General features: G+C 30.7%; 5 protein-coding genes and 1 long non-coding RNA gene across 10 annotated transcripts in view; all 6 read left to right on the top strand.

The window, feature by feature from the left end:
• Window positions 1-2,667, top strand: part of LOC132717307 (uncharacterized) — a 4,252-nt gene extending 1,585 nt beyond the window's left edge. For both annotated transcript variants that reach the window (XM_060700738.1, XM_060700739.1), the window contains exon 4: window positions 1-2,667. This exon is cut by the window's left edge and continues 100 nt beyond it. In XM_060700738.1, coding sequence (XP_060556721.1) covers window positions 1-210 — 210 coding nt within the window. In that variant the 3' untranslated portion in view covers window positions 211-2,667.
• Window positions 2,668-6,451: 3,784 nt separating this feature from the next.
• LOC132717308 (uncharacterized) lies at window positions 6,452-17,049 on the top strand. The gene is made up of 10 exons (XM_060700740.1): window positions 6,452-7,332; window positions 8,743-8,934; window positions 9,228-9,340; window positions 9,756-9,885; window positions 10,305-10,415; window positions 11,342-11,527; window positions 14,023-14,142; window positions 14,941-15,102; window positions 15,527-15,620; window positions 15,980-17,049. The coding sequence occupies exons 2-10, from the start codon at window positions 8,796-8,798 to the stop codon at window positions 16,557-16,559; spliced, it is 1,635 nt and encodes a 544-aa protein (XP_060556723.1). The 5' UTR covers window positions 6,452-7,332; window positions 8,743-8,795; the 3' UTR covers window positions 16,560-17,049.
• Window positions 17,050-19,530: 2,481 nt separating this feature from the next.
• LOC132717309 (uncharacterized) lies at window positions 19,531-31,260 on the top strand. Of its 3 annotated transcripts, none has more exons than XM_060700742.1 (10): window positions 19,531-20,407; window positions 21,451-21,642; window positions 22,232-22,344; window positions 22,746-22,875; window positions 23,517-23,630; window positions 24,674-24,865; window positions 25,731-25,850; window positions 26,729-26,779; window positions 27,559-27,649; window positions 29,179-31,260. In XM_060700742.1, exons 1-10 carry the CDS (start codon window positions 20,353-20,355, stop codon window positions 29,762-29,764), a joined length of 1,644 nt encoding a protein of 547 aa, XP_060556725.1. In that variant the 5' UTR covers window positions 19,531-20,352; the 3' UTR covers window positions 29,765-31,260. The 3 variants fall into 3 exon arrangements, with proteins under 3 accessions (XP_060556725.1, XP_060556724.1, XP_060556726.1); XM_060700741.1 differs by having other exon boundaries at window positions 19,534-20,407; window positions 22,746-22,881; window positions 29,179-31,259; XM_060700743.1 differs by having other exon boundaries at window positions 20,337-20,412; window positions 22,746-22,881; window positions 29,179-31,259.
• Window positions 31,261-33,293: 2,033 nt separating this feature from the next.
• On the top strand, window positions 33,294-47,267 carry LOC132717310 (uncharacterized). Of its 2 annotated transcripts, none has more exons than XM_060700744.1 (11): window positions 33,294-33,472; window positions 36,503-36,682; window positions 37,016-37,128; window positions 37,508-37,598; window positions 40,125-40,262; window positions 40,804-40,977; window positions 41,362-41,475; window positions 43,174-43,239; window positions 43,782-43,916; window positions 44,735-44,834; window positions 45,136-47,267. In XM_060700744.1, the coding sequence occupies exons 1-11, from the start codon at window positions 33,403-33,405 to the stop codon at window positions 45,599-45,601; spliced, it is 1,647 nt and encodes a 548-aa protein (XP_060556727.1). In that variant the 5' UTR covers window positions 33,294-33,402; the 3' UTR covers window positions 45,602-47,267. The 2 variants fall into 2 exon arrangements, with proteins under 2 accessions (XP_060556727.1, XP_060556728.1); XM_060700745.1 differs by lacking the exon at window positions 33,294-33,472 and adding an exon at window positions 33,585-34,179.
• Window positions 47,268-51,285: 4,018 nt separating this feature from the next.
• LOC132717306 (uncharacterized) lies at window positions 51,286-56,484 on the top strand. Its single transcript, XM_060700736.1, has 5 exons — window positions 51,286-51,636; window positions 52,122-52,319; window positions 54,121-54,239; window positions 55,191-55,344; window positions 56,381-56,484. Exons 1-5 carry the CDS (start codon window positions 51,594-51,596, stop codon window positions 56,482-56,484), a joined length of 618 nt encoding a protein of 205 aa, XP_060556719.1. The 5' UTR covers window positions 51,286-51,593.
• A 1,238-nt stretch (window positions 56,485-57,722) lies between these two features.
• Window positions 57,723-58,386, top strand: LOC132717305 (uncharacterized). The gene is made up of 2 exons (XR_009623943.1): window positions 57,723-58,055; window positions 58,287-58,386. It is a non-coding gene; the product is annotated as an uncharacterized LOC132717305 (long non-coding RNA).
• The last annotated feature ends 4,629 nt before the right edge of the window (window positions 58,387-63,015 follow it).

A 63,015-nucleotide genomic window follows, 5' to 3' on the forward strand; every position in this document is an offset into this window, starting at 1 on the left:
CATTCTGATTCTCCTTATGAACAGATTGATAAGGTATTACCGCGAACAAGCAATGTCGCAGTAAATGATGTGCAGGAAGACAACGAAAATTATGCACAGGTTAGCTTTAATCTTAAACAAAATGCAACTAAGACAATTGGTGACATGGCCGATATAGGATTAGAGCAGGATAAAGGGGCGTATAACACATTGAAGTTGCATGTAAAATAAGGAGATAGCTTTGACGCTACATACGATACAGTAGAGAAAGCAGCTATGAAGCTGAAAACCCAACATGATACAGTGAACAAATCAGATGAAAAGTTAACAATTAAAGAAACAGATGAAAATCCATACAATCATTTAAACGAAAAACTACTGAAAGACTGCAAAACAGATAATGCCTATGGTGTAACGCAAGATATTAAAAAAAAGGAATATAATGGATATTCTAGAACAGGTCATGAAAAGTGTCTCAAGGATGATGAAGACATGAACAATTATACAAGCAGACTACAGGTTGATAAAGACACGTTCAATCAATCAAGCATACTTCAGGATGTTGCATCTACGTACAATCATAAAGACACGATTCAAGATGTTAAAGACACGCACACTCAAACAAACATGCTTCAGGATGTTGAAGACACGTACAATCATACAAAGGCACTTCAAGATGTTGAAGAAACGTACAAGCATGCAAAGAAACTTCTGGAGGTTGAAGACATGCACGATGATACAAAAACACTTAAAAATGTTGAAGACACGTTCAATCATACAATCACACCCCAGGATGTTTGATGTAACGTACAATCATACAAACGCACTTCAGGATTATGATGACACTTGTATTCATACACACGCAATTCAGAATATTAAAGACACTGGAAAGCATAATTTAGGGTGCTTCATGACAAGTGCAATAACAGTAAGATATTTCAGTTTGTTGGAGACACATTCAAAAAGAAAACTGACATTGATATGTTTATACACATTTAATAAATATACAATTATCTTCACGGTGTTGAATACACTTATTACTATATGAAAAGGAATAGATAAACTAAATCAAATAAATGTGTTTATATTTACAGATGGCAGAATATACCGGTAAAATTTTTGCATTTGACGTATCGCTTGTCATGGAATGATTCTAAATTACAAAATGATTTCAAAGTATACAATTCCCCGTGCTGGTTATAAATTTAAACATGCAACGGATGCCAATCAGTTAAGCAAATTTTAACTTTTAAATTAGTATTTCTAAAGAAAATACAGATTTTTCAGAACAAAATATATTATGTATTAAACTATAATAATACTTTAATAATATAATGTATCTTCCTTTTACATGTAAACGTATTTGCTGTACATTTCATCTTTTATTAATGTTACATTTTATACAAGTAAAGACATTATCCGGTGAAATATATATTTATTGTTCTCTTCATGTCTAAAGACAATAAATCCATTTAGCTTTGGTCTTTTCTTCTTTCGAACTCTACATATATTTAAAATTTTCAAAATTGGTCTAGTAGGTTAAATGATTCAAGCAGAGCCTCATTGTATAAATATATTGCTAATCATGGTTTTCAGTCGTACTTAGATATTGTTGTTATTAATAAATATCGTATCAATTTGTCACGTTTACGCCTATCTTCGCACAGATTATGTATAGAGACTGGTCGGTGGACCAGGCCTACGAGCACACCAGTTAATGAAAGGAAATGTAATATATGCAATATACTTGAAGACGAGTACCATTTTGTCTTAGAATGTTCTTTGTATCATGATTTGAGAAAATAATTCATCCCAAAATATTACTGGAAGCGACCAAATATGCAAAAAATTATAGAATTGGTAATGAACGGTAAAAAGCAAATCCTTAAGAATTTATCATTGTATACTGAAAAGGCTTTTACTTTGAGAAAAACTGTATTATATGGTAATTAATGCTTTGAATGCTAAAATTACTTCACTGTAATAAGAAATGCAGTATTTAGTGTGTATGCTTTCATGTTATTATCGATTTGATATGGTATATTTTTATATAAGTAATAATGTAGTGTATGACGTGTTTGAATAATTATACCCTATTATGTAAACCTCACTTTTTTAAATGAGATAATAATTGTTAAATAAAATGATACCTTGTGTTGAAGTGTCACAACTTTCGTTTCGGGTGATACTTCAAATTAAGGGTGTAGTCACATATTATACGCATTTTATGGGCTCATCATTATTACGCTTTTAAGTTCAATTCAAATCAAAGTTTTACCACTTTAGTTCTTTCGTTATTTGTCGGTAAAGCTGGAATACTCAAACAGTTCGACAACATTAAAAAAAATATATATATATAACAGCAAATGCGATTATTATACAAAAACAATATTCAAAACGTGTAATTTGTTAGTCTCTATTCTTATGCATGATACGGTTTTTATTCAGAATCAGAATTGTATGGGTTTTTGAAGCAAAATAGTTATATTAATGATTACAACAATATATGAGTAGATAATATATGACACATAATTAGATACTCTCACTAATCAAAAATTTGATAAATCATATTATAAATACGCCTCAGTGCATGGGAGATAACACAAATTAATGTGTAATTTGCGTTTCATGTATAGTTTTGTCCCTTTTCTATTGAAATTTATGAACACATATATATAAGAGACTAAAATGATTGTGTACATATACTACATACATGTAGAGGTATGTTCAGATATTATGCATGTATATTTTGTAATATTATATATTGTTCAAAATTTATTTGTAATATATGTACCACATGGGTTTATGACCTTCTGGTTTAATTGAATAAAATCTTGAATCTTGAAAATCTTTAAATGATATCATGTCTTGGCTTTTGTTTAATTTAAACATTATTTCCGCAATACAGGATATTCAAGAAATGTAAAATTGGTTGAGATATAATGTAACAATGTGACAACGTTTATATTGATAATGAGCATAATAATATGCAAAAACTAAAGTTGGTGAATTAACATAAGAGAATGTTTCCTATATATATTGACACACACCACTATTTGTAGAAATGAACGGTAGGGTATGTGAGCCTTCAAACGTTACACGGTAATACTCGTATGCATATCTTTTACATTCAGCAAATAGTACTAGAATGCGATACATGGAAGTCACTTTTGGCAACACGGATAAAGAGAACTGAACAATAAGCCTGTGCCTTCTTTCTTTAAAGGACCGTTGAGTTATAGAAAAAAACCCATATTTTTGACCAAGTGTATAACTACGAAACAGTTCAAAGTTTACTATCGATAATTCCGTTGTGTAACCAAAAACTTGTGTCCCATTTTAATGTTGAAATAAATATTCAGTGTATCCTAGCATCTCTGTTTTATCTCCATTGGGAGGTATTTTGAGTCATAGGATGTGAATTAGCCTTTTATTATTAAATATATGTAAGCTGGCGTAGGTTAAGGTCCTTTTATGCATTGTACTGAATCAATAGCAACTCTACAATCTGTGTATAGCTGTTACCTAGACTTGCTGTCTGTCTGATCAAAAGCAGAGGACTTTTTTTATGTACATAAAATTCTACACAGAATATTATTTAAGTTTTGTAAGTGATGGCTTTCTAAGAGATAAAATAAACAAGGTATACATAAATTGATAACCAACATACTTACCTTTGGACTCATTTAAATATTATTATTGAAAAACAAAATGGTAAAAAAAGGGAAAATATATTTATACAGTATGGTAAAAATAAAAAGTTATGTACGAAAGGGTACATACAACTTTGGTTATACTTTTACTATTGTTAAACGTTTTTTTCTTGTGAAGTCAAACGCTAGAATTAAGGTTACTAGTGTTATAGTAAATGCTACTTATAGGAAGACAACAGCCAGAATTTGGTCTGTATTAGTAATAAGTCGTATCAAAATGTCTATCTTATGTCAACTTAAAATTTGAAAGTGGTAAGGTAGCAGCTTAACTGTAAATGTTACTCAATCCTATGCAAATTAGAATACCCTCAGTAAATTTTATTTGTCGTTGAATATAGTCTTATCAATAGCTTTTACTGCCTTGAAAAATATTTAACCTCAGGCAGTAAGTAGCCTGGTGAGTTTTTTATTATTTCTTTTAAGTTTCTTTTTCTAGGAATTGTGATACCTACAACGTTTCAAAACTTATATGCCTATAATCATTTAAAGTCCGCTGATGTTGATTGTATAAAGGCATAGGATGACAATCATGCTAGTGAATTATGTTTAGTGAATAACTTAACACCTAAAAGGTGTGGTAAACGGAACGAAGCCGCTTCATGTCGCCGACGGTAAATATCGAAAATGAGCGGATAAATTCGTTTATTTACGATGATGTAGTGGGCGGGAAAATGGGCGGAGCTTATTTAATCTCCTATTGAAAAACGTGTAAAGCTGGATTATGCTAAAGCTAAGAATGTAACTTCTGTTTTGTCGGCGCCCAGCCAACATTCTATATCGGCCCGACATCAAACCGACATGGTTTTCTATGACGGCCCGATGTCGGCTTTAACATCGGCTGCAAATAGGAATGATGTTGGCCCGACATCGGCAGAACAATATCGGGCCGACATCTTAACGATATAGGCCCGATATTTCTTGCCGACATCGGGCCTACATCAAAACAATGGCGGTGCGATGTCAGCCAACAGTAGAAAGATATCGGTCCTATATCGACCAGGTATCATCCTTATGCTAGCATGTTGATGACATCTAGCAGCAAGCATTTGGCACAACCTGCAAAAACACAAAATAAAAGATAATTATTCTACAAAATTAGACAATAAAGACACATATTTTAACTTAAATGTGCAAATGACAATCACTACCCGCGAAATCATGTGACAAATATTTTCAAACATGATTTTACATCTAAAAAAGAGACAAACAGATAAATTGTGTTTTTCCAATAATTTTAAGTGTGAAAATCAAATTATTAACAGCGTTTACAGATTTGTTGAATCATCATTACATTAATAAAACATGCTTTTCATCACCTTTCTTTGTTAGCTTTTCTTTACAATCTGTTAATTGTAGGACTGCAGTGAATATTTTCAAGCTTTTCATTTAAGATATAATAAAAGAGTGATTTTTATGTAGTCAAAACGTAAATATTGAATTTAATAACAAACCACATATCATTTCCAAACTCATCTATGATTATTTTAGAAATTCATATCAAAAATTACAATTATTTGCTGCATGATTTTCAATTCAACAGAAAACGCAATATCGTACCGATGTCAATCCGATATACAAAATACTTGCATTGATAGGTCATGTAGGCCCGACGCAGACCCGATGTATCTTTTTTGATCTAACACGAAATGTGGTTGATATTGTTCTAGTAATTGAAATCATACACAGGACAATTTATTCACATTATTAAGTAAACAATGGCATTGCAATTAGAATTTTTCAAAATATTCAATATGTCGGCACTGCAGCGGCCCGACGTCGGCCAATAGTCGGCATATTTTGCCGACATGCCGACATTAATCCTATATCGGCCCGATATGGTGATGCTGGCTGGGCGTATACACGAACAATGAGTATTCGAACACTTGGTAATGCTACTAATTCAGCAAAACAGCTAATGTTTTGTCGTTTAACAAAATGTATTTTGTTGAAATGCATGTTTACAATGTTAAATCGGCAAACTCAATCCAAGAATGCAACATTGGAGTTTACATACAAAGAAAGACAATTGTATTTTGTCCGTTAACAAATTGTTCAACTCAGATCAACAAGGCTGGATTTTTGGCAACGAATAGCCTCCATACATTCAGCGCTACTTTCTTCTGTCGTTAAATATCTTTCATGATTTAAACAATATCAAACATGTATTTGATATTTCTTAAGAATTTAATGAAATGATAATGAATTTCTGAGGTATAATGTGCATTTAAACTCTAATCACTATTATTATTCAAACACTGCTGAATAATATTTAAGTTTCCTACCTAAATAAAGTAAATACAAAGTCATTTAATGTTGCAAATAACCGGGTCTTACACATTCCTCAGAGCAGCTATGGGAAAACATTACTTTTTAAAAATTCAAAGATATTTTGACGTTTTTGTCTAGAATTGTTTGCTAATAAAAAGTCTCGATTTGTTTTATAAATAAATTTCATTTGTATTTTTAAACCTAAAAATTATGGTCAAATCTATCACAAATACCCTATAAAGAATTATTGTTTACGGTTTAACATTGTTTACACATTATGTTACGCATGTAACAGTAAAAGCGTATCCTGTTATTTATAACTTCCGGAGACGTTAGTCACTTTATTATAATAGTAAACAGGAAGTATTAGACTGACATTAACGGATATTATCAAAATGGCGTATATGATAGGAGTATATTTTATTCTTCTATGGATTTTAATTCCTGGCGGTAGGGTATAATTTTTAACTTTTATAATTACAAAATATATTTTTTGAAAAGTTAACGTTGATAAATTTTTCTTTTAAAATTAAGAAATTATATTACCCGAAGAAAGAATTGAAATAAGCAATCGTAGCTTCTCGGTCCTTTCCGTTATGAGAATACACAAAACGGATACGGTTTTTCTGTCTAACCTACTCTATGAAAGCAAACATGTAAACAAATAGTAATTCAATGCTGGTAGTTGTTGATTAAGTTTATTCCATTATAGCGAGTAAAGGTCCACAAAAATAAGTTATTAAATAATAAGTAAACAGTACATTATTTATAAACTTATTATTATGGTAATCGTTGTAAAAATCGAAAGTATTAAATAGCTACCTATCAAAATTTATTCGGATTTGTTTAAATTGTACACCATTGGACATTTTCATATGTTTTACTGAAACAGACTTTATTTACCTTTGAATGTCAAAAATATATTTAATTTTATTTAAAACCAATTGGTAGAACTATTTTCAATCCATAATTAGTGCGAGGTTAATATGAATAATAGCCGATGTGTTCCGACTTAAAATAAGTTGTAAACGAATATTTGCATTGTTACAGTAATACCCTGTATCATAATAACATTACATCAAGGAAAATCCGCATTGTTCACGTGTATGAACTAGAATGGAATTGCTGCCGTGCTAACATAAACTTTCAATAGGATATAATTAAAATACAAAGAGGTATATAGTAATGACTAAAGATATTTAATATTTTGCTAATATACAGTTTGATAGAACAAATTACAATCGGTGCAACCGCGTCCTAACAATGAAAACTCACCCGGGTCAAGTAAAACTTTAGATCAAGATAATTTTATGTTTCAGGCTTTTCAACCGCAGTGGAGCCTTTGTAAGAATGATATTATTCATGAAATGAGGTAAAAGACGACCATCATGACGTCAAGTTAACTATAACACTGCAAATCAATGTCTTCAAATAAGATACAATTAGTGTTACTTAAAGATCATGCTCGAACGCGGATGCAATTAACAGGAAATTAAAGATCAAATTAAAGTAGATATTATGTGGGATTACTTGACATTTGAATACTCTTAAATTTTTCACAAAAGTTAATGGTATAGACCTACATCAAATTGATTAATAATCTGTGAAAATAAATCCAGTCCTGTTACATGTGTATATCAAAATAAATGTTTAAGAGTCTTTTCAATATTTTGTACAATTCTCTTAATATCACGCACAATCATTTCTTTAACAATAGAAAAGGGAATATTTAGTTAAGAGTGTAACTTGATACTTGAATTCTACACTGTATTCAAATGTTTAAAATGTTTTAAAAAACCTTTCTCATTATGCAATTGAGGTCCTTTGTGATACCATTCATAAAATACTTGCACTGCTACAATAATATTTAAAAAGATGACCTCCATTTTTTAACATGATATAAGTATGCCATAACATAATTGCGGATAAACATTAACAGGCTATAAAAATGAACAAATTATTAGAAATTATCAAATACTCGTGACAATAAAGTTTACAGCCGAAGAACATAAATGTTTTGATATAAAATTGATTTTTAAATATTTTAAAGCTGTTTCTGCCTTCCTTTATTCATTTTGATATAGCTATGTTAATTTTGTACATTTAGTTTTAACGCTATAGACGAAGTAAGGTTTACTCTATAAAATATTCCAACAAAAAAAAGTTCCGAAAAAAAGGATAAAAACAATGAAAAATAGTATTCTATGATTGCTTTTCTCTTTTGATTTTAGTCGTTATCAACTCTTTTTATATAACTTATAAGTAAAAAAGATATAAATCCAAATTTACATATAATTACAAAACCAATTGTCGAATGAAAAGTCTTTTAATATTTACCCTACAATATGATAATCAAAATGTACGTAAATTAAAAAGGAACTATATATTGAACGAATATTATCTTTTCATTCATCATTTTCTTGAACCAAGATGTTGTTTCGACACCGGCACCAGCGAAGTAAAATTATAATGCTATTATTATTATAATATGGGCATGTATGGTATGTATGGAAATCATTAAGGTATATTTGGAACTTATGTTGGTAAATTTGGAAATTATCATGCTATATTTGGAAATCATTGAGATATATTTGTAACTAATTAAAGTAAATTTTGAACTTATTATGGTACAATTGGAAATGATTAAGGTATATTTTGATAATGTAATGGTATATTTGACAATAATAATGTCTTATTTGGCAAATTATTATGGTATATATTGAAATAAGAATAATCTATATGAAAAAAAATTATGTTAATAATGTTCATAAATAACCAACAGGTGAAACATTTGTTACCAAATATAAGACCACATGGACTACAGCCAACTGTACAATGGAAACGCCTAACATAATATTCCAAGGAAAAGACGAGGAATTACCAGTGACAGTTGATAATGATGTATTGGGCATGTTGGGCAATGAAGCAGCGTGGGTTGGATATTATCTAGCGGCTGCATATTTCCATTACATTGGTTAGTACATGATCCAATTTATTAAATATTGAATAGTAGCCATTACCTAGTCTCATTGAAAGTTAAAATGCTTTATAAAAACAAAACATAGTCTGAAATTACATGAAAATCACGTTCCACATATAATACTAGAACAAATTATTTTTCTAGATCATCTTAATATAAACTAATAAGAAAATACGAACGGATACCTCTAAGATCCATTGGATTTTATCAATTTGCATTATAAATTTAATTTTACAATCACAGTAAATAATGTTGTTATATATATACAAACATTGTATATATTTCAGGCTGTTTAAAAATGAAAGGTATGAGTGTAAATGCAGAATTTGACCACAACACTCCAGGCTTGTGTTATTCAGCTTGCATGAAGAAAGGCCCGATAGGCATTAGTGGAAAGAAAGTAATAAAAAAGAAATAAATGCACATTGAAAATAGTATTATTGAAACTAAACTTGAATGTTTAATGCTTATTTGTTGTTTTTACTCCTGTTTATTGTTTTGTTGTTGTTTGTGGTTGTGATTTCTTTTTCTTTTCATTCTATCTTTTTGTATCTTATGTAACGAGAAGTACCCGACAGACGTCATCTTAAGCACGCGCTCATTCTATTAAAATGGTGCCGCAATGGCGCAACTTACCTGAGATGAAATTGCAAACTTCTGTAGAACTTTAAAAATACAGTAATCTGATAGGCAAAGCTATATTGTCTGATGATTGTATTTCTAATTTATAATGTTTTACTCGTTTTCTTTTTGTTATTGTATGATATGGTTATGTTTAGTTAGATTATTTTAAAAGTTTCAAATCATATTTTCAGTGTTACTGTTTAAATAATACTGATCAATTGGAGGTTTGCAGCAAAGAATGTAATAAGGATTGTAAGGATGACGATGATATTGCTTGTGGTGCAAAGGAATGTATGTCAGTTTACAGTTTCGAACCAGCAGGTGAATATTTTATTTACCATATAAATGACAATATTATTATGAAATACATTTATCAATTTGATTTAGAAATGAATTATTTTCAGATAGGTTCTTGTGTTAAAATATTAAACAGAATGGAATAATTAGGAAACTGTATTGAGGGTAGACCAAAATATATACTGATTTGATTTTATCTTGCTTATATCTACAGTAATGTCTGATCACATGCTCTAAAAATCAAAAAGAAGAACTTTGATCTAACTTTTGTACTCTTTGAATATTTCATTCCTATTCAGTGTCTTCAAAGGACCTCAAACGCACTTCCCATGGTCAAAAGTAGTTGTCCTAGATTGAAACACATTATTTCAGTGTGTCTCTATAATGTAATTAGTATTAAATAATACCCGATTCTTCAAATTTCATTAATATCATATATTCAGCTAAATTATACAGCGGAGATGAGAACTGTCTTCTATATGAAGCAAAAAATGAAGGGCCGGATTTAACATGGTCAGACTGCACGAAAAGTCAAGGAGTTATATGTTCGCTTAGTAAGTACTGATTGTATTAATGTAAGCTAATAGCAATATGTGCTAAAAAGTAAAATTATGTCATATCTACAATTTGAAGTGTTTTCAAGTTATTCTTCTGACAATCTGCTGTCGTTAGGTGTCAACTTAATTTTTTTTTTCATTTTTATGCTCTTTATAAAGATTTAACTTGTAATGATAAAACAACAACTGACTATACATGAATGACTAATCTGCAGTGTACGTTTCACATGTCTTCGACATAGACAATTTCTAAATTTAAAACAAAAAAGAAACAATCGGTTTTCAATTAATCAAATAAACAAAAACGCCTTAAAGGCTCAATATGCCTCAGAAATACATCTTTTTCTTTATTTCTCAAAAGCTTTCTATTTCACGTCTATCACTACTTTATTAGGTAACAACAATCTAGTATTCTTTAATACCATTATTAAAACATTTGACCTTTCTAAAGAAGTAAAATATATATAAGTTTCTGAGGCGTAATGTGCCTTTAAAACGCAAAAAACGGTAAAATTGAAAATGTTCTAGGATTGGTTTGATTAAGCATGCATTATGAGTAATTGTTTGACATATCTTAATTTCAAAGGGTTCGTATATTTTCATTTAAAATAATTTACATAGTAACATAGAAAATAAAACATGCAGTTGTTGTGTGCTTCTTTGAAATAGATTAGTAAAATGAGATTAGAGAATTTTCAACGAGCAGTTAGTTTTTCGATATACTCTTTCTGGCAATTATAAAGGTGTTTTAATAAGATCAAGTCACGTTAATTTTGATATACATATAATACAAATTAAATCGCATGCAGAAGTATGCAATATTCGCCTTGAAACAACATGACTTGTGTTTTATCTCTATATGTACATGTATGTGACATCTTTGTTGTTATAATTATCGAGTATCAATATTTTATTTTTGTTAGAAGACACTGTTCAAAACGCACTCGATAAAGGTAAAATCCAAGAAAAGGGCGGCTGGAGAGAATCCATGAACATATGTTTCAAACTTCGTATGTTACCACCATCTATAGAGCAGTTGAAAGATTTTAATTTGTCAACGCCATCATGGGTCGGAGTTATTAAAAGCGATGTGATCTACAGTATTGAAGGTAAAATGATTTGTTTCACTTTCAGTTATAAGATAGTTGTATAACAGTAGTGAAATCGCTAACACTGTGCACCATTATCTTAAATAATAAGCTACAATAAAGACTTAGTTTAAAGTCGTTCATAAAACAGGAACAAATTACATAATTGCATACCAACACGCATTACTGTAAGAAACGCGATATATCCTCTGTTAGACTATGGTAGTTCCAAAGGATAGAAGAACCATTTTGAAACTACATATATTCATAAAACATCAATAGCCTTTTGGGTACAAATTCACTATTTTCATTCTGTTATTATAATCTATATAAATATTTATAAAATTGTTGTTTCAAAATTGTTGTAGAAATTTGCAGCTAATATTAAATGTAAGCAGCATTTTATGAAGAGAAAGCATCCCTGCTGATTATCAAATTAAATTAGTGTGATATCCGCTCTTCAATAAAGAATCAAACCTTCCTTCGGTCGCAGAAAAAAAAAGAATTGGAAAATTTACTATTACATCTAATGTTTGTCATCTTGAAATGCCAGAGATTTATTTCTTTATGATCTTGACAGTTAATAATATCACATATAATTTTCATGATTTGAGCTTTGAAAAAACTCACAAAAAGACCCTTTCATATAAGGGATAACAGTCAGGAAAGAATTACTTCCCTTACCGGATGTGACGTAAATGGGGGATAAAACTATGCAGGCCGCAAAGAATGTTAGCTTATTGAAAAGTTAAATGCGTAAATACTGATCGTTTTATTATGATTATAACATGTAAAAATTTACGCATGCATACATAAATTCATATCAAGACAATATAAAAAATACAAAAACAAAGATTGAGATTTATTCTCGCTACGGAGTGAAATGTTCAGCGAAATTTCAAAGTGAATATATTTATTAGATCTAGATTTTCTCTAATGCAAGGGTATAAAGCTAGTAACTAAATGAAATTTTAATATTTTATAAACACCCATACACACTGAAATTGCCTATTATAAATTTAAATGGCCATTTTTCTGTTTTATTTTCTGTCATTTAGAAAATTCCGGCGTATTTGTGACAAACATGAAAATAAGATTGCCACTGTCTTTTAATGATAGTTTTTCAAGCTTTAATAGAACAATAACAGAATGCATTCTGTCAATACTTACTGATTCATTTTCATTATGCCGTATAAAAATATTTCAAATAACCAGTGCAGGATATAATTTTATAAATATTCCGGAAAGAACGAAAACCATATGGCATTGACTTTTATAATTTTAGATTCGCAACAGATGATAATTAGATAATTTTGATACCGAAAATCTATTCTTTTGGTTATAAAAATAAAGCCATTTTCCCAGTAACTTATTTTATAGATAAATAGATGTGCATATAAAAGCGCCACTGGACTGTAACATATTAATTAAGAGGGTTCCTATGTTGTATATACAATCGGCACTTGGCTGTCATATCATAAATCACCAGGGTGCAGTTATAACATTACATCAGATTACGTCACTTTTGTTAGTTGTCAAAATATTTATGGTCCGAATTTTGTTATGGATCATCCTAGGGACTTAATTGGTCATGTCTAACTGATTTGATACTCGATCCAGAGTCCTACCAACTGGCGCAGTCAAAAATACGTAAAATTATAATTCAGTTAATTACGAATTTCTGTGAACGTGTTCCACAACTTGTTTTTGGTTTTTGTGAATGTGTGAAATATTTGATAAGCAGAGTATGAATTAAAAAGTATCAAGTTGAAAACATTACTTAAATACCAGCTCAAATATATTGGTGTGAATCTGGGACTGTTTTTTGAGAGTGCATTTTTTGCCGACACAAATTAATGGTATTAATTATGTCTTTACATTTGTTTTGAAATAACATAGATTTATATTGTTGTTTTTCTTTGTCTAAGTAATGCTTAAATCAAAATGATTTTCAATAAATCAGTATCTTGCAATTAAATATTACGCAGCCGTTTTCGAAACTACAGAATCCTTACATTTTTGAAACTCAAAATATCTTTTAGGTATTGTATATTAGCAGACACATAGATACATTATCTATATCTCTGGTATTAGCAAGTTAGTACGGTAAAATTTTCATTATAAAGAATCAAACGAAAATGATAATCATGATCAGTTACCCAGCAATATGGTCTATTATTAAAACAAATCGTTAGCCTTAATATAGTAAACATTTTTATTCATTTCACCATCCTTTTTATGTAATATCTTATTCAATTACACACAATTTTGGCAATTTCAATCTGCCAATCTTACAAGAGAAAGGATTAAGATCTTTATATCCCTCTTTTATTGTACTTAATCGTATCGGCATTGTCCACCGTATCCCCCAATGACGTCATCCAAGGGCGACAACTTGAATACGGTCTTAAATGAAAGGGTCTATAAAGATCGGATCATTATAGGATAACTAATTATATGTCTATGTGATGTTAAACATTATAACAGGTCTTTAATTAAAATTACTTTATTATCAGATGGACCAATAACACATACATGGAAAGAGTTCGGCTATCTTAAAAAGAAAGGTGACGGTGCAGTTCTGATATTTGACGATGACATTGACACTTCACAGAAACAGATTCTTTGTAAAACTGGTAAACCGTTGAACAATTAATTTATTATTGTAATAAAGTAAAAGAATTAATCGTATCATATTTTTAGTGACGTATTTTTTGAAAATAGGGAAGTATTTTATATATCGTCATATAATGTATATTTAACTAATAACAAATCTTGATATTTTAACTGAAGTGATTTGGATAACAAAATGATTCTTGACTAAAATATTTGATTAATATCTTGCCTAAATGTTATGGGTATAGAGATATTGATATAGATATAGTTTGAAATGATAATGTTTTATATATGTATGTACATGCATATGTACTATATATCATACTTTATTGAATATATCTTTAATAGTTTAATAGAAATGCACATGAAATTCATCTAATTTCATTCATGTGATATTGGAAAAAAAATCATGTGCTAGTACATTTGTGTAATTCAGTTTTATAAATTCTATTAAAAGATAATCTTTTATGTATAAAAAACGAAATTGATCTATTTTAGTTTTACAATCTTCGTATGCATGATCTTTGGCACTGTCTCATTTAAACACTAATCGCAACAACAAAACCATTAAAATCATATCGCCTGGGGCAGATAAAATGATAGTTATTATGTGAAGTAAAGAGCTTCCGTGTCAACATTTTAATTATATAGATACATTTGTATAAGTGTTCCCTAAAGAGATAATCTGACCGATAGAAACAAATGGCAGGTCGAGGTACGCAATAGGATTGCTAAAATTGTACACCATTTTAAATGATAATAAGTGAGTATAAGACCAGCAAGAATACACACTGGTAATTTCATTAATTTAAATACAGCTATAAAAACAACCCCAAGTCGTCGATCAACAAGCAGTAGCACAACGATGAATCATAGCAAATATTCAAGTACGGCGACAACGAAAAGTCAAGGCAGTACTAAATTAAACTCAACACCAAGTTCGACACCAAAAGACTCAACGATAAGTTTGCCTAGAAAATGTATGATTTGTTTTACAATCTACATCTATAGTACATTATAATGTTCTTTTCTGTCTTAAAGTTTCAACCTTGACTATGTGGATTATTCATATACATGTACATGGATTGTACTACACATTAAATCATAATGTCACCAATGTATTTACGATATGAAGATTCTGAAATACTACAAAAGCAAATCGATAAGGACCTGATTAAACACATGGAAACGAGCAAATACAAAAATGAATTTGATAGGAAACCATTTTCTTACCACACTGTTTGTTAGTATTTGAACTTATGCTTTAAAGATAATACAAATGGTTTTCGCAAGCAAATAATAAACGACATTAACAGTCTCCATGTAGTGCTAAACAAACTGATTTCCAGATTTTTGTTTAAAACTACTTGTCTGAATGTAATGCCATTGTTCATTGTTTAACAGCTTCTGATGTCGGAGTCCCAGTTGGAATTTCGATTGGAGTCTTTCTTATTGTCGTTATTGCAGTAATTATAGCTGTCCTACTTTTTAAGAAAAGGTATGGCTGGATTTTCTTCCTTTGTTTTTACTTTTGTATATTTGGACAAAAATATGTCAACATAACTATAACTATTTTTCTCTTTGTATACAATGCACTTTATCATGAAAGTTTATTACAGTATATTTTAATCAAAATGTCATTGTTGTAAAAGATTACATGCAATTCGATACATTTATCGCAAAACCATTCCCTGAATACAATATGATTTATATATTCATAGCTCTGTTTAAATGCAACAAAATTTAAATCTAACTTTACAATTTCCACTGTACAATTGGACAGACATATGTGAAAAGTGGTTATGACTGTACTTAAACCTCGTTACAAAATTCCTTTAAACACACTTTGCTTTTCAGAGCGATGTTACCGGTTACCTGTTGCTGGAAGTTTACGTCAGATAAAACAGAAAAGCGCACACTAGGCTTAGTGAACAACATAGCATACGAAATCCCTGTTAATTCTCCTTATGATGAGATTGATGAAGATGCTCTGCAACAGAATAATGACACAGCATTTAATAGCTCAGAAGACAATCGAGACGATGCACATACATATTTTGTTCTTGAAAAAGATGCAGAAGAACCTAAAACAGACAGTGGCATAACAGGTTCCAAAGCTTACCAAAATGAGAATAATGTTTATAACACATTGCGTTCAAATTTAGAGCCTGGACCTAACATTGGCGATACCTATGATACGGCTGAAAAGGCAGCTAAAAGAATGAAAGATCAAGATGTTGAAAAGTGTAGTACAAATGGTGACATGGATGAAGATGCGTACAATCATATAAATGCTGAACGTATAAAAAAGGGCAAAACAGATAATGTGTATGGGGTACAAGGTGATATTGATAGTGATTATGGAGATGCTAAACATGTTCGTGAACAAGGCCAAAATGTAGAAGACACATACAATCACATAAATCCAGAACATTAACCAAATTTTTATTTCGCTTGATTGAATCTGATGCACTTCAAAGCAACATTTTCAATTTTGCCGTTTTGGGTGTTCTTTCGTAATTATGTTTTTCGTGTTTTTTAGTGTTTTTTTTTCCTTCCTTTTTATTTCGTATGTTGCTGTTCATAATATTTGATATACTGTCAATTTTTGCCTTGCCATATGCAGTTATCCTAATAAAATGTATCTAAGATACAAATTCTGCTGAATCAAAGAATAAAACAACAGTTATGGCAGCAAAATATTTTAATAATAGGCTAAAAGTTTTCAGATGCATTTTAAGCTAAATCTTTATAGAACAGACTATGAGTAGACTTTCATTTTTTTTATTTTATATGCCTGTACACACACTTATTTGGATCGTGTGACTTTGATGGAATTTGGCCTATGAAGTTTATTATATTTATCCCTGAAAATTACTTTAGAAAGCATGCAATATTACATGTATTGATTACTTTGTATAACTGAGACAGTTCTCAGGGTGTCCTGTTGATATTACTTGATTGTGTCTCGGGCTGCGTTCTTTAAATTTCGCCTTTCCTTGTTGAATATTTGTTTTTTTAAAAGGCTCAATGTATTTTATTTCTATGAGACACACAACAGGAACAAGGAGATATATATATTATAGATGTATCAAACCTGGTTTAAACTCATTGTGGATATGCTAACAAGAGATGTCCCTATGACCACTGTCCATTCAGTACATGCATTCATAAATCAAGAAATTATAACTGTCTTAAACAAAAACATCTAGTCCATATAATTTACACAAGCGTAACTAATGTGCATGCAAAATTCAAAAAATAAATGAGTAATGGGTCCTGTCGGTAACATGCATAATCCACTATCTGGTATATGCATATGAATAGTATTGCATAAATTCCTGGAAAACAAGATCATACACAAAATCGAAAATTGAAACACCTTTTGAAAACATCAATACATAAGCTATGGGTGGCATGTACCTATCAATTCATAACTTTTGAACTTCAGTTCCATGCTGTGAAAGAAACAGCTGCGTATTGAAAACAGATTACAGCATTCTTAAATTTTAAAAAGGGTAAAGAAGTGTCACTGTTTCATACTGTGCCAACAATTGTTCATATTTTTTTGTCCTATATTGAGAGCAAAACAAATCGCTTACCATTTTTGAAATCAGATCTTTGTCAAAAATCCTCAAAGTCATAACGATTAGTCTGCTTACTTTCTTGCTGCTATTTACACTTTAATCGAACTGGAAGTGGAAGAGCATGGAAATAAAAAAAATGTGTAGTGTAAAAAATGTAATTACTGACATTGAACAAAATGCTGTTTTATGGATTTCTCAGTCTAGGTTCTCTATTGATATGTGAAATTTATCTAAATTCATTTTAATGTTATGCATAAGATAGATAACCAAATATTTATCGACACATCATGCCTTTATTACACTGACTAATAAGAAAATGCTAGGCCTCAAAACCTCATTTACAAGCATGCACAAGCTAGTAATTTATTCACTGATAAAATTTAGGTCTCAATTTAAATATAAGTTTTCACACACTGCCATTGGAGGGGACGAAATGGTAGCATCAGTTTCTGTGAAGTTGCTATTGTTATCAAGTTGACCGAAGATGTCTTGCATTATGATAGCTTGTTGACACTGCTTAAATTAATTAGAAATACAGACATTTTTATATATTGTCACATTTTTGGCAATTTATAGGTTCAGATTTTTGTTGACGTGAAAATTTTTATGCAATACATCGTCGTTTGCAACAATGTCAAACATTACTGTGATATTTCTCATAATTTTAAGTTTGCGTGAGAACCTCAGTAAAAAACTAGTTTATTGTGTATTTTTATCTTCTTTATCGGCGTGTGTTATAAAATTCCTGAAGATTGTTTAGCATAATTATGTCTCTTTTGATATCAACATTTAAATACCCATCGCCACTACATAATTATGTCATGACTTGAAATGACACCAAACCAAAGAAATTTCCCCTCGATTTTGTTTTTCCCTTTTTATTTCTTTTTAGGTTTTGAAAGGATGTTGGGGAAAATTTTGCGATTGGGAAAAAAAATTTTTCCTCCAAGCAGAAGATTTTTTTACAATCTCCCCCCCCCTCGTTTTCATCCTCTAATAAATGTATGAGTTCTATTGTAAAAATAATCAAATGTGTTTCAGTTATACAAACTTAATTTATTTTACATCAAATACACTCATATATTTAAATTAGGTTGTCATTAGTTACAACTAAGATTGTTTGCATTGTTAATCCTAAACGTTCAAATCTCCACGATATAAAATATGTCTTACATTTGACTTACTGACACTAATGAAATTTGTCTTGTTGCATGCAGGGTAACACAAACCCGGAGTGTCATAACCACAATCCGCTGTTATTGCGAAACATTGTGAAACTGATCGCCACTTACGTTTAATTGTCAATGCACAGTTTCTAGCTGCCCCCTTTTTTATATTTTAAAATTTTAGGACCCAAAAATTAAAGGGAGTGTGGGCATAAAAAGTAGAAAAAAAAGAGTGTTTGAGGGACAAAGGAATGAAGCAATTTTTATTAAAAAGAATGAAAAAAGTCAGAAAATTAAACATTTAATTTTAAACCCTTTTTAAACACTAAAAAATGAAAAAAACATGTCCCCCTTTTTAAAATTTTCCCCTTTAAAAATTTTCCCCTTTTTTTTTATTACATAATATACTGTAATTTTTAACACGCTTTAAAGGTTTTCCCCTCATTAAACGGTAGGACGTCAATTTTACGACAAAAAAGGGCAAAACAAAAGGAAAACTTTATTTTTTATAAGTTCATGTGGGCGCAATTAAAAATGCCGTCATAAATATTAAATTTTCCGGGTTTAATGGTTTTCAAAAAATTTTTTAAACAATTCTCTTTCTTTAAGCATGTTAGAATTAAGTTTGATGCGTTGTAGTATAATAATACATGGGTTATGGTTTAAAAGTTTTCTAATGAATCATTCAGGCATACCGGCCTTCATGAAAGTATTACTGATCATTTGAACTAGAACTGTGCATTATTGTATAAAAATGTAATCAAAATCTGTATATATTGCCTAAACATGCTATCAAATTTATCAGTGATAAAACAGCTTGATTGAAAAATAAACATGCACTTATACATATGTTATATGGATGGTTTCGAATCAAAGGGGAGTAAACATTTACTGTGCCACTTAACTGCACTTTTGTATGAACAATTAAATTGACTAAGAGAATATGGAAAAGCAGTGCCAATATTAAATCTAACAGACTAAACTTGTTATTTTCCGCGTTGGTGAAGTCGGGGAATAATATATTTTGGGCGTTGTGACACGTTAGCTGATGTTAATAGTAACCTTTTATATATAACCAGTAAGCTGATGATATTTTATTCACCTCTACTAAATTCAACATCTTACATTGATGGGAAACTAAGCTCACGCTCTTAGCATGTAGGTCAAAAGATAACGAATAATTGATTTGAAGCACTGGACAAGGTGCAATCACATGTATGAAAGTATATGAATAAAACAATTAAATGCTTCTTCTCCTTTAGATTTGGAATTGATATCAATGTTCATAAACATGTTTGTGTTTATTTTGTACTATCCGTTCATGTTTACAGTTTTACAAAGAGTATGTTTACACACTTAATATTATACATGAAACATTTAAGCGTGTCCTGTTATGTTACTTATAACTTCCGGAAACGATATTGATATATTATAGTAAACAGGAAAATACAATTAGACGTAAATTACTATTATCAAAATGGAGTTTAGTTTCAGACAATATTTAATTCTTGTATCGATATTATTTTCAGCGGGTAGAGTATGATTTTTATAATTAAATATTTTGTTAAATGGTTACTTAGATATTTTTTCTGCTATAATTTCGTATTGATTATAAAAGCAGTGAAAAATATTTGCATTTAATTGAATTAAAAAATATATCATCACCAAAACTGTAAGAACAGTCGTTAATTTTATCGAAATAAAGATCTCCGTGCGGTTTTCTAGATAAACTACATCCAGCTTAAAATCCGATCCCCTTTCAGAATTCCATTTCATTTTGTTCAGTTCCGAAAGTTTAGCCAAGAAATGAAACTCAATCAATCTCAATATCGCCATCACTTTAATTGTACTCGCAAGTCACAATATGCTCGTACATATCTTTTAATTTTGAACAACAGCTTATCTTAATTAATTTCAAACACCATATAGCGACACTGGAAAATTGTTAGGATTTTAATACCGCTGTTTTTTTATTCTTATTTTAATTGCAATAAATTTAGAACAAAAAAAGATTTTGCAAACTAAGAAAAACTTAAGACTTTGCTAGGTGAACAATGTATAAATTCATGGAATTTTAGATCCTTTGACAGAAATGGAACCAAAACAAATAATTTTAAAAAATGAAGACTCGATAAATTTGAGTCTGTCCATGAGAGATTATGAACGCCCCCTGGCACCGGCTTAAATGGTATATTAGCCTTAACACTCAAAGTATTGGAATCAATGGTCTTAAAAAAAGCCAAGCAAAAAATCATACATTTTTCAAAAATTAGGCTAGGATCTTTGCTACATTTTAACTTTGTTTAGTTGTAATACTTTTTTGTTCTGACTTGTAATTTCACTGTGCACAATGAAAGTCAATATTCGTGAAGAATTTCAAAAGGAAGAAAAACACGATCATTTCTTAACAACATACAGTTACACATTTAAATCAGGAAAGATGATGTGGAATTTTGTTTAACATACTTCATTTCTCTGAAATCAGGGGTTGATTTAACCAAAAATATTAGTGTTATGACATTATTATAAGAGTATATGGAATTCATAAGTAATAAATGTTCATAAATTATCGTAGGTGCTACATTCATAACAGAAAATAAGACAACATGGAATTCAGCCATTGAGGATTGTAAAATGGAAACTCCTACTATCATGTTTCAAGGCGAAACAAATGACTTCTCAGTAAAGTGCAATTTGGCGGGTAAAGATGATGTGGATAATGTGTGGGTAGGATACTTCTTAGCTGCTTCGGCATTCCATTACATAGGTAAGTATCCTATTAAAGTGCTCAGATTCAATTTAAAATTAACATCTTGTCCGAGTACAATATCAAACATGTCCGTTCATTTAATAGTATCCTATTTTAATCCTAGAATGTATATCTTTGTTATTTGACTTTTCAATGTTTATATTATTAGTACTTTACAGCAGCACGTGATATTTTGTATGTTTATACCACAAAGATGAGAGGCTATATTACTCTTAATGTTATTATTCGAGTTCCTGTCAAATTGTAAACACTTTTTCTCAATATAAATTTTAGAAACAAAAATAACAGTTATAAACAGTACAACATTTTGATATTTTTTAGGTATGTTTGTTTATAAATACAAAATTTCATCATTGTAGTGTTTAAATGTTAATTTCTAAATAAGCCGGTGCTAGGGTGCTGATGGTAACTCGTACGCTCCTGTTCCGTCCATGAACAGGCCCAATCAAACCAAGCATGAAACATTTCCAAATTTGCCGTTTTAGCGTTTTCGTTTTTCTCTATATTGTTAAATTATGAATATACATAATCAGAGTCGGTGTTGTCTAGCAAACATAGTTTCATAGTAATACATTTTTTATCTCAGGTTGTATGGAAGCGAAACATATGACAGTAAAAGCGGAATTTAAGCATAACACTCCAGGCTTGTGTTACTCAGCATGCATGACGAAAGGTTTGATAGGCATAAGTAATAAGAAAGTAAGAATAACTTACACACTGTAACTTCTCACTATAACATGTTAAAATCTCAAAGTGCAATTTAATTGGCCGATATATTTCATATCTATTCATTTGTTATCATTTCCTACGAAAAATGAATTGCAACTATCCGGAATTTTTTTGTATCGTTTGCCTATATAATGATACAAAGTTGATAGACAATTTATAGATTTTGCTTGTTAATTTTGGTCAAATATAATTGACAACATGTACATTCACTTCATTGTTCCTATATTGCGAATTTTACAATTTAAGCCAGCTTCTTTACTATTTCAAATTCTTTGCTTTTGACATTCATAAATCTTTTACTGTCAAAGTCGTTTTGTTATTTTCATCAAAATAAAAAGCTGATGTTCTCAGATTAAGACGGTTAATTGCAGTGCTACTGTTTGAGTAATGCTGAACTATCAGACATTTACAACCAGGAATGTACCAAAGGTTGTGAGGATCACGATGACATTGCCTGTGGTGGAGATGGATATATATCACTTTACAGAATTGAATCGGCTGGTGAGGGTGAGCTATAATATTGCACATTTTCGTAAGACACCAGTTCTTACATGGGAGGGAAATATTCCCCTAATATTTTCTCCTTCCTTTTTTGTTAAATTAAATCATATAATTGAATCGTTAATATATCAAAGCGTTTCGTTTGAATAGGAAGTTAATGAATGGAAATTTTACAGATATGAGTTTTTAATATATGCTATAAAATTAAGTACCAATAAACACAGACAAGATAAATACGTCCGAGTACGTCAAATATTTGTTTTTAAGTTTTTTAAGAATGTAGATAACTTTTCAAATATAATATGTTCATATTAAAATCTGCAAAAGGGTTGATCCCTCAAAAGTAATAGAAACAACATATTATATGAAAAATGCGCACTCGATTTGATTGAGTCTTCCTTAAAAGTGACATATGTTAGAAAGCACTTCCCGTTGGACGGGTCAGGTTTTTTAGAGTTTTTACTGTATGCCAAAAAGGACCAGGTCGCTTTTAACTCAAGAAATTATTATAACATTATCATAATATTATATACTGTGGGTCTAGGGTACCGAATTCGTATGCGTGCAAATTGCCCTATCAACAATGCTTCGGATATTATCAAATTGGTTTCATATAGATATGTATACAATAACATTTTCAGCACAATCCTATATGGGAGACGGGGAGTGCCTTTTATATGAGATGGACGATGATAAAAATGATCAACTGGAATGGTCAAACTGCAAAGATCATTTAAGAGTCATATGTGCATCAAGTAAAAACAGTTTTTGCTCATTTACACATTTCCATTTCTACTGGATAAAATATCATCCGTGTGCCACACATTTAATAAATTAAGTCCACATATAACGAAGTCTTAGCTACAAGTGTCCCTTATACTCTCAAACATCAGTTAAAGCTACATGCATTCGAATGAGCCAAAATATTTCAATAAAATTAAACATGAGAAAATGTGCCAAGATTTTAGAAATGTAAAAATAACAAGATTTGATATATTTGATAGTTTACATGTCATATGCGGTTTATAATTGATTATGGACGGTACTTTCAAGTGCAAACTACACATACGGGGGCTAATTTGGAACATGCAATGTGATAATTCCGTGCCATTCCATGAAAAGCGGCGTATGGTCCCCAAGTAATAGAAAGCATGTGCACTAAATGAGAAAACAATGGGTGGAACTAAACAAAATGGAATTTTGAAAGGGATCATATGTTATGAAGCCTGCATGTCAAAGATAAATGTCAAAAGAAAAAACTAAAGAACAGGCAACTAGGGTGATTCAACATTATTCAAGGAATATTAGAACCACCAAACTAGAAATGCTAAATAGTTAAAATACCACAAACACAACAATAATGTCGTGTTGAATGATCTCTAAGGATCGGAAATATAAACCATTTAATTATAAGCAAATTGTTCCAAATAAATATTATTATTGAAAATCAATCGAAGATTCTTTTGCTACCTAATTTATTGGGTGGTTATATTTAGTGTATTTTACCAACCGAGTTGAAATAAATGTTATTGTACTTTTCTCAGAACAAAGCACGATGCTGTTCAAGTATATTTCTTTCAACGTCGTCATAATACAAGATATCTCCACATAATTATCATCCAATATAATGCACTTTAATACACAATGAACCATTATATATTATGCTGAAGCTATGATATAATATTTACAATTCAATTTATTTTGAAACAAGAATTTTTCCGTGTATGTTTCCGCATTGAAATAAATTGTTGTTGACCAGCATTAAAAATGCGCATTACCATTTATATTTGATCACAAGAAAATGGAACCTTTATCGCAAAAGACGAAACTGGGAAAGAACAATCAGCCAAGTGGAGGGATGCTATGAACTTTTGTTTAAATAATCTGGGACATCCAACTTCTATAGCACAGATAGAAAATCAAAAGGTATTATCATCCTCGAGCTCATGGGTTGGAGTTATTCGAAGTGATGTCATATACAGCATTAACGGTAAGTAAATGTTATCTACAAGTCATACAGTCAATGAAGCAATGTGTTTTAAAGTAAAAAAGATTCTTCAATACTAGTATACAAAGTTGGAACTTAAAATGGAAAAAGTTAACTTCTAACGTCACTCATTAAATATTAAAACGCGTTATAAAAAATAAATAACTTATTAGCATCCAAATTATTACTGGTTTAATAATGTGTTTGTGAGAAGCAAGTAATTTTGAGCAATAAAGCACTGAAATATGTAAACATTCGATCAACATTAACATCTTAACTGCAATTACTTTAAGATTTTCCAATTTTATGATGTGTTTTCTGGTATTATAGAAGTTAGAAGTAGATAATGTAAATTCTGACTTCAGAAACTAACAAAAAATCATAAAATAGAGAAAAACAATCCCTTAAGAACGCCAAAAAATATTGAATTGAGCCTGGTCATGGACGGTACTGGAAAGTGCAAGGAACCGTTCAGGTCCCTAGCACCGGTGTACGCAGAATTCAACATTTATACATGAAAGTATGCAACATTTTGTGATATTTAATGACATGGACATAACAATATATAATAATATGTTTCATTTACAATGTATAAATGAGTAGAAATGAAATACCTGGCGGAGATAAAGACCAATATGTGTTAATTTTCAAGCATTTTGCCTTATGGCTCAAATGCATGTATTTTTGTTGTTGTTTTTGTTGTTGTTGTTTTCATGTTTATTGTTTCAGATATGATTATGTAATAATTAAAATGGCAATAGTCTATGGAAGCGCCATCTCCAATTTTGTTGGTTTGTAAATACTAGTAGTCTGTATAATGAAGCAATCGTTAGAAAATTTTAAAAAGAAATTTTCACTTACAATTCAGATGTAGTGACTACAAAGACGAAAAAACAGTTCGGCTATCTGCACAAAACGAAAATTGATGACATAGTCCTAAAATTTGAAGACAGTGGCACTGCAGAGAAAAAGATTCTTTGTGAAACTGGTAAAATTGTACACCTTTTACAAGTTATTTATGTAGAACAAAAAACTAAGAGAACAGACGGGGTTATTAGTTATTCATGATTAAATTTATTTTTTCATTTGTAATTAATAAGTTTCACTGAATTGAAATGTTTGATAGATCAGAACGAAATAGCATATGTAATGAATATGTTAGCAATATACGGCGGTTTGCAATACTTAGGACCAAACGTGTTAACTGGAGAAGCCGAAATATTACAATGATGTTGCTTAGTAAAGATTTCTCCTTTGAATATATAACGAACCAAATTGTTTGATTGTGTCGAATGTATAGATTATCTGACCGGTAAGATATTTCCAATTGAATACTTAAATAGATAAAAATGATAATTTATTTCTTATTGGAATCATTTCTTACATGACCTTGAAAGTGTATAAAGCTAAATATATGTTGCTACATCTTTCTTCTCCTTTTTTTAAAAAAAATAAAGAAGAATTCAAAAATGCTTGTATGAAATAAATATGAGCAGAAAAGTGTCTTAAAAGCGAATGGCACAAGCACGAAATCATTGCTGAACGGACTAAATCCTACTTGAAATAGCAGAATAATATTTTATTGCTGAACATTTTATGTTGTTTAAGTACAATATTCATGTGTGTTCAATAATTGAGACATTCTATGTCTATGCTACAACTCTCAATCGACCATAAATTATGGATACATTTTATAAGAACATATTTTGTAGATATAGCTTTATACCCTTTAAAGATACTCAATACGATTGTTAAATGTGTATTTTGATGTTATTTTAATTAATTATTTTCATTATTGCATCAGAAATGAATGACAATAAAAAAGAAAAAGATGCACACTGGTCATTTCATTTTTTAACATTTAAGAAAGAAAACCAACCACAAGTGGACCAACAAGTGGAAATACAACGGAGTCAGGTAAACACACCTTTACTGCTTAGGCAATAGTAAATTAAATTCATCACCAAATTCTATGCCAACAAATTCAACTATAAGCGTGCCAAAGAGATGTATGGGTTGTTAATATAATCGATATTGATAACATATTGATATTCTTTCTCTGTCTAAGAACAAATTTCAAATGTGTTGGCAAATCTACTATGAACATTTTCTTTGGGCATAGACATTCAACATTAAGTTAAATGCAATTTATATAATTATACAATTTTTCTCACAAGTATGTCTTCAAATCCCACGAATAGGATTGCTCTCAAATGAGAAAACCATCATATTAGCTTACAATTTGTTCATGTTTCAACCTAGATGGTTGTCCAAGTTTGAAAAAAATACAAACTATGGACATTATAGTTTCAAAACAATTTGTTCTTTATCCAGTTGCCTTTTACCATCTTTTCATCTCTAGCGGTTTTGGCAATTACGAGTAGTACAGTTGTATTTACTTAATATTTGTATGTACGTCAAGATACTGCTTTGTTTACATTACTTTATAACACTTTGTTTCACTTTTATTCCCATCTTTTTATAGTTACAAAGCATCCTACATGCTGTAAAACAATTATCTAGACATTAAAATTCACGTTTGCCTTTCCAAAAGCAGTTAAAAATATTTAGTTTAATTAAGAACTGTCGTTGTATGATATATACTGATTTCATTTCGTGCTAAACAAATTATATGCTTAATACTGTTTAAAAGTATTAAACTTGTCTGAATATAATGATTGATTTCATTTTTACAGCTTCTGATATCGGAGTCCCAGTTGGCATTTCGATTGCAATCTTTCTGATTGTCGTTATTGCCGTAATAGCTGTTCTACTTCTAAAGAGACGGTATAGTTTGATTTTTTATTGTTATTTTTCCTTTTTGTATATTATGTCAAAAGTATGTATCTTAAAGGGACTCCACTGAGGTTTTTTGACATGACGGGACTCGAAATAATTTTTTGAGATTATTACTCCAGTTGATGTAGATCTATACTAACAACGTATGTGCAAAATTTCAGATCATTATCTCCCTCCGTTTTTCCAGAATAATTATTATAATAGTAAAAAATGACACAAAATTGAAAAGCGTTTACACGCTTTTCACTCAAATCGGACTGAGAATAGCACAAACATATGATTGACATTGTATTTTTGTATATATCTTGGTTATATTTTATTTATATTTCTGTTTTAAGTGCTCATGTTTATCTATGTGAAAAATTAAATTTTTATGTTTATAGGCTTATAAACTTCAGTGGAGTTCCTTTAACGATATTGTTTTGCAATTCGTTATTTTTTTTCTACAAAACCTTTATTTTGCGTTGGCGACTTTGAATTTCAATACAACAACTCCAAAATAAAACAGCATTTTTCTCTATATTAACAATACTCTTTACCATACAACATTAACAGCACATTCTAATTAAATGTCCTTGTTGTAAAAGATTACTTTGTCAAATTTATCGTAAGACAAAAAGACTATAAAAACCAGTCCTTAGAAAGGATATGATTTATTCGTTCATAGTTCAATCGGTTGTATTGCAACAAAATATAATCTTAAATTGCAATTGCCGGCAAATATGATTGGACAGACATCAGTAATAGTTGGTTGCGACTTACTTAAACTTCGTTATAAAGGCAAGTTAAACAAGAAGTATCTTTAAATAGATACTCGGCCGAAGTCAAACATTTTAACTTGCATAAGATGAGCTACTACTAACCATGCTAACCGCAAACAGTATATTTTATTCGTCCTCAATAGTTTTATTTCAGTTAATTTTACCCGCAATGTTTTTCCCCATTAATTGTCATCTTAGATATTAACAATATTACTTACATTATTTGATTTTAATAAAAAATAGAATTTGATTTGATTAGGAATTTATAATAAAACAAAGATTTAGTAGATACTGTACACTAATTCCACGGAAAATTTTGCAACTGTTAATTAGCCGAAAGTTCGTTTCATTCGTCTTATGTCCAGTTCGAGAAGAGAATATAATGACTAAAACAGCTTAGAAGAAAAACCCAGACGAACGCAAAAGTATCAAAAATGCGATCTGTCATATTTAATTTCATACATATATTGAAAAGCTGTTAGAAACATCTAGAAAATATCATAATTGTGTTTTTATATTTATTCTGACTTGTATCTTTTTCCAACACTTCTTGCCATCGCGCAATCGAGCATACCTCTACCTATAACGGAAACTCTCCTAAAGTATCAATCGAACAGGCTATTAGTATTGAATTGGCCAATGAAAATTATGCCTATATTCATTTCTTTACTGTTAATTTTAGCGAAAGTGAAGGTGTAATCAGGCGGCCTTAGGTCGAAAAAGTCAGTAATAATAAAAAAACGTTGACCTTTTCAGAGCGATGTTACCAGTAGTCTGTTGCCGAATGTTCATGTCAGATAAAACACAAAAAGACCAAGGCTTAGTGAACAACATAGCGTACGATATCCCTGTTAATTCTCCTTATGATCAAATTGATGAGGATGCTCTGCAACAGAATAATGACACAGCACTTACTAGCTCAGAAGACAATCGAGACGATGCACATACTTATTTTGTTCTTGAAAAAGATGCCAAAAACTCTACAACAGAGAATGTCATCACAGGTTCAAAAGCTGACAAAAATGAGAATAATGTTTATAACACATTGATTTCAAATACAGCGCCTGGAGATAACCTTGACGATACATATGATACGGCGGAAAAGGCAGCAAAAAGACTGAAAGATCAACATGATAAAGAAGTTGCTGTTGAGAAAGGAAGTACAATTGGCGACATTAATGAAGATGCGTACAATCATATAAATGATGCACGTATGAAAAAGGGCAAAACAGATCATGTGTATGGGGTACCAAGTGATATTGGTAATGATTATGGATATGCTAAAAATGTTCATGAACAAGATCATAATGTAGAGGACGCCTACAATCACAAAAATCAATAACATTAACAAACATTTATTTCACTTTATTGCATATTACAGCTCTTAATTCTTATGTTGCTGTTCATACAAATACGGAATTCTGTCACTATGTGATGCAATTATCCTCATTTCATGACTTTGAGTTGTCGTATCAAAAAAAAAAATTCAAAGCAACAGATCGCATGATCGCCTAAGCATATAAAACAAAATGTGTTAGTATATTTCAGTTAAAGTGACATTATGCGCATACAATGGTCTAAAATGACTGTACAGGCGAAAGTCAAACAAAGTTTACATTTTGCAAAAACTCCTTTCAATTTTATAATTTACTTTACATGAAAGATAAATAACTCACATGGCTCAAAACAAATTCTACAAATATTCATCGAAATTAACCTATAACGTTCAATTCATAAAAATAGTGGGGCAGTCTTTTTATATTTTAGTCAGATTTCAGGTGTTGGTCAACCACAATTTTAACAGTTTATCTTCTAAAATATATTCTCAATTAAGCTTAAATTGACTATGACAAATGAGCATTAAGTCAATTCTAAAAAAGGCTAATAAGTATTCACGCACTTCTAGATCTGAAGATGTAAGTAAATTAATATTCGCATTTCAGTTCTTCTTTTTCTTATTATATATGTACATGTTAAATATAACATGAAGGAGATTACAAAATGTACCGAAGAAATATTTCTATAACTTTCTAAATTTTATGTTTAAAAATTTAGATATTTTTTCAAACTAACATAGGCTTTCAGATCAAAAATAAGAATGTTGTAAAGTTGTTTCGGTTTCATTTGTACGTGCTCTTTAATTCTCTTTAATCTTTAAAATGTTAGCAACGTTATCAAGCGTTTGAAATCTGCGAATGTGTCAGTGTATCTAATTTTATTCTTCATTTTGAATTTGAAAAGGCAAAAAATTCAATATTGGTGATAAGTCTTGAGAATATATGGACAATGTCTTATGTGCTTCGTTTATACATGCACGTCTTAGCAATCTTTCAATTGAAATACGAAGATGTCGTAATAAAAATAACAAAGTAACAAAATCAATTCGTGTATTCAATTCAAAACTGATAACCATCGAATGAGAAACCCTTTTTGACGATTTTGAATCAGACTGGAAATCAGCATTCAATATACCTTTTAAAACTACATTCGGCATTTATCTTGTAAGTTTTTGTTTCCAATACAAGCTTTAAATGCGCTTATTTCCAACAAACAAACATCTTTATAAATGTCAATTGACATCTTACAACTTTTCTGGGATATATACTTTATTGAACATTTATTATCATGGAAATACAAATATTGTTTACTGGAAAAATCGAATAAATTTTATTCTTTATATGGTATTGAATTCCGTTAAAACTTCAGTCTTGTATGTTTCGGTAAAAAGGGTAAGCGTTTAACTCTTATTTTCTCATTATACTGTGTAAATAAATGTATGACCATATCTAAATGTATAATGTAATATATTAATTAAAAACATTTTCTTCTTTAAAAATATTTACCTTTCTTTAATTATTGAATCAGAATTTTCAAAAAAAGTACAAAACAAACAATATAATTACGGAGAAAATTGTAATTTTTAGCGAAATGTTAAACCACATTATCAGTAGATATATACTCAAATATTTACAAACAGACAAGGAAAAGGTCTCACGTTTGTCTATTTCTTTCATTTCCTCTTCAAGAAAAGTGGCATTTACCTAGACACTGAACAAACGACATCATCGTGCATGGCGCTTAAACTAATCGTCGATTACTAGAAACCAACGGAACATAGGGATCTAGCTAGTCAATGAAAATGATGTATCATAAAATTAAAAAAGAATTCTAAATTAAAGTGACATCTGACATTGTTCTTTCTTACAAAATACAACAATTTTATTTTCAATAGCTAAAAGGTAAAAGGTATACAAATGATAGAAACACGTGGAATAAGCACATCCCCTCAATGCAATTAAAGCGTGCTGTTCCGTCCGATTATTATATACAGGCTTATTCGACACTGCAAAATAATCGGACAGAATGAAGAATTCTTTTATAGCAATGTGAGAAAATGGTTATTTTATGAAGATGTTGGTCTTTATCCATCTAATGTGAGTAGCAAACAAAATGTGAGTACAATCAAAGCACATAATCAAGATTTATCTATTTTCTAAGAAATAATTTGCATTCAATTAACATAAGGGAAAAGAAATTTCACATAGTAATAACCTATTCTAAAAAGATTTCACGTAGTCTACTCATACGTTTCAATGAGTTTTTCCCATAGATTTCAGTGCCTAAAACAAAGTGTAAGAAAAGAAGAATGGGCTGAAAATGAAGATGTTTTCCCAGAGATTGATGTTAAGCAAGTTGACCGGACCAGTATTATCTTTATTATTATGAATTCACTGAGTTGAATTTCATTTAAATATTACAATTATGATTTATAGTAAATAAAGTAAATAAATCTGTAAGGTTTTTAAACATTTTTTTGACGTTTGAAAGATTTACGATTATTTTAATCCTTTTGATGTATACAACAAAATAAAGGGGAATTTTGTAACTTCTTTTCAAGTTGAACATACTTAATAAACAGCAATAAGTTTATATTTTGATGCATTTCTCGCATACTAATAAAATGTGGTTTATGTAGGTTTTATGATAGAGATATGGTTTAAGATTAAGATACATTAGGAGATATGTATGAAGTTTAGGTATATATGTATGGAGTTTGCCTTATTTAAAGTTAGAAACATGTGACATATTAAAGTTACATATTTTCCAAAATAAAACAAGATCTAAAAGGCCGCTTATGCCTCAGAAACTTACAGATTCTTCAAAAATGGCTTATTTGAGTATTATTTGAGTATTATGACGTTTAAATAACGGTTCTAGAGCGTAAGAGAGTGGGAAAAGGTGAGATTATTTTTAAGTAGCCAAATATAAACAAGCTAATATTTTGACTTCCATAAAAACACTTAACTACTATAATTGTGCTAAAGTCAAAAGCACAGAAGTGAAAGGTGATTAAGGTAATAGGCCAGAAAATAAAATTTTGAAACAATAACACGAATATTTTTAAAAGTAATTTAAAACCTTTTCTGGAGATAATGTGCTTTTAATCATCGCATTGATAACGTAAAGATCCTGTAACACAATTTTTGTATGGTTTTATATCATAAATATGATGCTCAAATTTAGATTTATAATATGGTAAGTTCAAGAAAGCATTATTTATCAAGACATTACCGAAATAATCATTTCGTGTAAACAAAGGGAGTTAATAAGAAATTTATTTTCTATCAAGGCTAAGTCAAATTTTTCAATAAGAAATGAATGCATATATTTTAATGATTACATATAATGTGCACAAATATTTGCAGTACATATTTTACATATTCTTCGATGTTTGAAATTGTTTTATAAGCATAAATATATACATATATAAAATTTCACTTAAGTGAGGTATACAACCTCAATTATAACATACAGGATCTTTAACATTCCCAGGTCATTACCAGCTACAAATATATTAATAATATTAAAATTAAACATACCAAATAAGTAGAGATGTTACTAAGGACATGTTTCCTTCTCTATCTTCCCCCTTTAACTTTGTTGTGATTCTATTTAACTTCTTGCTTACATTGTAATAGGATGTGTTTGTTGAAAATGTCTCCACTTGTTTGTGTTTATTTAATATTTATAGGGATATATTTCGTACAAGGTAATTAATAGTTTTTTACTTTATCAATAATTAATCTGAATTTAGTTAGTTATAGATATACGAAAATTAAAGCATTAATAAGGATATTTATGATAAACGAATAGGACTTTTCGATATATGATTCATATTCAACAATTGTTAAGTACTTAGCCTGAGTGCATTATAGTTTATATTGTACTGTTCGAGTTTATATACGCAGTAAATCAATCAAAATTACGTGATTTAAAACGACTGAGTAATGAAACAAGAAATTTAATAATGAAAAAGCTTCCATGTTCTTTATTGATGTGATAATGCGGTTGTTGTAGTTTTGGTGTTTTTGTTTTTTGTTGTTTTTTTGTTGTTATTGTTGTTGTTGTTTTAGGGAGGGACATGGTTTGTTTGTTCTTTTACCTATTTAATTCATTTGTCATGTAAGGAAGGTAAAGGAGGGTGGAGCAAGGCGTCCGTAGTCGAGTAATTAATGCCGCTGACTTCAAATAACCTGCCCCTCACTACTCAGGGTTCGAATCACGCAAGGGTGTTTGGATACTGTTATGTTAAGAAGCTATCCAGCAGCTCAAAGAATGCTGGTGGTTCTACCCAGGTGCCCGTTTGTGCCTGAAAAAAGATGCACGGAGCGGCACCTGATGTCTTCCTCCACCAGTAAAGCTGGAAAGTCGCCAGATAACCTTTATAGCGTTGATGCGACATCAAACTTAACCAAAGTAAAATGTTATTTTCCTACATTATAAATAATGATAATTAGTGTGTAGGCTGAAATCATACTTTTAAGTGGTCTTAATGCAAAACATTACGTTTGTTTATTGCTAAACTTCCCATACACTTGAGTCGTTTAAATGATTATAATTTGGGAGGAAGGTCGTTCTAATGACTACTTCACTTAAGTGCTGTGATAATAGGATATCTCATATATAACATACACATATAATGTACATCAAATGTTAATTGATTAAATCATGTTTTTGGCTTAACAGATACCATCTCTTCTTACTTTATTGCACTTGCGATAAATAAAACTATTCTTCCTCAAGAGAGATAACTGAATTTTGTTAGCAGTACACAACGGTAAATTTCATCATATATGATAAGTCAAACTTATGACGTAACATTATTTTACGTCGAAATAACATCAGCGTTATCTTTTTTTTAAAAAAAGATTTAAAAGATGCAACATTTCGGTCTGACTTTGTTTGTTTCAACTTTATAAATTTATATGAATAATTTGTATTATTACCTGATACCATATATAAATGTAATTTGGTATTTTTAACTGTTTTCTTAAATTCTAAAAATGTCAACGTTTGGAAACTGTTGACCGGTCAATAGTTCCCTCGCGTGCTCTGACGTGATTGACGTCATAGAGGATTCCTACTTGAAGAGTTCATCGATCTTGATCATAACCAGATGTGACGTCACATAGTTAAAGTATTAAGTTTAATTATTAACATATGTGCAAGTACTGTTAAAACACTAATTGATCAGGTAATAAAACAGTTATTTCATATGTGATTTGGGAACAGTGAAACAGTTGTCCCTCGGTCCCGGGGATAGTGTTTTGAACTGTTGCCCTCAGCCTACGGCCTTGGGCAACAGTTCAAAACACTAGCCCCTCCAACTCGGGCCAACAGTTTGACTGTTCATGAAATAACTGTATAATATTAAAATGCGAAGTAATGAATAACGTTCAAAAACAGGAGTATATCTATTATCTAGTTAAACAACATTGGTTATTTCAGTCATTATTAAAAACAATCTTCTTGTTGGAACACATTTCGGCATATTATTAGCATCCGTTTCATTGGGGAAATTATTTCAGAGTGTTGTTAAATATCAAGTTTCAAGTTTTTATTGATATCTTAAGGCCCAATTGGGCATGTGAGAAAACAACAGTATAACATATAACAAAACATGACAAAACAAAGTAAATTGGCATCTTGTAAAATGAAACCATGGCGATGCTATAAACATATGTACATAAAAAATACAAAAGATAAAAATGATAAAAATAATACAAAATTTAACAATTTAGAATCGGAGAATGAGGTCACTATGTGTTATTAGGAACAAAAATTATTTTCTTACAGAAGAGTTCTAGATTGAGTAAAACCTTTTTTCACTATTCATTATTTTTGAAAATTTCACAATGTTAGGTTTATGAAAATACGAGTGAGTTGTCTAAGTATGTCTTTCTCAGGCATTGAAAATTGAAACCACTAAATAAATAATGAAATTTCATCATCGAAAATATTACGGAACATAAACAACAAACTCTAAGACTTTTATCCAAATTAAAATCTACCTGCTTCAATAGGTATTTTGTGGATTTGAACGCTATAATAATTGCTAAGTCTTATGGTAATCATATGCTTTCTCACTGTGGTCATTTGATTATGAACCTGTATTTTTTATTACGGTCAGTGGGGTGCAATTTATACTGCGCCTCTAATCGATTAATGCGAATCTGCAGTCATCATTCTAGACGATCACCACTTATCATAGTTTCACATTGTTACTTTAAGTGTTGGGTGATAAATAGGTCGGTTTATCCTTACACAACATGTTTTTATGAACAAAATTGTTTATCTAAAACAAATTCTTACGTTATTTTAAAAGAAATTTAATCTGGGGCCAAACATAGTTATAGGTACAATGACATTTATTTGTTTTATTTAAAGTAAAAGACACTCCGTTTTATGCAAAAGGCGAAGTAAAAAGAATGTATCCAGCAGAAAGATAAAAATAATAATAATTGAAGCTTACATTATCATTTATTTGTTGGAGGCGAATTCCTTTACCATAATTGTGATCTTCATATTCTTTTGTGTGACACGGGGGTCGGGTCACTCGAAGTGAATGGGGGTCAACGGAATATCACTAAGTTTGGTCTACATATAAGTTTGGTCTACTTGGTATCTTAATGCCTATCATGTTTTCAGTGATAGCTTACTTAATTAACAAACGTATTGCATAAAAATCCAGTAGCATTTAAATCGCTAAGGCATGTTTTACAACTGATAACAATTTCAGCTGAAAAGATGTACAGCACCAATAACTCTTTACCATGGTTCGAATCCAGGCAGACATGTGATCTAGCCACACCACCTTACGAACTCTTCTTTGGTGAGCTGAAAGTAAATCTTAAAGTTAATATATCAAAGGAGCATTGGATAGGATACTTCAAAGCTGTCACAGGATTCGAGTACATAGGTAATTAAAACTGGTTTTGCAGTAACATGTTATCATAGTGATACGATTATAATTATTTATAATGTCATCTTTGTAAATTGCATACAACGTTGTAAGATATATCATGTTAACATTTAAGCAGCAACGAATTTAATTTCACCACTATAAGCTGCTTCGTGTTCTGATATTTATTCAAATCAATGATTGCAATAAATGATAACATACACTTAACTAACGGATAATTAATTTCATCTTGGATTTACATAACTTTAAACAATATATTTAAGTACGGATATTTCATCTATACTTATCAATTTCATTTGATATCCAACAAAGTATATAAAAATATTTTAGCTTGCATACCATTCGTAGAGTTTAAGGCGAGGATAACGTTACCATCAATGACCCAAGGATTATGTTATTCAGCCTGTGGGAAGAAGCCAACATTTGGCATCAGATCAACAACAGTAGGTCATATCATACCGTAGAGTCAAACCATTTAGTAATATTTTCTTTATATGCTACAAATATGCGGTTTTGATAAGACTCAAAGTTAATAAAACAAACTGATTTGTCCTTTGTTAAGAAACTTATTTATAATGATAAATATCATATCGAAGTTTTAATTCTGACACCTATTGGTATACCTAAAGAAGATCGTTTGACTGATCACCCCTATTCTTTTATGTACGTTATGTATGTAGCATGTTATGTTATGTAGCATGTATTCACCACTACCGTTAATCAAACCTAGCCTCACGTTGTGTTGATACCAAATGAGTTTAACAATTTTCTGATAGATTTTATCTTTTTTATCATCTGATATAGATGATTTTGTTTTTGTAGTGTTATTGTGAGGATGAGATAGGTTACGACGAAAGTTTACAATTTTCTTCTCCCGTTGAGTGCGTGTCAATCTACAAAGTAAATAAAGATGGTACTTATTTACAAATTGTTTTCTTTATAAAATCATCAGGGTGCATACTTATTATTTACAAAGCACTGAATTCGATAGTTTTTGTTTTTAGCATATCTATAAGGCAGATTTTCAGAGTTCATGGCTTGAAAGTTCCGTCCTAATTTTAAACTGATTTACAGTCGTAGTCCACATGTATTTCTGTCATTATTATTGCATTCTTTTATCCTGAATATCAATCAAAATATAAAAATTTGTCAATGATTTTAGAATTCGTATGTGTCTATCTTATTTCATCTTTCTTACATGAAGATGTTTTACAGTTATTTTTAATTTGTTGATATATTTTGAAACTGACTTAAGAATTTAACATGTAACCAAGCATCGAAATATCAAAGATGCCTAAGTCACGGGGGAGGAAGTGTTACACGAGGGATGGAGTTCTTATGATAACTTGTCAAGGTGTTCTTGTGATAACTGTCACGGAGTTCGTCGGAAAACTATTGTATATACTACAAAACCCTCGTCAAAAATGGTAATTTTATTTTTAAAAAGTGAGTTTTAGGTGCTAAATTAATCTATAATGATTAAGCTTGCCTTACATATTAAAATCTGGTAGTTTTGAGTAAACTTTCCTAATTATTTGCTATTTCGCAAGTATTGGCCTGTTTATTTCTAGTCTTCATCCTTGCCATACATAAGTACCTAATTTTTATTGCAAAATTGCAAACATAAAGCCCCAGCTAACAAATTTATACCCGATTTTTTAAATGTCCCGGAGTTCTTGTAATAACTAAAAATATATCCTGGAGTTCTATGTGTTTCTTGTGTTAAACCACGGCACGTTTTAGTGTTTTTTATTATTCAGTAAGGTTGTAAATCATTATGAAATGTAGTACGCTCAATTTTATGCACAAAAATGAGGATATATAATGTTGAAAACATCTGCGGATGTTTGTTAATTCAAAATTTCATCATTTTCTTCTTAAGCCGGTGCTACATGTAACGGGCGTGGACGGTAACTTGCACTTTCCAGTACCGTCCATGAACAGGCTCAATCAAACTGAGCCTGCAACATTTTCAATTTTATTGTGTTGCACTTTCTTTAGGGATTCTGGTTTTCTCTATTTTATTGTCACGTCTGTGTTATTTGTGCCGTGTGGCGGCTGTAAAAGGTCTCCCCGTACATTTAATCAATGATGTTATATTTTCGATCCTTGAAGATCGTTCAGCACGACAGTATTGCTGTGTATACATGTTACATTTTGTTGTGTTGGACTTTCTTAAGGGATTTAGGTTTTCTCTATTTTATTTTTTTGAGTGTATTTTAGTTAAAGAGATGTTACTGGGATATCTTATCCCCGTTTTTTATGGTATTTTTGCTGACGCAAATTTCGAAGACTGGAAAAAGGATTGATGTAGAGTATTGTCTTTCGTGATAAAATGCGCTCAAGTATGGTGTCGTCTTTATGTATATTTTTCTGCCGATGTTTGATGGGTATTTCCCCTATGTAATCTTAGTGGATGAAACTCTGTTAATTTTGCTGTAATTGATAACAAAAATATATTTTATTCAAACTTATTTCGTTTTAACCCTGAGGGACTTGCAAATTTGTTCGAGAGATAGGTAGTTATATAGCCAACTGCAGTTGAGTTTTTATCATATTGTCGTACTTTTTGGAAACATAAGTTTGAAGAAATTATCCTGGTTTTATACATGTTCTTCTTTATTATGATATAAAATGATACAAATTACTTAGCCCTTAGATAAGCGATGCACAAAGTATACATTATCTGTTAAAGAAAGATGGTTGAGAACAACGTGTAAGTTTTGAAACATTTTTGTTTTGTGGTTAAGGCCGTGATACTGCCGCTAATTCAATCTTCACTGTAGATGATAGCCTATCACCTGTTTATCCTTTGCAGACACTCGACCAAGACCAACAATATATCATCATTTTGTGAGCGTAATATATTTCATACGTATTTACAACCTTATTGAATAATAAAAAAACGCTAAAACGTGCCGTGATTTAGCGCAAGAAACACATTGACAGTAACACATACTACAATATTTAAGGTAGGCTTAATCATTAAAATTTAATTTAGCACCTAAACCTCACTTTTTAAAAATGAAAATTACCATTTTTGACGAGTGTTTCTCTGTATATATAATAGTTTTCCGACGAACTCCGTGACAGTTATCACAAGAACTCCTTAACAAGTTATCATAAGAACTCCATCCCTCGTGTAACACTGCCTCCCCCGTGTAAGTAATTTGTTTTGTTTTTTTAAAACTATTGTATATAAGTGTACACATATAAGTACATTTGTATCAAATCATGTTCTAAAACAAAATCATTTAAACATGTGTGAAACAAATAGAACCCTAAAACAAGAGCACAAGTATATGTATTATTCCTTTGCGTATATGTTGAAGCCTGTCTGATGAGGTTTTAGAAATTCTGTCGGTTTGAATGTCAATTATATGAACCGTTAACATGAATGCTTAATTTGATATATAACTATATTTTTATGCGTGAACAGTGGTCAAAAATCACCCTGAAGGCGCCGACAAATCAAAGTGTATGACATTCCAAACTCAGCCAGAAAATAAACATCAGTTATCTAAGCTGTATAAATGGACCGACTGCGGACAATACTTCAAGCTCTTTTGTGAAAATGGTAAACCATAATGTATATAAAAGTAAAAAACTAATTGTTAACAGTTTTAGAGAAAAATAATAAGTATGCCATTTACAACAACACTAAACAATTTACTTACATGAAAATTTATATATATACATACGGCAAAATAAGTTTGTCAGATCTCTGGGTGATAAACTGTGGTATAGATTATATCACACGAACAAAAAAGGATATTTAAGGATTTTTTTCTAATACAGGATTTTTTTCTCTCAAAAAATTGTATAAATATGATAATTTTTACAAAAAGATGAAAAAACATTTTGTAAGCTATAGACCCTACTGTTCGAAAGACTACTCTTTTAATTTTGTGAACTGGCTAATTTTAGAAGAAAGTTTTCCGCGAAAACAAATAGTAAAAATACGGGAACTATTTTTTTCAATGCACTGAAAGTACGGGAAATGGAAATGTACATTTAATTTGATCAATATTTCTCGATATTTCGTTTATAAGTACTTGTATAAGATAAAACCCAATATCTCATAGATAAGTATACAATTAAGACGCTTTTAATTTTAGTTGATATTGGGTCACATAATGAAGTAGACAACGAATGGAAGGAAAGCGCAGAAAAGTGTTTTAACAGATCAAGCCATCCACTTAGATACAATGACCTACAGGCAAAAAAGATGAACTTTACTGGTCCGGTATGGACAAGCCTCATTTGCAGTGACGTCATTTATGAATATAAAGGTATTTGGAGAATTGGAATATTACAAACGACAGCTCTTATCGATAAAGTCTGAATACAGTGTTTTCAAAATACGGCCTATTTTGGTTATATTTCAAAATAACAATTTTATCTTTATAATTATGTTTTAATACATACTTAGCATACTTTTGTCATAACTGTCTTATTAAATTTAAGTTTTATCATACAATGTGTTGTCCCCTTGTCTGTGTTATGCTGTTATATTTTACATCGACATCTCGTGTATCTGAATTATAAATGGATTAAATTTTTATGTATATTCATTTATTTATTAATTGTCATCAGATATAATCATTATCAACTTATTCATAAAACAATGGCAACCAAAGTGTCTTTGTATAAGAATTAAAACTATATTTCAACAGAATATGATAACCGTCTGCCAAATATTCGATTTGGGTATGTGAAGGGAACAAAAACTGATGCTGTTCTCAAATTCACTTCTGACGATACTCAATATAAAGCTTTATGTATAGGTGGTAAGTATTTGTAAAGTTTAAGTTTTTGGTGTTTACGGGACCGGTGTGGATTATGATCATTCTTTAAGAATCAAGTTTTAGTATTTTCTGATCGCAAATCAGGAATTACAATGCTGTCATTCAATCTCTAGCACAGCGCTTCACGACAAACCTAACAACAAGTAGTTCTCAAAACAGCTAAAAACTAGCGATGTAAAGGAAAGAAATAATTTTTTGTATCCAACAAATTACAACGCATTCAAAGTTTAAAAGTAGCGTTGGCTTATAGAATTGTCAATAATAAAAATAAACTTTTACAGGAAAATACACACAGATATACAGTACGATTTAGATTGCAAAGATCGGAAAATACCACAGGGCTTACAGCCCTTTGATTCTTTCTTCCAGGATTTCTCTCACCGGTGTATTTCTTCCCATCAGAAAATCATTGTACTCAGATCAATTAAACCGTTCGGCAATAGCATTCCTTTATACACATCACGTGATAAAATGCTTCTATGTATACTTTTGACAAATGATCTGTCAAATGCTTCTTTTATTCCAGTAGTAACTTATCTATTACATCAGAACTTAAACAAAATCTATAGAAAGTACAAAAACTAAGTATAAATTAAAGAACATATTTTAAAGGAAAATATGGAAAATCATTTAATACACTGTGTCAATAAGTTTGGGTGTTTTTCTTCAATTACGACGCGCAAAAAATTTTTATTTACAACTGTACGATGAACATTTCTAGAGTAAGAATATTTATGTATTGTCCAGAACAGGGAAAGAGCAGTCTAGATCGAACTCGTTTGCCATAGGGAAAATATAAACAAACACATGTGTTGAATGAAAAAGGGCATTTATTGAAAATGCCATAACTGGCATTAATTAAAACTATTACATAAAAAACATGTTATAATAATTTTCCAAATGGTAAAACTGGGAGGTTACAAAACCGCCCACAGTATATCTTGTGGTATTATGTGGTACAAAACCGCCAAAAGGGAACCGCCGCCCAGAGAGACTAGACTGTAAGAGTGCCGCTTAGATGTTACAAGATTCTATAAACTTCTAATAACAATAAACTAATATATTGCGATAATGTTTCACCTTGAAACAAAGATACTAATGTAAAATCTTGAGAATTTCGTTGAAAAAAATTGGCGAGAACTTCTCCTTCGCCATAAAATATTCGCAATGAAAGCTTACGAGCCCTGATTGGTTCGAAAGAATCACGTGATCTTAAGTCACGACCTCATTGGCTAAAAAGTTAATTTATGTAGAAAGCTAAAAACTGATATTGACCGTAACAATTCAGTAATAGGGAAAATTTGTAATCAAGAGAAAAAGGGGGCCAACGACATAAATTATTTTATGTGTTCATAAAATCTTATTTGTAGAAGGGTGAATACCGACAAGGTAATTAATCAATATAATATTGTTAATCGTCGCTAAGACAGGCTATTAATTCTGAATAAGATTGTAATTATGTAATTAAGAATGTATACGGTGTACAGTTACAAGATAGTAAAGGCTTTTTTTGTCTATACAAGTTAATAACTTTAAGCGCTTGAATATTCGGCATGTTATTTTAGACAAAGGCATCTGCATTTATTTTGAAAGAAATTACAGTGTATAAAGCTTTTTAACGAATCAGTATCAGCGTTTGTATATCGAAGGACCGTAACATATACATTGATATTATTTTAGGTCAAGGAAGGAAAACCAATACTGGACCAACTAAAACTTCATTCAGCTCTGCATCAACGAAAAAAAGTACAGTTTTATTTGAAAGAAATAAATGGGAGATTACTTTTCAAGAAAAAGCATACATTGTTCAGAAAAAATGAGTTACAGTTCATGTCCCAATGGCCATGTTAATTCTTTTAAAGATTAGAAACTGGATGAGAATCTTACAAATTGTTTGTTTTCTTATGCTTCAATCGAATATTTTTCTAATTAAACCGCTACCATACTAAGTTGATAATACTCCTGGATTTAAGTTAAATATCATTATTACATGAAAATATACAAATGGTATGCTTTAAATATCCTTTACCGATATCTAGAATATAATCATCCATATGAAAATTGCTGAATGAATTATCAGTTGAATTTTAAGATCGCTTTAATAATTTCTGTAATTGGTGATAATATTTCGTAAATATCAACTGAATTCATTTGTATGTGTTGACATTTCAACCTGTCTGCTGAATTTATATATATTGATATGATTTTACGTCATTTCAAACAAATGATTTGTGTATGGGTACGTTCTTTATTGTTTTATTTTTTATCTTTATTCATCATTGTTGAAGGTACAAGCAAGTATTCTGATACATCAGCACAATCATCTACCACATCAATGTATAGTAGTAGTTCATTGGCTATACAGGTGTCATCCAACCGTACATCAATGAAACTGTATGGAGAACAGAATGTCGGCAATGAGGGTTTGTTGCTTTGGCATATTTATCTTTAAAAAAGACATTCGTTAGAAATATGTGTAATTTAAGATTGTTTCAACAAGATCCTAAGAAAAAATATGATATTGTATCGTGAACAGATATATCGTGTAAATATCAAAGTTATAAAGTTTAGGATTGTTTTTATTGATTCCTTGATATTCGTTTATATCTAACAAGTTGAATATGAATAAAGTGTATAACTAACTAGAAATAGTGTTCTATAATTCAAACACAAAATGATGTTCGTATGATGATCCTTGTAGTATCAACTTTTTATTAATTAAAACATAAACCCTGTTAGGCAAATCAGATATGATAAATTGTTACGCCTTATAAACCTTAACATGAGTCTTTGTAAAAAAAAACAATCTAAGTTCTAAACTTTTTCATAAATAATATTATAGATCTATTGATTTTTCCAAGAATGGCACTATAAAATTAATTTAAAGATGCTTGCAAACATTTTATATCGTATTGCTAGAAAATTATTCTAACAATAAGCTGAGAAGTGTTACTATTTTAATATTGGATAATTAATATTTGATTATCAAACATATACATAAAAATAAGTAACATTATTCGTGAGAAAATGTCGACTTTGACGACTTTATCGGCAAAAGTCGTGCTATTTGACATGCCCGATGGCTTGCACTTAATCTCCACTACCGTCACTATACAGTCTTAATCACAACGAGCCTACAACATTTTAATTATCCAGATATAGAATTGTATGATGTATATAATTAATAATTTATTCATTTATTTAATTCTATAAAAATTGATTTATATTAAACGGTTTTCAGATGGAGATTCTACAGTCTATGTCATTGTTGGTGCCTCAGTTGGGACTTTAGTGGCTGTTGGTATATTAGCTGTTACCGTTGTTGTGATATTCAGAAGGAGGTATAGCACACCATTTTATAGTTTCTTATTCATTTCTAAATCCATAAAAATCTTATGTATACATATTAATGCTCACTTAATTTGCCATGTATTAAACTTTTATTTTATCTTTAGGATAATAGTTACATTTAGCGATAAACATTGATAAATTTGCTAAACAGAAAACGAGTTCAGGCATTATCATTGACTTAGTTTATGATAAAAAGCATTGTATTTACACATTAACCATACCGTCTTAATTTATGATGATTGGATTGTATAATGAAACAACTCATTCCCTTTATCCCGATGTTTTTTGCAGACGATCAGCCACACCAAAAATATCAAATACTGAACATGAGGTTGTTTATAGCAACGCAACATCAAGTGACATTCCCTTACATTTGGCAGAGAACGCTAGTGTGCCCAAACCAAATGCTGACAGTTCTTATTCCCAGGCATATGGTCTTGGTAAGGAAAATCTAACTAAATCATGCACATTAGATGAAAAATATGATACCACTAAAGCTGGTGTTAAAAACATGAGTAATCCAAACGATAACATTTATAACAAGTTGGGAGCAGATGAAACGTACGACATCACTGGTCCTGAAAAAAGTGCTAAATTCAATGAAAGTAGCAATATGTATGGCAAACTGAATGAAGATATGGAAAATGTTTACAATACAGCCGGAACTGAAACGAAAAATCAAATTGTGAGCGAAAATATATATAATAAAGGTGGTAAAAACATTGATGAAACATATGATCATGTGTCCAACAAATAAATTGCAACATTTGTTATTTATAAAACATTCCTGCCATTTCTCATTAAGAAAGTCTCAAGTTAGTTTGAAATAAGTCCAAGATCATTTAAAACCAAGGTAGCAAACTGGATATTATTAATGATTTTGTGAAATGTATGTTCTTTTCATGTACGTAACCTTTTGCAACAGTGACATCAATGTTAACACATTAAGTGTTACTCATGGGTACAACTAGTAGAAGGGTGATCGTCATTTAAATCGTTTTGCAGCTGTTAGTTCTCTTACATTACTCTTATGTATGTATTATGAGCCGTTTAAATATCAAGGACAAAATTGACTTATTTATTTGGAGTATACAACAAGTGGTCTTTTTGGGCCAAGAGATTGATATGGCTATGTGTTCATAAGTGATGAAATATCATTTAGATGTTATAATATCTATTTGCCGCTTAAATCATGAAAACAATATCGCTTACTAAATATAAGGAAGGCAAAATTGACTGAAGACTAGTATGCACGCTATTTTTTTTAATGATACATTACAGAAAAAAAGTTAATGTAAAACTTAGCGAGTTGTATTTCTTGTACAATTTTTTGGGACAAATTTTGTCCAAAATGGTCTTTATATTGTTAATTGAAATAACATAGGTGGAATAGGTGAACAATTATTGTATAGTTAGCATAGTGTTGCGATTATAAAGACTTGTCATTTCCTATTTAGAATAATACCAATGTTAGGGTGGTTTTCACAGTTATTTTGTTCGCATTCACTTTAACGTTCTCGCCAACCGTCGAACAATTTCGATGGGATATGCCTGAAAAGGTTTAATTATTAACAATTAATTTTTCATGTTCAGAAGGAAGGCATTTTAATCATGAAATTCGAAAACAATATAATATAAGAAAAAAGCATTTTCTATTTTTTTATGATATATTTTGAAAATATTAAGATATATTACTGCACTTAAAATAAAAGAATATTGGATGCATTTATTGTTGAAAGTTCGTAAAAAAGACAACTTTAGGAGTACTCCGTCTTTTCACAAAAAATGGAAAAGGAAATACAATATATTTATAATTTCATTACACGTATTTCATCAAAGTTATAATGTTATATTTAATTGAATTTTGGGAACAAAGTTTGTCTGTGATGTCAAATTTTGTTTTAAAAATGGTATTTGCATTTTAAAGAGTGTAGATCTTAGGTCGACAAAGTTTAAATGTTTGTTTTTCTTCATATAAACCATCAAATATTTCATGTTCAAAATAGATATCTTGTGTTCCAAGCACTCACTACTTCGTCAAACCAAACATGGGTTAATTTGTATTATATCATTATATCATGTCGGCTTCGGTTAACGTGAGCATTTTACTGAGGAAACAAAACAATAGAAAACAACATTAAACTCCAAATTCATACGAAGTTTGGCTCCCAGCTTTTCATATGATTCGCCTGTCTGAGCTGGACTCCAAAAGTAAGTTTTCGTTTGGTTAATTAACATCAGTGTCAATCAGCTTACAAAAAGATCAAATATATCATTGCCCTCTATCATTCCGGTTTTTAAAAGACCACCTATAGCAAAAAATTATTTTGTTATCAAATTGTTATTTTTGTTTTGTATTTGTTATTTATTTCATACATTTATGCTAATGTATAGTCTAATGATTAAAGTTTGATATTACTTTTTCCTATTGTTCGTGTGTATGTCACTTCTTTGTTAAATTCCTTAAAACCACCACAGGAATTTCTTTGTCTCCATTAGAGTTGATAATATTAATTTTTAATAAAAAAAGACATATGACAACTCCAGCTTCAATAGCGAAATAATACATCTGGTGTCCCATTTAAGCATTATTCAGGCACAAGTAGGCACCTGAATAGACATGCATATCTTTTATGAGCCAGCCCACTTCCTCAAAACAAAATGCCCCAATAAACTTTACCATTCGCAGCTGTTAATGGGAAAATTTAAAGCTGCAAGTCTTTTGCAATAACGCTCTAGCAAAACAAAATGATGTTCAAGCTCGACTATTCGAAAAAAATGAGAGCTATCCTAGACCCCGAGCATCAGCGTAACCATTTATGTTAAAGTGTACATACTACCACAAATATTTTCAAAATCAATTGACAGATAGCTTTGAAACTTTTCACACTTGATCACTATCACGTTTCAACTTGTACACAGGATGAGGTAATTATAATAAGCATATTGGCATAATTATTCCCTTTTTCTATTTAGAATTTACGAATATGCAAATATTTTTAGATTCCATTGACATCTGGCTTTGAAACTTTGCACATTATTCATCATCATGCCCCAACCTGTACACTGGATAAGGTAACTGTATCAAGCATTTTGACAAAATTATGCATATTTTTCACTTAAAATTTACGTTTAAGTTTGTGTACTACCTCATATATTTTCAAAGTCTATTAACATGTGGCTTTTAACTTTGCACACTAGTTCATCATCATAATTTCAATCTGTGTACAGGAAATGATCATTGTGTAAAGCTTTCTAACGATATTATAACCCTTTATCTACTGTTTTACTCACCAGAGCACAACTGCCTCATAGTGTGCTTATGTGACCCCCCTTCATCCGTTGTCTGTCATCATACGTCGTCAACTTTTTCTTTAAACAACATCTCCTTTTTTGAAACCAATGACTGCACATCAACCAAACTTTACAGGAATGGCCCTGCGGTAGTCCAATTTCAAAGTTGCTCGAATGGTTCCAGCCTGTTGCATATGTAGGTCAATGGGACAACTTGACTTATATAGAAAAAATACACATTTAAGCCTTATTTTCTCATACTAAAATGCCTAAAGCTTAATTATTTGGCATGTGGTATTGCTTTCTGGACCACTACAAAATGTACATGTATCTAAATCATGTCCCTTGGGTCAAAATATTCCACGCCCCAAGGGGAAAGGGTAATGATTTATATTAACCTGCATAGAAAAATATATGTTTAGTCTTATTGTATAATACTTCAATGCCTGAAGCTTAAATATCGGTTATGTAGTATTGCCTTGTGAACTTATACAAATCAAATGTTAACCATGCCCCATAAGTCAATATTCACCCCCAACCAAGGGGGTACTTGATTTACGAGTATATAGACATGAATAGGACTGTTTATTGTCATTCGTTCCAATACTTATTGGCCTATAACAATTAAACTTCATATATGGAGACACATTGATGAGTTCTACTTACCACACACATTTTCAGGTCAAAAAGTCAAGGTCATTGGGAACTGAAATATCAAAAAGTACAACGGCCAAAAAGTGAAAGTACATATACAGAGGGACTACATTCTTTCTATTTGGATGCATCTTGATATATGTAGTCCTCAAATGACCGCTTTGGGGCAAATTGCCCCCTTGTTAAAAATGGAATATTCCGTCATTACCCAAGTTGTTGTTAAACTGAGAGAGCTGTCAATTCAAAATTTTAACCCTACCCAGGAAACAGAAATGGCAAAGATAGTCGCTACTAGTTCTTTAGAAGCTAACCTTGTTATTATTATTACAACTACTATTGGTTAAGCAATCTTTGATATCAATCGATGACTAAATGGTGAAAAAAGCTATGCCTAAAACATGTTTGCTTAACACGAACACAATACTTTAAGCCGAAAAATTCAGTGCATTGTAGATAATCTATTAATATTACATTAATTTATGGTTATTGAAGATGACAAAAGAACAACAAATTTTATACAAAGATCAACTATGTTCATTTTATATTGATTTTAATGGAATCGTGTTTTTAATCCTTGGATGTTTTAGTTAATTTAAAACATTATATTATTCTTTAAAACGGGGTTTTGTTGTATGTTGTTTGTTTATTAATAGTGAACTTCATTGAGGATTTTAATGCCACTGTAAGCTTATAAATACAATAAAAGTAAATTCCGAGTAACCATGTGTTTTATATTTCGGATTGCACTGATGAAAATTTAAATTTACATTATGATTTATTTTTATTCACTGGAAGAAAGCCAGATGGGCGAGTATTTGAAATATTATCTAGTCATTCTAGTTTTGGTTGCAAATATAGAGATATTATCTAATTTTAAACACGAATAGATATAAAATTCAAGTTTACAGGACATCGGTTGATAGTTTCATCCTTGAGAAATTTAAGTAATTTAAGTAGAAATAGAGAGAATTAAGATAACAACTTATTGATACGCAGCTGCATGCGGTTACCACTGGATGACTCACCGCTCGTCACTATAAAATTTCCTTTATATGAGTGCAAGTTCATAAAATGTAATAACCTTATTGAATCTATCTAACTTAATCAAAACATGAAAAATTACACGTTCGGTCGGACTTAGTCTATCCGTTAAAACATGGATCTCAAGCGTCTCTTGTTAGTCATACTTTTATCGGAATCATAATAATATGTAATAACTATAAAGTTATTGTAATATTATACTGATATGTCGGACATGAAAACAAATGCGCAGCACTTAAAACTTTTGACATAAAGAGGCTTTTTCAATTCAAAGAGAAGAAAAATATCAAAAGTCCTTAATGTCAATTACTATTTTGGGCAAGACAAGAATATTTTTCGTAAAAATGAAACAGACTGTGTGTGACGAGACGATATATCTCGTCGGCTCCATTTGCATGGGCCCAAGAACAACAATCTTAATTCATGCCCGCAGGAATAAAATTAAACGTTACTTAAGTAATTTATAACATAAGATTAATAATGAAATGATTTTTTTTTTTATTTTGGAGTTTCATAAGAACATAAGAATACTGAATAATTCGTTCACGTGCATGAAAAATTTGCCGCAATAATGACCGAATTACTACTGATAAGTACAGTAGCTTACCTTGCCGGGGTCGCCGTTAGGAATTGTCATAATGTAGAATAGAGTTTGCTTTGCATTGCTTAAAGAAGAACTGTTTTCCTTACAAGGAACTGATTCTTCGAGTGGAATCTTTTAGTAATAATCAGTGATGCCAAAAAACAATTTTGCAAAAAAAGTCGCCTTTCGTCAGTGCTTCAAGTACATTGAGTTTTGTAAAGTATCTTTTCCAATGTGATGAAGATCTTTAAGCAGCACGCCTTTATTTCATGATTTTTTAGTGTAAAAATGGTCAAAATAAAATAGCACTTGATAAATATTGCAAAATCTGTTTGTAATTGCACATGACATGTAAAATAATTACTCGAATATAATTTTTTTTTCACTTTTCTTAAAATCTCAGTACATCGTTCTCTAGCTTAATTTCCTTGATTATATTTGGCGCATCTGGAATCTTGCGGCTTTAAACAAATTTAAGCTGCAGTTGAGAATCAAATGTGTTACAAAAGTAATGTCAAAACTTAAAGATTAAAAAGATAAAGCATATTCCATGACCTTTTTTCCACTCATTGTATACAAAAAATTGGTACCGAATGCTTATAAAATAGTGAAATGGCTGGGAGTGAAAAGCATCACCTTTGACATCAAATCTTAGCAGTGCTTGATATGGTGATTTTTTTTACGAACTTACTACCACATTTAGTTTCAGCAGTCATATAAAGTAATCAGTAAGAAATAATTTCAACATCACGGTATTAATTGTAAATGCTTCTAAAGTAAATTAAGCTTGGCTTGCCATGTAATGCAATCTGATATAGCACTATTGGTTTTCCGTGACTTATTAAGCATGATAAGTACATGTACATGACCGCTTAATCGTGTATTCTTTAAATTGTTTTGTCATGATACCAAAAGTGAGGAAGGATATACACTCATTATTTCATGTGATACATGCATTCTTTAAAATAATATTTTAAATTAAATCATTAAATTATACATTTTGAAACACTTAAGGTGCTGCGTACTTGTTTCCTATTCTATTGACAATTTTTACATCCTACTTGTGTACTTATGGATTAAAACTGACTCGCTTACAAGGAAAATATTTAAACGTAATTATAGTGCGGTCAGGGTTTAATTCTACATTTGTATAGTCATATAATTATATTGGAGAAATATGACATTTTGGAATATATTCATTTTCTTCTCAGTTTTCCATGGTAAGTGATTGACGATCAATCGTATAAATGATATTTATATAATAATATTAAAATCAATAAATCTAAAAAAAACAAATTCAGAAAATATTCGTATCTAGATAAGCAAAATATGAAAAAGTTAAAATATAACCATTTGCATATTTTTAAATGACTATTTATCTGAGAATAAAAAGAGAGATAGAAAGAGGAAAAATTAATAAAACTAATGTTTAATATTTTGACCTAACTAATGAATTTATTTAGATTACAAAGTATATAAATAAAATAAATTTTCACCTTAATAATGGATAGAATTAGAATATATAAATAAAAAGCACTCACCAATGCCAGTGTTTATTGGCATTTTTTTATAAATAATATACACCAATGAATATCTTTCTGGATCTAAAACTAAAAAGCTTTTGAGCATTACAAATAAAACCATTTCTTAGGTTAAATGGGCCTTTAACATACAGTTGTTATGAGAATTATCATTCCTATTTTAGTTTCAGAATGCGCAGAAAGCTATCTTGTATCTAACATATCTTCACAATGGGCGAATATATATAACGAATGTTCAATTGCTGTTCCTCCTATTCGACAAACATCAACCGGAATTGTTGTAGATGCCAACATCTCACTCTCAGACACTGAGCATGCTTGGGTTGGATATATCAAGACGCAAAAGTCTTTCGATTATATTGGTAATTATCTAAAAAAAACAATCAATATTATAGAGCGAAATTAGAAAATAGTTTGATATATTATCAGTAGTAATTTTAGTATAATTTTTAAAATAAATTTTAATTTTTTATATATATATTTTTTGGCAGGGGTGTTGGTGTTGTTGTTGTTGTTTTTCCTTCTTTGTGCCTCAGTTGGTCTATGTAAGATTTTAAATCTTATGTATTTAAGCTCATATTTTTTGAAAAACATAAAAATTCTCATGTTTAAAAAAAACAAAACATTTCCGTGGTATTCTTTCAAACATCAATATATTGCTAATAGTTTAACTTAAAATATAGTTCTGCATATTATTTTAACCAATTTTAATTTGGTTGACTGTGCTTTGGTAATCACACACTCTTGCATTGTGCTTTACATAACTCTAGGCATTCTAATAAATGACTGAGGCAAATGGTTTATCAAATCATACATAGCAAACTAAATGAATACATAGTCGTCTTAGTAGGTCTTTAACCATATGATTTGAAAAAATGGGCTTAAAGACGGATGTTAATTGTATCAAATTAAACCGAAACCAACCTTAACTTCAAAATAATATACACCCAAAATAACTTGTTTTTTATAATTGTATTATGAACAAAAACTTTGTATTATCTTCCTGTTCACACACTATATACAAAACCCTAGTTACCGTTCAAATTTGCCATAACAATAACTACACATGAAACGTATAAGTTTATGAAAGATTTTAAGATTTTGTTCCACTCTAATGTATTATATCATTAGAACACAGACTGGCGATAATGTGTCGGTGTCTTTTATACTTAAAAAACACCACAGAAAACATAACTGTTTAATTTGTAGGCAATTTGACATTCGCAAAAGAATATGTCAAACATCTACTCTGGCGATTAATTGTGTTTCACTGGCTGGTACAAATATCAATTTGTCATACAATGCATCTTAAAACTGGATGTATATATAATACGAGCACTATAGCTAATTTCTAAACAATAGAATAAAAAATAAAGTCATTGTACAATATATAAGTAAAAACTAAAACGCATTACAATTGGTTGTTTTCGGTTTCAACTTATTATTGTCATCAATGGGGAATATTATTAGTTTAAAAAAGTTTTCACACATTTTAGAACCAATTTAAACACGGATGTCAGTTTATATGATATGTGACGCTCGGACGCGCTATTGTCACACAGCGATAATATCTGTTGTTTTTTTATTGAGTAGAATGTAATAAATTATGATTTTTTACAGCAGACGTGTAAATAAATAACATAAACGCCATGGTTGGCCAATGAAAATCGATGTTACAAACGTGCAATATTATAACAGATAACAATACATTAACTGCTTTTATTTGAATGAAAATGAAAAATAGTTTGTATATATGCTACAGCGTGTTTATTGGTTATACAAACCAGTCAAAATCGGCGTAACAAACTTTTAGTATCATAACATCTAAATACAATATATTTAGTTTAGTGTTAAGTTAATTAGACAACTTTCCATCTTTGCTGATAGCAAAAGATCACCCGTAACCCTAATGGCATAATTATAGCAACCAGTAGGAAACCGAGGAGAACAATCGACCTCTTTTGCGCTCGCTGGATAGCTGCTTGACACGAATAGTCTAAAGTCCTTCGACGTATTCAGACCCACAGTGACAAGGGATAGGACAAATGGTTCAGAGACAGTAATTTTGACCACATTGCAACCAATGCTATCGATTAAAATTAAAAATAATTGATAGAAAGATTTTAGGAATATCAAATAACAGTTGTGTCTGTTTCTTTGCAGGTTGTTTTCAGCAGAAATCTTTGGGTATCCTCCAATCTGAGGGGGTTGAAGTTGTAAGTCCAGGACAGTGCTTTGATGTATGTAATAACAGGTCAACCGTGGGAGTGTCAGGAAATGAGGTCAGTTGGTAGTTCACCTGGTTGAAAAACTAGATTGTGGTCAATTGTTACCGTTCTGATGACATACATGAGATAGATACAAGTAAAATGGTTTCCTGCGGTGAACATTTTAATGATATAAAGATATTTCATTTAACTATTTTCAACATTATTTGGGGGGGGATAAATAAACGTTTGTAACAGGAACATAGTTGACAATAATCGAACAATATAGAAGAAGGTCTTTGGAAACTGTATGTGACCGTTGAAGACCGGGGAAGGTCGAACATAAAACAATTATTTCTTTTTAAGAAAATGATTAAATAGGCCTACCATTTTATGAATAATTCCGAGCAAAAAATAAATAAAGTAAACACACAAAATTTACGCAGAAAATATCTCTATTTATTATGGCAGATGCCACTACGAATATTTTAATTTTGTAGATTGTCAGTGTAAACAATTTATTGTTTGTAAAATTTGAGATAAGATATTGAAGAAACATTGATAATTTTCAAAGACATCATTCAAGTTTTTCCACCTTAAACGGTAAAATAATTATAGAAAATCAGAAATAGCACGTAATAGATTTTTTGTTCTCAATTAGGTGTAATTCGGACGAATTCCCTACAGATAAATCCGTAACGTACCGGCAAACGGTATTTAGCTGGGTTTTCGAAAAGGTCAATTAACCAATCATATACGGTTTACAGATCACATGCTCCTCCATGTACCGAAAACAGGTCACGTGCTCCTCCATGCCTCAAAAGTTAAACGCGTACCAATACCCTGCGGTCTCCAGACCGCAGGGAATGATGCCAGTTAAAATCTGAACAGGCGAATGCTTTATATATTTGGAAGTTATATTTCTGAAGATTGCGTGAGAAAATTTGTTATTTGATCTCCTCCTAGACATTTTTTTATAAAATTGTATCAGTTGCTTACATACATTAAAGTCTATTTTGGTTTCAGTGCTTTTGCTTAAACGATTCAAGTTCCTTGTCGGCATTACGGTCAAATTATACAATTTGCACGACGGAATGTGAATCCAAAAGCGGAGTTGTTTGTGGTTACCGAATGGAAAATGGATCAAAATATATTTCCATTTATAAAGAACACAAACTAGGTATGATTGCGCTTTCTATATTTTGACCAATTAATTGACAAACTACAATTATATGTCTATTAACCTGCAAGAAACAAAAGTAATTAGCATTTGCCACGAGTATAGCGCCAAGCCAGAATACTGTTTGTTGCTTGATGTTAGAATCACTCTATCTTTAAACTGTTACAAGTTTACAGTAGGGCAAATCCATTACATGTATTCAACAGATTATATTATCAAGGGTTTATGTGAATGAATTAGTAAGATAAGAAACAATGTAAGAATGTTTGGAAAAAATAAATGGCATAGCATAAATATTAGCCTTGAAAGTGGTAGAGAATTCCACGTATCAAGATATGCCTCTTCGTTTGCTCACTGAAATACAATCAGGTTCCCTATTTCGAAACAATTTGAATTCATTCAGTTTCAATTTAGTTACTTTGTTATTTAAACCGGCACAATGTTTTACAATTGAAATAGTAAAACCAATGCTAACCCCGGGGGACTATTTATAAAAAGAAAAACATTTTACTGTCTGAAAACGATATCAGCCCTGTTTTTCTTTTCCCCTTGCCTCCTTAGGATGGCATATGTTCATCTTTGAACAATAAGATCCACATTCTTGACATATATCATATATACTGAATTCATTCCAAAGACGAAACCTTGAGATCTATTCAATCTTACGCAATCTTAAGAATTTCTTAATTACCCTCTACACCAAATGAAAAATAACTTTTGACAACAAAATATATCATAAATGAAAGGGAAAATCGCTCAAACAGCCATAAAGTATCTGCTACCATCCCAAGATGTTTCTAAACAGTACAACTAGGAAGCGTATCATAAACATATGCGACAATCTAAATTTTGTTCTTTTCAATTAAAACACAATATTATAAGACAAAAATGTTTGTTAAACAAAATACACTGAGCAAGTCAATGTATGAATACATCTGCCATGGCTTTCAATGTTAATAAAATATTCAAATTAACCTCCGATCAAGATACGCCTTACGAGTATACCAATGTTTATAGTATTGTTTCTTTCTTTTAGAAGCAAAAGATATTAGCGCAAGAAATTATGTAGATGCACATTGTCTGCGCTTGATCGTGGATCAAAATACCTTTGCTTGGGGAAATGTTCAGAAAAGATGTTAGTTGTAATGTGACTAATCGGTATGTAATTTAAAAATTAAATAATTAAATCTACTGATAGGAAGAGGAGACTACGACATTGAAACTTATGAGGTATACTCCAGTGGATGTGGAATCACTCAATGCTCTATTTATTCTCCCCATATGTCTGTGTTGCGACTGGCTATGTGCAATGTATTTAAGGGATTATAGCAATGCTGCGGGTCAATCAGTAAATTAGACTCACAGAGAGAAGCGTAGGATCGCACATACGTTCGTTCAGTAAAACGTTGGATCAGTGCGTTATCCACAAAGTAATCGAGGGCGGAGGTGTACACTTCGCTACAACCAGGACTTATCACCAGATCGATTGTTTCGGCGCAGACGTTAGTACACGCTTGACACCGACGAATAATACAAATTATATTGAAGGACATATATTAATTGAACATTCTTTTCCAATTTGAAACATGTGATCTACTCAAATCTAACAGTGCAAAGATATTCAAAGCAAGTTGAACAAATGCTAATAAGAAAATGTACATTTCAAATGGAATATGGAAGGTGAGATTCTTATTTTGTTGGAATTCTAGCAAACGTAGCTTGCTAAGAATACTGAGGAATATATATAAGACATCATTCGTTTATATTATTGGTTGACGCGTTGTTGTTGCGAGGGCAGAGCTTGGACAATGTCGAGCTATATATGGACCTTCCTTGTTCTTTGTATTTTGTAGTTTGTCTGTTCTGCTTTTTCACTTGTGTCTTTTGTTGCTTTCAGGGCCCGTTTATTGTATTTCGACATCTTCAAATGAGGCTAAGATTATAAGATCATCGGATTAGACACTACCGAACGAAATGTTTTACATAGGACGGGCTTACCCATTCACTGTAGAAAATGTATAGCGAGCTGATAATGATTTGAAGAATGTCAAAGGTCGTCGGACAGTTTGTACTTACGAGTTCAATGTACATGATCGAATACTCTTTAATCGCAGTATAATAGATATATGTTAGATCAATAATAGATAATATACTTCGACCGTATACAATAAAGCATAGCGGTATCATCGTCGGTGTTGAGATCGCAGGATGAAATTTGGTAATTCTGTAAAATATTAGCTTATAACGTCTGCATTTCTAGATGATTTCCTCGAGGATTGTTGATATTTTGATATAGTCAAATGTATAACAACAAGATACTGCTCTTTTTGCTTATTAATACATTAGTTGAAAGATAACATGTCAACATGTTGAAAAATATTACAACGTCTATCTAGTTAGGTCAATTGTTGACGGAGATAAATTATTGTTAAACTTGTCTTGAATTACTCTTACATCTCTCTTTGCTGTCAGTTCGTTTAAATAAGTTGTAGGATGTACTATAACATTTAGTTAGTTGGAAGATATTTTAAAACATGTTTTAGTAGAATGTTACATATAACAGCTTTGATTTTTTTCAGTTGATTCTGGAATAATTCAATATGGGTATGTGCAAAAGCAAGACGAAAGAATTGTGCTTAATTTTACTAAGAATGGAACGATTTTGAACAAGATTCTCTGCACTAAAAAACCTAGTCCCAAAGAAGTTAAAGGTGAGTGAAATGCAAAATGGTCTTTATTTACATGGTGAACTTTACTTTGAGGTGTCTTTAACACAGGTTTGACTGTACTAGTATGTTATTGACAAAAATAGTATAGATTTTTGCTTTCTATACGAGGATGTTTTATACATTTAAATCAAAGTTAATTAATTAAAAATATCATTGCTATCATTTTAACTTTGTGATAAAAGTATGCTTTGATTGTTTATAATTTATTTGCAGAAACACCAGAATTTAGTATGTTTATGTATACAGTTGTTAGTGCAGCCGCTGTTTTGGTGACTGTCATGGTTGCGATTTTCATAGCGTTGATTTGTCGAAGTATGTTTGCTATTAATGTTGTCGCTATTTTTATGCATGCCATATGACAATGAATAAAATATAACAATAGAAAACTGTATTCATATTTTTTTTTGTTATATATCTTAACCCTTTCCCTCATGAGCATATTGTGAAAAATGGCCGGTTTCATTGAAAAGCCTCCTGTTACAAGTTCAAACTGCTATGAAACCATATAAAATGCTTCAATACTAATAAAAAACTTTGCATAAAATGTTGACTGGGCCATTGCGTTTGTAACGACATGCTCAGTCTTAAATTTCCTGTTACCATGGCAACGAGGACATCTCAAAAATTGCCTAAAAATCATTATTTTGCGCATGATTTTTTCCATCAAAATTGATTTCAAAGTGTTGCAACTTCTCAAGTTTGAGAAAGAGTCAAAGGCTTTTCAGCGTTGGTTACACATTTACCTTATGCAATCGACCTGGGGCATATTTTGTCTTCACAAAGAATACCAAAATTTTCTTGGCGATGGAGGGGGAATACCGCCCCCATATCAATGATTCCCAAGAAGGGGTACATACCCCTTCTGGCAAACCCTCATGTACCTTGATAGGCGGGCGGGGCGCGAACAAAAGTGTCTCTTTTTGCAACATTTTCCAAACGAAAAAACAGTGTTTTGGGGCCTAAAAAAATAAGCAAATTTCACTGTTCTGAGCTCAAAAGGGGGAGGGTTCCGAAAGCCGTAAAGAACACTCTATATGAAGTAAAGGGTAAAATAGTGATTCACTTCATTTGTAGATATAACGTGGAATCTGTGCTAACAGGCCTCTCTATGAAGGAGCCTCGATTTCAAACAGATGCTAAAATACTAATATATAACAGATAAAATCTACTACAAAATTGTCCAAAGAACCAACAAAATCAATTTTCTCTCCAATTCAACTGGTAAATTTCAGCACAGGGTACTATAATAAATATCCTAGTTTCACTCGACACTTTTTCCCACCAAAAGAATCATTTTTTTTCAGAAAGAAACGGTAGACAAAAGAAACCTGAGGAGAAATAGCCTCGCATTATGAGATATCCCTGTTAATATCATTCACTGCAAATGATGAGAAACATTCGCCGATTCACCGGTGCTTACGAAAACCAATTGAGTCAAAATCAGAGCCAATCAGTATGATTGAAGCGTATCAACCACGTTAACGACAATCATATGCAAATTTATGTCCTGAACAATGTCAAACAGAAGAGAAATCGCAAATACTTTACATTAGCTTGCGGACAAGAATAAAATGAAGGAAATAATTCTGAATATGAACGTATTGAAATGACTTTATAAGTAAACCAGGTTTAGAGCAAAATGACAATATCCAAGTAATATCAAAACCGCCTCATGATTATTATGTACTTGAAAAAATTTAGAAATCTGTAAACACCGTTCGAACTCATGATCATTTCTAGAAAGACACAGATAAAACTTCTAAAAGAAAAGTGAATTCAAATATATACAAGCAAGCTCGTTATTGATAGCAACAACTTATGAATCAATGGTATCTTCTTGCTAAACCAAGTAAGCAAAGCGTCGATATGCTTATAACACTACGAAAAGCACTCGTACGTTTGCAACAGATTTCATAGTACATTGCATGAAGTAATTAGATATAATTAGTACTAGAAAAAATGGAAAGTGAATTTTCAATTTGATTACGGAAAATATAGTTCCAAAAAACTTTCATGATTTTATGATGTTAAGACACGTATATAAATGCATTATTAATAAAAAGAATATGTGGGCTTAGTGGGTGAATGAGTATCAGCACTAAGTGTTTGAGGATTAATACGCATTAAAAAGGGCCGGTGTTGGTGGGTGTCCAGAGATTGTGCAACTTTTAATAATCTCTCATGGACAGGCCATTTAAAATGAGTCTGCAATGTTCATATAATATCGTTGTTTCGTATATATTACCGGAGAGGATTATTCCATATTATATAGATATATATAGATATTATTTGGTCTGCAAGCCAACCTTGGATTTTTGCCATTACTGATTACCGACATAGAATTATATAGAGAGACTTGAAGTTTTTTAAATACGGACCACAGTTTTATTTCAACCCTGGCAAAATATATATATAATATAATATATAAACTAATTCTCTCACAGCGTATTTGAAATTTCATATCTACATCTTGAAAAGGAAATACAAGCATATGTTACCATTAATATAGTTTTAAAGCATTTAGTGTAAGGATTATACTGAAATCTGCATTAGATTGAATGATATACATTTTAGCTTTATTTTTATTAAATAAAATAACACATACTTACCTTTTAGGCGACCACCTATGGTCCATGTTATATATTTGAACAAAAGTCATGTGTTTGTAGAGACTTCGCTTCATTAAATATTTAAAAAGCTATTTCATGAGCCGAAATCTTTAAGGCACTTATTATATCAAAGTTATATCAAAGGAAAGAAGTGTTGAAGGAATATGAAGAAAGATAACAGCATATTTTAATAGATATTATTTGTAAACACTGCGCCCGAGATTTGCATGGCAATTTTTGGTATTGATTGAAAATTTAAATTTTTTATCGGAAGATGTGAGTGTGTAAAGGTTTTTTTTTGCCATTTTTCTTGATCCGTATTCCTGTCTCTGTGTCCATACCCCTATTATTTTTAATGTTCTCTTTAGTGGCACAAATACATATACATAAAAAGAAATTATCTCTGATGAAGAAAAGACAAATTGTACAGGTAATAGTATAAATAGAAGTTTATGGTGACATAAAGTTTTTTATGTCTTTGTGCAGTCATTTTATATTGTTTTACGGATAAATATATATTGTCAAATCATGTTCGAAACAGTTACAAATAACCTTTCATTTTCCCAATGTACTAAAACAAACAAAATCAGCGAAGTTAAGAAAATAGCATAATTATGTCAAAGTGTAATTAAAGAGTGGAAAACTTTGCATACTGAGCTTACTTGTGACCCTTCATATATTATATAATTTCAAGTGAATATTTGTTCTGGTTTAAGAAATTTTATAGTAAATAAATTAAAAGACATAAAAAATGGACTTAACTCAAAATACAACACAAAGTTACCCCCTCCCACTTTTTTAGTTATAAAACTTGACCTGCATATCTTACTTTCGACACTTCGTATATATTTGAAGTTTCAAATGATCTGTTTTAGTTTGAGAAATATTCAAGTACATGTTAAAATTTCAGAACATTTTCTAAGTCAATTTTTGACCTTCAAGTATGGCCTTAACCTTAAGCTAGCAAAAGGGTAAGATGGGTGCTGCACATTGCCCAGTTAGGGTGAACATTTGAGTCAAGTTTGAAGTAAATCCTTCCATTAGTATAGGATTTATAGAGCGGACACGACATATTGTCTAGTATTAATTGTATGTCAATTTAAAGACTTAAAAAGGAGCATAAATTTGTCAAAGTGCAATACAGAGTTATGAAACTAGACCTGAATATCTTAATTGTGACATCTCATATATCTTTTAAGTTCCAAGCATATACCTTTTCTAGTTTCAGAAATATTCAAGTACATGTTAAAATTTAAGAACATTTTCTAAGTCAATTGTTTACCTTCAAGTGTGACCTTGACCTTAAGCCGGCACAAAGGTAACATCGGTTCTGCACATAACCTTATTGAGGTGAACATTTGAGTAAAGTTTGAAGAAAATTCTTCAATTAGTGTAGGATTTATAGAGCGGACACGACATATTGGCTAATATTTAATTGTATGTAAATTTGAAGACATAAAAAGGGGCATAACTTTGTCAAAATGCAATACAAAGTTATGAAACTTGGCCTGCATAACTTAATTCTGACACTTCATATATATTTCAAGTTCCAAGCAAATACCTTTCCTAGTTTCAGAAATATTCAAATACATGTTAAAATTTAAGAATATTTTCTAAGTCATTTTTGACCTTCAAGTGTGACCATATGCACATTACATTATTGAGGTGGACCTTTGAGCTAAGAAAATCTTTCAATTAGTGTAGGACTACGGAGCCCCTAAGGTGACATTTTCCACACTTTTTTCCCCGGAATTTAATTCGTTTTTACGAAATAATAATTCGTAATTACGAAATATTAATTCGTAAATACGAAATATTATTTCGTTTTTACGAAATATCAATTCGTTTTTACGAAATATTAATTCGTTTTTACGAACCCCTAAGGTGACATTTTCCACACTTTTTTCCCCGGAATTTAATTCGTTTTTACGAAATAATAATTCGTAATTACGAAATATTAATTCGTAAATACGAAATATTATTTCGTTTTTACGAAATATTAATTCGTTTTTACGAAATATTAAGTTCCTGACTAAGTTCCTGACTTAATATAAGGCATGTACATGCAATATAAATAGTGATTTTTGTTCTTCCCAAGTTTTTTAACTTTACACTATTGTACATAAATTAAAATAATCGCATGTCAATAGCGTTGAGCCACAGCCGTGATAGCACACGCACTAGGAAAATTTAGTTAAAATGGGGGTCCTGTGCTTCAAATCCAAACACGGACATTTCTAATAATAAATTATGAGGAAATATTCATTTTAAATTGATTAGATTAGTGAAAGTCTGGACCCCCCCCTTTCGTCCATTAGTTTTACTATTTTGTA

The sequence above is a fragment of the Ruditapes philippinarum genome, unplaced genomic scaffold (assembly GCF_026571515.1).
Source record: "Ruditapes philippinarum isolate M1 unplaced genomic scaffold, ASM2657151v2 ctg3160_1_1_1_1, whole genome shotgun sequence".
In the NCBI taxonomy this organism is placed as follows: domain Eukaryota; kingdom Metazoa; phylum Mollusca; class Bivalvia; order Venerida; family Veneridae; genus Ruditapes; species Ruditapes philippinarum.

Excerpts from the sequence above, each read along its gene's own strand:
- LOC132717308 (XM_060700740.1), top strand. The coding sequence starts at position 8,796 with ATGGAAACGCCTAACATAATATTCCAAGGAAAAGACGAGGAATTACCA. Across the intron at positions 10,416-11,341 it reads AGGAGTTATATGTTCGCTTA|AAGACACTGTTCAAAACGCA; the intron begins GTAAGTACTGAT and ends TATTTTTGTTAG. Across the intron at positions 11,528-14,022 it reads TGTGATCTACAGTATTGAAG|ATGGACCAATAACACATACA; the intron begins GTAAAATGATTT and ends CTTTATTATCAG.
- LOC132717309 (XM_060700741.1), top strand. The coding sequence starts at position 20,353 with ATGGAGTTTAGTTTCAGACAATATTTAATTCTTGTATCGATATTATTT. Across the intron at positions 21,643-22,231 it reads TTCGGCATTCCATTACATAG|GTTGTATGGAAGCGAAACAT; the intron begins GTAAGTATCCTA and ends TTTTTATCTCAG. Across the intron at positions 25,851-26,728 it reads AAAGATTCTTTGTGAAACTG|AAAGAAAACCAACCACAAGT; the intron begins GTAAAATTGTAC and ends TTAACATTTAAG.
- LOC132717310 (XM_060700744.1), top strand. The coding sequence starts at position 33,403 with ATGTGTTTGTTGAAAATGTCTCCACTTGTTTGTGTTTATTTAATATTT. Across the intron at positions 36,683-37,015 it reads CACAGGATTCGAGTACATAG|CTTGCATACCATTCGTAGAG; the intron begins GTAATTAAAACT and ends AAAATATTTTAG. Across the intron at positions 40,978-41,361 it reads CGTCATTTATGAATATAAAG|AATATGATAACCGTCTGCCA; the intron begins GTATTTGGAGAA and ends ATATTTCAACAG.
- LOC132717306 (XM_060700736.1), top strand. The coding sequence starts at position 51,594 with ATGACATTTTGGAATATATTCATTTTCTTCTCAGTTTTCCATG. Across the intron at positions 51,637-52,121 it reads TTTCTTCTCAGTTTTCCATG|TTTCAGAATGCGCAGAAAGC; the intron begins GTAAGTGATTGA and ends TTCCTATTTTAG. Across the intron at positions 55,345-56,380 it reads TTATAAAGAACACAAACTAG|AAGCAAAAGATATTAGCGCA; the intron begins GTATGATTGCGC and ends TCTTTCTTTTAG.